The sequence below is a fragment of the Chrysemys picta genome, chromosome 3 (assembly GCF_011386835.1).
Source record: "Chrysemys picta bellii isolate R12L10 chromosome 3, ASM1138683v2, whole genome shotgun sequence".
In the NCBI taxonomy this organism is placed as follows: domain Eukaryota; kingdom Metazoa; phylum Chordata; order Testudines; family Emydidae; genus Chrysemys; species Chrysemys picta.
The window spans coordinates 29,571,519-29,643,607 of NC_088793.1; the positions used below are offsets into that span (position 1 = coordinate 29,571,519).

The 72,089-nt window shown below is 41.6% G+C and overlaps 1 protein-coding gene across 4 annotated transcripts; it reads right to left on the reverse strand.

Moving 5' to 3' along the window:
• Positions 1 to 26,599: 26,599 nt before the first annotated feature.
• On the reverse strand, positions 26,600 to 29,871 carry LRATD1 (LRAT domain containing 1). 4 transcript variants are annotated; one of them, XM_065587668.1, is made up of 2 exons: positions 29,603 to 29,871; positions 26,600 to 28,823 (listed from the first exon to the last, which is right to left on the reverse strand). In XM_065587668.1, the coding sequence occupies exons 1-2, from the start codon at positions 29,854 to 29,856 to the stop codon at positions 28,010 to 28,012; spliced, it is 1,068 nt and encodes a 355-aa protein (XP_065443740.1). In that variant the 5' UTR covers positions 29,857 to 29,871; the 3' UTR covers positions 26,600 to 28,009. The 4 variants fall into 4 exon arrangements, with proteins under 4 accessions (XP_065443740.1, XP_005293150.1, XP_042704635.1 ...); XM_005293093.4 differs by having other exon boundaries at positions 26,600 to 28,901; positions 29,603 to 29,820; XM_042848701.2 differs by lacking the exon at positions 29,603 to 29,871 and adding an exon at positions 29,268 to 29,560 and having other exon boundaries at positions 26,600 to 28,901.
• Positions 29,872 to 72,089: the final 42,218 nt, after the last annotated feature.

The following is a 72,089-nucleotide window of genomic DNA, read 5'->3' on the forward strand; positions in this document are numbered from 1 at the left end:
ACCAGGTGGATAAGGTTAGCCAATTCATTGAGAATTGTATCAACAGGCAGGCGAACAGAGATGGTGCTTGCTGTGCTTGTTGAAAACCATGGGAACAACTGTTCCAGCAGCAATCATGTTCTCTCTTTAGGATGTCTATAAACCCTACCCCTACCATTGGTCTACAAGAATCACCATATCCTACCAAACATGTACCATGAACAGGATAATACAGCTCATTGTTTTCCATATCACACAAAAGCAAGAGCAAACAGGGACAAGTTTGAAGGCCTTATCAAATAAGTATTAAAAAGAAAACAGCTCTAGCTTGTGGCACCGTGATTAGAGCAGGTCCCCTAGCTGAGAAAATAAAAAGCTGTGAAACCTCTCTGTCTTCTTTGTGTTCTGATGACATCCTCAGGAGGCACACAGGGGAGTTTCAAAATGAAAGCAAGCTCCAGGCTAATTATTTGATTTTTATAGCACTGAGCCTCAGAAAAGTTTAATCTTTCACCTGAGAGTAGTAGAAAATTCCATCTATTGCCTGTACTTTGGGTCTCTGCTAAAATGCTCTGACCCCCAGGGGCAAGCAGGTAAAGAAAAAGTAATATCCAGTCCCTGCAATTAGAAGAGTGTTTTCTCCCCAGGCTACAAGGATTCCAAATGCTTTTGAATTCCTGCACACCGTTCAAAATGTTGTTCTTTCTAACTGATAACAGTTACAATGAAATGAATAGAATAATAGTTAAAATTAATAAAACACTTTTCACTGCCTCATCTTTCCATGGATAGATGCTGTGCATTTTATATTGCAGCGTGGGACTAGGTAAGTGTTTTTGTAAATTAATCACTTTCTCATTACTGGAGTAAAGGTCAGTCCTTAGGGAAAAAAAAGCCAGTGCCTGTCCTGTTACTGGAAATGATACTTTGGTTTAATTCCCTGCTTCACTGCTAATCTATTATTTTATGCTTCATAAAGAGTTACTTAAGCAGGAACCAAAGACAGGGTTTGGAATTGCACAGGCAGCAATTGTCATTAGATAATTTTCAGTCAAGTGTAAAATTCACCAGGGGAACATTTTAGATTTGTGTAGCTCGCATTTTTTAATCCAGGTCATCTTTATTAATTTGTCTTTCTAGATAGAAAATGTCATTATATGATGGCTTCTGATAGAGTGATGTGTGAAGCTTGATCAGTCAGAGGTTAAACCAACACAGTGCAGTTATAAGAGTGAAGACTACCAAGAACAAAAAGATCTATGAATGCTTCCTGTCAATGTCTGAATAAAACTTGTTGGCTAGGACCTACATGTAAGGTTCAAAAATAAGTGATCCCACCTAAATGTTAGTTGGGGATTCCTAATATACAAATTTACACATGATATCAGAGAAACAATTATGAAATAATGAATGCTTTAATAGCCTTTGTCTCACTGTCTGGAGTAGCTAACGGCCATAAGTGGCAACCTCAGGGCAGACTGTCAAAAAGCAGGGCAGAAACTCCAAACTGGATGTATGTTTGTCAGGGTTCCCTCCCCACTCAAAAATCTGGTGTACAGATGTGGGGACCTTCATGAAAGACCCCCTAAGCTTATTTCTACCAGCTTAGGTTAAAAACTCCCCCAAGGCACAAATCCTTTCCTTGTCCTTGAACAGTATTGCTGTAACCACCAAGTGATTTAGACAAAAATTCAGGAAAAGGGTCACTTGGAGTCCCTATTCCCCCAAGACCTTTCACCCCCTTTCCTGGGGAGGCTTGAGAATAATATACAAACCAATTGCCTTTAATGTAAGTACAAACCAGACCCTTTATCTTTAGGACACTAAAATCAATCAGGTTCTTAAAAGAAGAACTTTATTATAAAAAAAAAGTAAAAAAATCACACCTGAAAAATCAGGATGGAAGGTACTTTTACAGGGTAATAAAAAGATTTAAAACACAGAGGCTTCCCCTCTAGGCTCAGCTTCAAAGTTACAAAAACAGGAATAAAACTCCCTTTTAGCATAGGGAAAATTCACAAGCTAAAACAAAAGATAATCTAATGCATTTCGTTGCCTTACTTACAGTTTTTGTAATCTTATATGAAATATTTCATTTAAAATTAAATTAAAATGCTGATCTTAAGCTGCCGACTGGCTCAGCCCGCTGCCAGCCTGGGGTTCCATTCACCTAGGCCGGCAGCGGACTGAGCGGGGTCTGCGGCTGGAACCTCGGCTGGCAAGGGGCCGGCAGCCAGAACCCCAGGCTGGCAGCGGGCTGAGCGGGGTCAGCACCCCAGACCAGCAGCAGGCCGAGTGCTCAGCCCACTGCTGGTCTGGGGTTCCAGCTGCTGGCCCCTTGCCAGCTGGGGTCCCAGCTGCCAGCCCCGCTCAGCCCGCTGCCAACCTGGTGCTCAGGGTGAGGGGGTGGGGATGTGGGGGGTGCAAGAGTCAGGGCATGGGGTGTGGGGGGGGCTGGGTATGTGTGAGGAGTGCAGGAGTCAGGACAGGGGATGTGGGGGGCTGGGTGTGTGTGGGGAGTGCAGGAGTCAGGGCAGGGGTGTGGGGGGGGACTGGGTACGTGTGGAGGGTGCAAGAGTCAGGGCAGAGGGCTGGGGGCATGTGTGGGGGTGCAGGAGTCAGGGATGGGGTTGTGGGGAGGATGCAGGGAGCTGGGGTGCAAGGGGGTACAGGGGTCAGGGCAGAGGGCTGGGGGGGGTGGGCTGGGATCAGGGGGGTGCTCCCAGCCTCATGCCCCATGAGCGGCTCATGGAAGGGGGCTGGAGGGATACGCCCCGCTCCTACCCTCCTTCCCCTGGCCTCTTCTCCGCCTCCTTACCAGTCTGAGCAGCGAGGGCGCTGGGGCTGCTCTTCCTCCCTCCCTCGCAAGGGCCATTGGCGGCAGGGAGGGAGAGGAGGCGGGACTCGATGCAGCACGCTGGCGGAAGAGGCGGGGGAGGGGGAAGCTTGGCTGCCTGCGAAGCCTGCCATACAGCAGCAGCTGGCAGAACCAAGCTTGCTTCTGCCCCCTGCCCCTGCCAGAGAGAGCGGTAGGCGGAGAAGAGCGGGCTGGGTCGGGCAGGATTTTTAATGGCACACTGCTGCCTGCCGGGGTCTGGCTCAGCCCGCTGCTGGGGTTCAGCAGCGGGCTGAGTGGGACCCAGGCAGGCAGCAGCATGCCATTAAAAATTGGCTCGCGTGCCATAGGTTGCCAACCCCTGCACTAAAGACACAATACTGTCATGGAGCTCACAGAGTTCATGGATTCTGTGGCTTTCTGGGACCTCTGGGACTTCTTGTGGGGCAGCGCTGGAGCGGCGGGGGCCTGTCCTGGGGCTGCCAGAATGAAGGTGGCCTTGGGGCTGCTGGAGCGGTCCTTGGAACAACTGTCTGGCAGTCAGCCCCAGGGCCACCAAACAGCTGAGCAAGGGCAAGCCCCAGGGCCTCTGGAACAGTGGTCTCTGGTCTGCCAGAGCAGCAGCCGGGGTTGTCAGCCCTCACTGGGGCTGGAGCAGTAGTGGTCATCCCCTGCTGCAGGAGCAGCTGCAAGCCCCGGCAGCACTCTGTTTGTGTTCCCCCTCCCCAGCCTCCAGGGTATTTTTAGTAAAAGTCATGGACAGATTATGGGCTTCTGTGAATTTTTGTTTATTGCCCATGACCTGTCCTTGACTTTTACTAAACCTGTGACAAAATCTTAACCTTAACTATAACAGACTCTCCATGGAATCACAGACAGTCCCCTTGTGCATTCCAGTCTATCTTGTCACCCAGTCAAGCTGGACTACGTGATAGAGGGTCACTTTACACCAAAAAATCGAAACAATATTCAGGTTACTAGTCCCAAAGGACCAGTCACTTACCCCAGATCATTTGTACTCAGATCTCAAACCAAAGACAATGCCTGTAGCCAAAACTGTAATAAACTAACTAAAGCTTTATTGACTAAGAAAAGAATTGAGAGTTATGTACAAGGTTAAAACAGGAAACACACACGAGTTACAGTCTTAGATTTAAAAAGGTAATATAAGGTTCTATAATAAGCAGATCTGTATGTCCTTTAGGGCTGACCCATACCAAACAACATGGGGATCTCTTGCTTGTTTTTAGGAATCTTTGCTTCTCAGAGTCCAGACAGCATAAAGAGACCCCAATTGTTTCTGGTCAGGGATTTTTATCACACGTCCCTAGATTCCAAGCTGAAGGGACAAGCGCTTCTGCATGTAATGTCTTCATGGGGGTGTGGGGCAATCAACAAAGCCTTTGTCCCACAATGGCCAATTTGGATTCAATAGTCTTTCATGATGGGCAGAAGAAAACACCTTCTGTAGGAACCCAGCATTTTGCATTAGGTGAAGGGTTCCCCCCTCCCCGCTGCTTGATGGGTTACAGACTTTCAAAACAAACATTTTACAGTTATAGAGCAAACACTCATGTATTATCTTATATCATGGGGTACAGATATTAAGCAGGATTAATACATGCAGCATCATACAACCATTCCATAAAGTCTAAACACTAATATCTCTTTTAACAATACTGACCCACAAGTAAGCCAGACTGGTTTCCAGCTACACATTTGTCAGTGTTAAGTGAGACCCAGGGACTTGGCCTGAGCAGGCATCTGATCTACGAGCACCACAGCCTTCTGTATTTTAGTCAAGTCTCTTTATATTATGTCTGTTCTTCGACTATCCCTCGATGCAAGGATGATGTCTGCCAAGGGGGTTCATTAGTGAGTTTTTAAGTGGCTGAGGAGCCCAATTCTTGCCGTGCAGATTTTCCCAAAGAAATGATAGGTGTAATCTTGGAGGAGACATAGTTGTTGGCTAAAGTGTTGTGCCCTTTCTTTCCTCCTTTGTCACTTCTCTGTCTCATGTGCACATCTGTTCTCCTCAAAGTGAGCTGTGGCTTGGTGTATGGTGTGGCACCACTGTGTTCTGTTCCACATCAAATCCTCCCAGTTTGTTGGGTTGATGCCTCCCTTTTTAAGATGTACTTTCAGTATGTCTTTTAAACACTTCCACTGCCTTCTGTGAGCCCTTCTTCCCTGACTTAACTGAGAGAAGAGTACTTGCTTCGGGAGGCAAGTGTCAGGCATACGTACACAGTGGCCAGCCCAGTGGAGTTGGTATTTCATGTGCTTCTATACTGCTGATGTTGGCTGAAGAGAGAACGCTGATGTTAGTGCATCAGTCTTCTCAGCTGATCAAGAAAATCCTCCTGAGGCAGCGCTGCTGGAACCACTCCAGCCGCTTGAGAAGTCGTCTGTAGGTTACCCAGGTCTCACACCCATAAAGAAGGGTGGAGAATGACAACTGCCTTGTAAACCAAGATCTTGGTACCTGTTTGTAGATCCCTATCATTTAAGGCTCATTTGAGTAGTCTTCCGAAAGATGTTCTGGAACAGTGGATCCTGTATTCAATTTCTGTGTCGATGCCAGCTGTTTGGGAGAGGTGGCTGCCAAGGTACGGAAAATGGCCCACATTTTCCAGGGGTTCTCCACTGATGGTGATTTGTGGACTACAAACAGTAGTTTGTGCAAGTGAGGGCTGGTAGAGTACCTTGGTTTTCCCAATGTTGAGAGAGAGACCCAGGCTATGATAGGCATCTGGAAAAAGATTTAGGGTGCTTTGCACATCTGCCTCTGTGTGTGTAAGAATGACACAGTCATCTGTATACTGAGGTCAGTGATTCCAGTTCTCATGATCTTCGATTTTGTTTGGAGACATCGAAGATTGAGGAGTAGGCCATCCATATGATACTCAATCCTGATTCTGTCAGGAAGATGGCTGCGAATGAGAATCAGAATCACCTCAAGGTAAATGGAGAAGAGTGTTTGAGCAATGACACGGATCTGCTTGACACCTGTGTGAATGGTGAATGGTTCAGTCTCTGAGCCATTGCACAAAATGGTGGCAGTCATCCCATCGTGGACTGATGATGGAAATGAATTTCTGTGGACAGCCAAATCTATACAGCACCTTCCATAGGGCATTGCCATTGATAGAGTCAAAGGTCTTGGTTAGGTTGATGAATGCCATGAACAGTTCCTGGTGTTGCTCTCTGCACTTTTCCTGAATCTGTCATGCCAAGAAGATCATGTAGGTTGTGCCTCGGGATGGCCTGAAGCCACACTGTGATTCAGGGAGGAGTTCCTTGGCAAGGGGAAGGAGGCAGTTTAGTAGGATTTGGGAAAGAATCTTCCCTGCGATGGAGAGGAGAGCAATACCTCTGTAGTTCCTGCACAAGGATTTGTCCCCTTTCTTGAATATTGTAACAATGTTGGCGTTCTTAAAGTCAGGTGGAATTTCTTCACAGGTCCATATTTTGTTGAAGAGTTGGCAAAGTTTGTGCTGGAGCATTGTTCCACCAGCTTTAAAAACCTCAGCTGGGATGTCGTCTGGGCCTGGTGCCTTGTGCTTTTTTGTCTGAGTGATAGCATGCTGGACTTCCTCAGAAGATGGGGATCAGCAAGGTGTTCCATTGCTGAGTGTTATGGAATAAACTTGATGGTGTCTTCAGAGACCATGGATTCACGGTTTAGTTGGTTCTCAAAATGCTCCTTCCAGTGTTGTTTAATGGCTGCATTGTCCTTGAGGAAGGTGGAGCCATCCTGAGAAAATAAGGGAGTTGTGCCTTTGGAGCTTGGCCCATATATAGATTTTGTTGCTTGAAAGAAGCTTCTCATGTCATCCTGGTCTACAAAACCCTGGATCTCAAGGCCCTCTCTTGCCACCACTTGTTTTTGATGTCATGTAGCTGCCTTTGGACTTTGGCTTTAAGCAGGTGATAGGCCTCATGCTTTCATTTGTTAGAAGAATCATTTTGCCAGTTACAAAATGCATTTCTTTTGTGTTGAATTAATGCTAGGATTTCCTTGTTGTCTTGGTGCCGATGAGTGGAATATCCTATGGTTTCAGCATGTGCATTGTGAATGGTGTTTTAAAGTTGATCCCAGTGCTCTTGAATGTCAATGATATTCTCAGGCAATTGTCAGGAACCTATCATAGTTCTGGTTATATGGATGTCAGTATAGTCTCAGGTTCTGACTATACCATAGTCAAGTGTTTGGACCGTGGATGTTTCCAGGTAGTCTTAAATTTGTTACTCTGCCTAAAGATGGTATTTGTGATGAGCAGGTCATGCACCACACATTTGCTGAGGAGGAGAATACCATTGGGGTTTACATTTCCCACCCCTTCTTTGCCTATTGTGCCTCTCCAGAGTTAGTAATCCCATCCGACTCTGGCATTGAAATCTCCCAGGAGGATGAGTTTATCTGCCTTAGGTATGGCTGTGAGGACTGCATCAAGAGTTCCATAAAACTGCTCCTTATTGTTTTCCTCATCATTGAATGTTGGGGCGTATACGCTGATGATCATGGCATATTGGTTATTGCTAAGCTTAAGCCAAAGAGTCATGAGATGCTCGTTGATCCCCATGGGAAGCTCCGAAAGCTGACTGGCAATCTTATTTTTGATGGCAAAGCCAATCCCGTGAATGCATCTCTTTTCAGGTGGCTTTCCTTTCCAGAATAAAGTGTAACCACCTCCATCCTCTTTTAATTGGCCCTCATTGGCCCAGTGGTTCTCACTAAGAGCTGCAATGTCAATACTGAGTATCTGACAATTAGGGCAGTTCTTCTTTCTGGGCATTCACTGTGCTGAGAGTCCACAAAGGTGCGGACATTCCAGGTGGAGAAATTCATTGTCTTATAGCTCTTGTTTTGGCCGCGGAGTTGAGTGATCTCACTGGATACGGCCATCCAATTGGAAGAGCGTGAGAACGCCTATGTTTGGGGCACCTTTTCTAGCCCCCTCCGCATTTGGGGTGAGCAGAGGGGATCCTAAAAAGGCCTGTTCAGTCACAGCCACTGCTGCCTTCTGGCTCAACGAAGCAGAAGACGACCGTCACACAGCTGCCATCTGTTTGCAGATTTGTGACTAAAGACACCCAGAGAACACTGCTCCTGTCTTCCCCGCCACTCGTCCATCGCCGCAGGACTTTGTGCTGCTGTGAATCCTTTGGCAGGGGCCTGCACATGAAATCTTTTAACATGGGGAAACCGGTGCACAGGCGGTAACCACACAAAACTTGACAGGAGAAAGACCCTGACCCAGTGCCGAGAAGATCCAAGATAACCAGGGGTCTCCCTTCTACTGCAGCCCTCATCTGCCTTCACAGCCACAGAGTACTAGAAGTTCCTCTCTATGCGCCTGATCCACCATTGGGGTCTTTTGAAGTTTGGACCGCGGTTAGTCAGGAGCCTCGCCTCAGACCTGCCCACCAAGGGGGACCCTACCAGGAGTATAAAAGCTCTGGATGATATAGCTCTGAGGGTCGTTAGCCCACGCAACCCTCTCCACCACTACAAGGTTGTGGTCCATCAGAGAGGTTATATGTTAATTATAATTATATTATATTATGTACCACAGCAGCTACTGACTGATATAAGTCCATAGGACTTACATTAGGACATTCAGGCCTGATGAAAAATCTATTGAAGTTGATGAAAGTCTTTTTCCATTGAGTTCAGTGAGCTTTGGCTCAAGGCCTTTGAGTCCTGTCCTGACACCCCGTTCTCCTCTATTCCAAGGATGTTTAGTACTGGCCATTAGACAAATTCAGATGTAAATAAGGTGTAAATTTTTGACAGTGAGGGTAATTAACCATTGGAACAATTTACGAAGGGTTGAGGTGGCTTCTCCATCACTAAACATTTTAAATCAAGACAGGATGTTTTTCTAAAAGATATACTTAGGAATTATTTTGCGGGAAGTGCTAAGGCCTATGTTATACAGGTGATCAGCCTACATGATCACAGTGGTTGCTTCTGGCCTTGGAATCTGTAACCTGCCTTCATTCAGAACTTTTACAACAAGGTGAGAAAAAGTACTAGACTCTGCATTATAAGGAGCAATCCTATATGTGCCAGAGTGGTGCAGACTCCGGGGGAAAATGGAGAGCGTTCAGAAGAGAGCCACAAAAATGATTTGAGGGCGGGACAAAAGGTCTTCCAGTGGGAAACTTAGAGAGCTCATTCTGTTTAGCTTATGAAAAAGAAGATTGAAAGGCGATTTGACTACAGTGTATGGAGCCATGCCTACACTACAGACCTATATCAGTGTAACTATGTCGCTCAGTGGTGTGAAAAATTCACAACTCTAAGTGATACAGTTATGCCAACCTAGCCATCCATGTAGACAGCACTATGTCAACGGGACAGCTTCTCTTATTGACGTAGCTATCACATCTCAGAGAGGTGGATTAACTGAGCCGATGGGAGAAGCTCTCCCGTTGGTATAGTAGCATCTTCACTAAAGCGCTACAGCGGCTCAGCTGTGCTGCTGTAGTACTGTATGTGAAGACATGCCCTTAGTATCTTCCCAGGGAGAAAATGCAGGATACTAAAGGGCTCTTCAATCTAGAGGAGAAGGGCATAACAAAAAACAATGGCTGGAAGATGAAGACATACAAATTCAAATTTGACACTGGGCACAATTTTTAAATGGTAAAGGAGATTGAATGAATGAATGTGGAACAAACTAAGAAGGAAAGTGGTGGATTCTCCATCTGTGAAGGTCTTCACATTAAGACTGTCTGCCTCTCTGGAAGATATGCCTTAGCCAAACACAAGTTATGCGTTAGTCAAAGTTATTGGGCTAAATATGGGGATAAAATGTAATGGCCTGTGCTATACAGGAGGATGATCTAATGGCTCTTTTGGCCTTAAATTCTAAGAATCTAAGTGATATAAGAGCTTAAGGGCCAGATTTTAAAGTTATTTGGCACCCAAAGACACAGATAGGCACCTAAGTGACAAGACTTTAAAAAAATCTTATCTGATACTTATCTACATCTTTAGTGCCAAATACCTTTACAAATCTGGCCCCAAGTCCCATTTTCAGAAGTGGCTTAGGCACTTAGGATGGGAACATAAGTCTCATTGAAAGTCCATAGTACTTAGGCTTCTAAGTGTGTCAGTCACTTTTGGAAAGGGGAGATAGATTACTAAGGGTATGCTACACTGTAATCAGGTGGTGTGATGTGACAGCAGCACATGCTGACATACCTTAGCTAGCTTTAATTTAGCTAGTCCAAGTACTTTAGCAATGATACTCGGGCAGTGCAGGCTTCAGCATGGACTGCACAGGCCTGCCCAGTATCCTCAGGCAGCTAGCCTGTGCAGAAGCCCATTCTGCTGTGGCTTGATTGCTACTGGTACCCAAACTACGTAGATTAAAGCCAGTTTTGGGGATTGTGACAGATATGGCCACTTCCTGCAGTATCTTTGGGAGACTCTATCATTTGATGCAATATTGTGGGCCAGGGATTGTATGTAATTCTATGTGGGAGGATGACCACATCTCCTCCAGGAACTCAGAACAGCGGTGGGTGATTAGGCAAATTCAATCAGGTTGTAATATGTCCAGAGGAATACCATCACCTGGAGAGGCTCGCATATATTAGTTCAAACTGGATTCTCTGGAGACCAACAGACAAAGAAATGACTTTTGGATAAATAGTCTCATGGTAAGTTGTCTCAGGGCCTTCTTTGTGATCCAGCAAACTGTAGCCAGTGAACTGGGCAGCTTGGAAAAACCATGGCCAGGAGGAAGGGAGACTTGGGTCCCCGCCTAAGGGAGGTGACGTCTGAGGAGCCAGGTGCCTTTGCTGGATCATGAGGGGAAATATAGGTGCAGTTGCCCTGAACTGTGACAGGTATATCTACACATGCTACAACAAACACCCCAAGTTGCTGTGTAGACAGACTCTGACAGACTTAAGGTATGTCTACCCTGCAATTAAACTCCTGTGGCTGGCCTGTGTCCGCTGACTCAGGCTTGCAGTGCTTGGGCTACCGTGCTGTTTAACCTTGAATGATCCCAGAGTCCAGGCTCCAGACTGAGACCAAATGTCTACATCACAATTAAACAGCCCCAGGCCTGAGCCCCACAAGCCTGAGTCAGCTGACCGGGCCAAGCTGCAAGTGTTTAATTGCAATACCCTGAGGTACTCTTAAATTTTACCCTAAATCTCTCATTACTGGTATGCAGTGAACTATCTGTCACATCTGCTGAAAGTAGCATGCCACCCGCAGTCTGTGTTGGACATTCACTGTCATTGAGATGTGACTTTACCATCAAAATATGCTGTTTCCTTTGGTATTTTCCTTCCTCTGATATTTTCCAAGCACTGTATGCAAAGGAGTTACTATGTCCACTTCAAAATTTGGGGAAACAAAGGCAGCTTATTCAACAACATCTTATTCCCCTGCTAGAATGTGATAGAATTTATTTACCCACCTGAATATTTGTCATTCACAGTTGGCAGAGAATGGCTTTAAAAAAAAATCATAGACGTTGTGATGGGTTCGGTCACAGAGACCCCCTTGGGACTGTCACCTGACGTGCTGAGCCTACCCCTGAGCCCGTTTTCTCTACCAGTTTGGGCCTCCAGAACCCTGCCTTGTTGAGACAGACACGCAAGCCTGCCGCAACACAGACCCAGGGTCTGAACCATGCCCCCAAAGCTGCAGACTTAACTGAAAACAGCTTAAGAAGTGCTCCTGTCTCCAGAACCCAATGGGATCCAAACCACAAATAAATCCGTTTTACTCTGTATAAAGCTTATACAGGGTAAACTCATAAATTGTTCACCCTCTATAACACTGATAGAGAGATATGCACAGCTGTTTGCTCCCCGGGGTATTAATCACTTACTCTGGGTAAATTAATAAACCAAAGTGATTTTATTAAGTATCAAAAGTAGGATTTAAGTGGTTTCAAGTAATAACAGACAGAACAAAGTAAGTTACCAAGCAAAATAAAACAAAACATGCAAGTCTAAGCCTAATACATTTAAGAAAACGAATACAGGTAAATCTCACCCTCAGAGATGTTCCAATAAGCTTCTTTCACAGACAAGACTCCTTCTTAGTCTAGGCCCAATCCTTTCCCCTGGTACAGTTCTTGTTAGTTCCAGCTCAGATGGTTACTAGGGGATTTCTCCATGACTGGCCCCCTTTGATAGCTTTGACATAAGGCGGGAATCTTTTCTCTCTCTCTGGGTTCCCATCCCTCCTTCTAAATCGAAAAGCACCAGGTTAAAGATGGATTCCAGTTCAGGTGACATGATCACATGTCCTGTGAGACTTTATTACCCACACCCTGGCACACAGATATGCAGGAGTCTTACAAATAAACAGAACCATTTACAACCAATTGTCCTGGTTAATGGAAGCCATCAAGATTCCAAACCACCATTAATGATCCACACTTTGCATAATTACAATAGGACCTCAGAGTTATATTTCATATTCCTAGATTCAGATACAAGAATGATACATTCATACAAATAGGATGACCACACTCAGTAGATTATAAGCTTTATAATGATACCTTACAAGAGACCTTTTGCATAAAGCATATTCCAGTTACATCATATCCACACTTATAAACATATTTTTATAAAAGTATGTAGTGCAACATCACAGACATAATGCCGCAGAAAGTGATTCTGTCAGACATATGGTACCTCTACACTGCAAAAAAACTGAAAACAAAACAAAAACATCCCCCCTTCCCCTGAAACCTGCAGCAGTGGGTCTCAGAGCCCAGGTCAACTTGAACTCAATTTTTATGGAGTTAAAAATACCAGTGTAGACATCCCTGCTTCAGCTGAAGCCCAGCTGTGAAACCCAGCAAGTCATCTGACATGGGCTTTGAGTCTTGGTGCCACAGGAGTTTTTTTGTTTTGTTTTTTTCTGCATTGTAGTCATGCCCATAGACATTTTAGTGCATAACTGTCTTTACTTCCCTACATGGTGGGGCACATATAACATTTCTCAAAGCCAGATCCTTAGCTAGAGTAAACTGACACTAAAGTCAAAGGAGCTACACCAGCTTGGAATTTGTCCCCTCAGTTTTTAGAGTCTCTGGGTATGTCTATACTGAAGAAAAAAAAAAGATCTGCAGCAGTTAGTCTCAGAGCCTAGTCAACTGACTCAGGCTCATTGGGCTTGTGCTATGGGACTAAAAATTGCAGTGTAGATGATCAGACTCAGGCTAGAGTTAAGGTTCTGAGACTCAACCCTACCAGATTTCAGAGCCTGGGCTTCATTCCAAAACCAAATGTCCACATTGCTATTTTTCATAGAATCATAGAAGATTAGGGTTGGAAGAGACCTCAGGAGGTCATCTAGTCCAACCCCCTGCTCAGCAGGACCAACCCCAACTGAATCCTCCCAGCCAGGGCTTTGTCAAGCCAGGCCTTAAAAACCTCTAAGGAAGAAGATGCCACCACCTCCCTAGGTAGCCCATTCCAGTGCTTAAGCACCCTCCTCGTGAAATAGTTTTTCCTAGTATCCAACCTAGACCTCCCCCACTGCAAGTTGAGACCCTTGCTCCTTGTTCTATCATCTGCCACCATTGAGAACAGCCTAGCTCCATCCTCTTTGAACCCCCCTTCAGGTAGTTGAAGGCAGCTATCAAATCCACACTCACTCTTCTCTTTTGCAGATTAAATAAGCCCAGTTCCCTCAACGTCTCCTCATAAGTCATGTGCCCCAGCCCCCTAATAATTTTTGCTGCCCTCCGCTGGACTCTCTCCAATTTGTCCACGAATTTTACTCTGTAGCATGAGCCCAGGTCAGTTGATTTGGCCTCTGAGACACACGGCTGTGGATCATTTTTTGCGCTGTAGACATGCTCTCTGTTTTGTAATTCCTCATACATCTCCTGTGAAGTTGTCATTCCTTACAATTCATTTCTTTATTTGAGGAAAACTCAGGTTGGGGCAATGATTTACATTCTTATTATTAGAATAACAATTAACTCAATTGAAAAATGAATCACACTCATTTCTACCACTTCTTCCCATATTCTAGTCTTGTTTCTTCCTGGTATGTGACCAACACCAAGACTTGGATGAAAGAGAACCATCAGAGGCTCAGTGAAGGCAAGATTAATGGAATGCTGGTGGGCAGGAAGAAGCATCTACAGAAGCATACAGGGCAGTGGGTATGCCAGGCTTTTCCCAGTATAATTCAGTGTGTTGATATACACTTGGATCCATTACTACTCTAGGGATCCACACGTAGGAGTAATGGTTCCTAGTGCTTTAATTTCCTCCCAAATGTGGTCCTTATTAGTTACCCATCCCTTTTTCATCTAGATGGAGGTACTCTCCTTAAGGCTCAACTTGAATTTTCAATTCTGAACTAGTTGAAAATTCCCATGTGATCTTCATCTGCTCCCTTCTTAGATTGGGCCAATCCATAAAAGCATGAAACATGAATTCTGTGTATTGGCTGCCTGTTTACTTCCAACAGCAATTAGAGGCATTGATAACAATCTTTAAAGCCTTGAACTTGTCTGGAACCTAGTTTTGTGGGAGCTAAGATCAGCTGGATCATTCCTAATATCAGTGATGGGATTAAAACTTTCCAAGGCCCGCAGCAGAGATCTCAATGGAGGGCTCTATTCCTCTGGCAGACCACCAGAATCTAAGTTTGGCAGCCTTCAGCGCATAGTGTAAGGCTTACTTGTTCAATCAACCATTCAATTAACTAATATGTCAGTATGTTGGTCCTTTGTGAGACAAATAAAAGGCAGTTAGAGTGCATTCAGCGATCCATATGGGTGTGTTTTAATTAATATTTGTTTTTAATTTATTGTAAGATGCCCAAATGCTCTGCCAATGAGTTCCAAAGAAATCCTTAAAATAATTAAATGAGTTCTGTAAACTTACTGGAGGGCACAGGTTTTTCCTGTGTGTGTGATTAGAATTGGGCAAACTATTTAATGGGCAATTTATTCCACACACTTAATCATTTTTACTGTTCATGCATTATTTGAAGTTTCACAAATGAGTTATTTGTAACTAACTGTCCATTGAATCATTTGTACGAATAAGATATGGATTAACCACAAACTGACCAATATAATTCTTTGTTAGACATTTTATGATTGGTCATCTGAATAACGTCATTCTCTGACTGAATACATTAGGAAGAATGACTGAACAAATCAATGACACTTTGAAGGTCTCATGAGAGAATGGAAGGTTTAGGAAATTTTAGGACATTTTAAATAATTTCCTATTTGCTTTTACAAATGGAATATTATATTTGGCTAAGTAGTTGGAATGCAGATTTCAAAATAACAGGGATTATTCTTGACTAGGGGAGAAAGAAACTCTTTAATCTATTTTTTTTACTCTTGACTGAGTTACTAATTCAGAATTAAAAATAAAATGTTTAATATATTTGTATTTAATATTAGGAACAGTAGACTGATTTAATTCAGTGTTTTATAATATCTGTTTTACTGCTATCAAAGCCTACTAAAGCATTTGGCCATGATTTTCTATAACTGACTTGTAATTTTTAGGTGCCTCAGAGTTATTGGAATTTGTGTGTGTGTATGCCAAACTTAAGTCTCCTTAAAAAGGGCCTGATTGTCAGAGAGAAGGTGCACAGCTCTTTTGGAAAATATGGCCCATTCTAGGGGGTCTCAAGCTGAGCACTCAGAAACAGAAACACTAAAAACCACTAATCAATTTTAGAATATCTTGACTTTGGTGAAGAAATCTAATCAGAAATTTAATGAAGCCCAAGTGGCCTGTAAAGTCAAGTCATTCTCAGACTGAAACAGATAATACAATCAGCTCAAATGGTTAGTTGTATGACTAGAGAGTTATCAGGGGGTAGCCGTGTTAGTCTGTATCTACAAAAACAACAAAGAGTCTGGTGGCACCTTAAAGACTAACAGATTTATTTGGGCATAAACTTTCGTGAGTAAAAACCTCACTTCTTCGGATGCATCCGAAGAAGTGAGGTTTTTACTCACGAAAGCTTATGCCCAAATAAATCTGTTAGTCTTTAAGGTGCCACCAGACTCTTTGTTGTTTTTGACTAGAGAGTGTTATTTCAGATACTATATAACATCTACAATACATTTTTCTTCCACAAAGCTCAAATTATAAAGTGTTTTGAGGTATGTAAAATATCTACATTGAGATATTGCCTTTTTAGAGTCATATACTGCCCTGGTCTTGCAGGCAGAACATCCATTGAGAACAATGGAAGTTCTACTCTTGGTTCAGAGGAATAGAAGACATGGCAATGTATAGCTAGGCATTAAGCCATTTGTGCTCTTGCCTACTTCCACATTGGGTTATTCTGGATGTTTTTCTTAGAAGAATCATCAGAAGATCAAAGTAGGTATGAGATTCACTTTGAATACTTACAATTCCTACTGCCAGTGAGTTAGATTATCAGCAAAATAGAGAGCTCAACTTTCTGTATCAGTTCTTACGATGGACTAATAAAAGTTGTTAGCATTCTATGAAATGGAAACCCTAAAATTATCCTCTCTATGCAATACATACATATATGAATGCTTCTCTGTTATACAGAAATATAAATGATATAATATTTCTGTAAGCAGGCAAGCAAATTGATTTTTCAGTTTGGTGGCTGAATTGAAAAATCTGAATGAAAACTTGGTTAATTTCAAATCAAAACTGAATTCTTTTCATTTTTTTCCCTCACCAAACCAAAATTAAAAAAAAAAAAAAATCATTCATGTTGAACAAAGTGTTTAGAATGTCATTTCAGATTCAAAATAACATTTTTTGGGGGGGGAAATGTCAAAACCAGTTAATTTTGACAGTTCTGAGTTTAACTATTCTTTTTCAGCCAAAGCCAGTTGCTGAATTTGACACAAAAATCATGAAATATTCTCAGTGTCCCCAAAACACGTTTATTGGTGGATTTACTATTCACTGAAAATTTTTGCACAACTCTGTTCCTAACACAGTACCCACACATTGTATCTGATCCAAACTTACCCTCTTCCTAATTCCTGTCTTTATACAAAGCATAAATATAAATCTCAGCCTAAAATATACCTAAATATCCAGTGTACAGTGGATTAGAAATAACTGTTGCTAATGCTCAAAGGACGGGGATTTTTAGGTGCCAGCACTATTGTGGAAATCAGTTATTTGATGTATTAATCTTAAATAGCAGCATATTTTCATTTCAGAAAATGTGGTTAGTTCAAGGGACATTGACAGGATTGATAGGCCCAATATTTTTCTTTCATTGCCTGCAAAGATGATGCAGTTCTCAAGAGTGAGACTGAACTCTGCAACGTCCCCCTGGCACCAGTTAATTCTACTGGTGGGGTTGTTCAGTGACTACCATCTAAATACCCATACTGGGCAGCCTCTGCACTCTGTGAATGCCATGGAGGGGGGCCTTGCACCAGGTCCCGATAGGCTGATATGGACGAAGATGGCTTGTGGATGGAGTAGAAAATCCATATCTATGTGGTTCAAGTGATGCAAAACCTTCATGTGGGATTGGGGTTGTGGCAGCTACTCTGCCACGGGCTTTGGGGTCCATCTCCCCATTAATCTCCCACACAAGATTAATTGGCCTTTGTGGGAAGTGGGTGAGGTTGAGTTTCACCCTATGCATATTGAGTGGGATTTCTGAAAGCAGTCAGCATTTACTTAACTCTAGTCCCATTGCAATCTATGGGTGTTCACTATTGACTTCAGTGGGAGACAAGTTAGGCCAATACTGAGTGCTTTTGAAACTCTTACCCTTTTGCTTTTGAAAACAAACATACTGATGTTTTAAAGTAACAAATCAAGGCCCCCTGCCCCCCACTTAGGAACAACTATACAATAACAGATTAGGGATAGCTCAGTGGTTTGAGCATTAGCCTGCTAAACCCAGGGTTGTGAGCTCAATCCTTGAGGAAGCCACTTAGGGATCTGGGGCAAAATCAGTACTTGGTCCTACTAGTGAAGGCAGGGGGCTGGACTTGATGTCCCTTCCAGCTCTATGAGACAGGTATATCTCTCTATATTATCATTAATATCTGTACACAATGGAGCACGGCTAATTTCAGTGTTAAGCTTCCAAGGGATTACAAACAGCAAGAAAAAATATTTAAATGATGAAAATTCCCTTGACAGTGTCCTTTTAAATGAATGCAGAAGAATGCAGCATACCCTAAAGCACAAATGTTTGAACAGTGTTAAATCCAGTTGGTGGTTAATCTCAGACATCTGTCTGTGGCACACATAAGGAACACATTGAAATGACAGTGCAGTTTATACCAACACTAATAAAATAATCATGATCCATACATATTAGTTCTAAGAATTAAATGTGTGTATAAATATTTACAGTCAAATCTTCTATTTCTTTTAAACAATCTCTCATTTGTATTGCTTTCCATGATCTTTCCTCTTATTCAAAGGGCACATAGGAATAAGAATACTTCTCTTTTAAAGCCAGATTGTGATACTCTTACTCATGCTGAATAATACACCAGGAGTATTCCCTCTGAAGTCAGTGGGTCCAAAGTCCTGCTGAGGGTGAGTAAGCATATCACAATTTGGCCCTTAATAGTTACTCCTGTTGTTAGCTATAGTGTTGCTAGTTCCCTATCCATACCTCTGACTGTGTCATGCCTGATCAAATTTGCAGATGATCCAAAGGGGGGGGGGGCAACACTTTGCATGATAGAGCTAAAATTCACAGGGATCTTGATGAATTGGAGAATTGGGCTATAGACAACAAAATGAAATTCAACAGAGACAAATGTAAGGTGCTACACTTATGGAAGAAAAAACAAATGTACAAATACAGAATGGGGGATAACTGGCTTGGCAGCAGCACTGCTAAGAGGGATCTGGGAGTTGTGGTGGATCACAAATTGAATATGAGTCAGCCATGTGATGCTGTTGCAAAAATAGAAAATGCAGTTTTAGGTTGCATTAACAGAGACACAGCATGCAAGTGACGGGAGGTGACAGTACTGTTCTACTCGGTGCTGGTTAGGTCTCAGCTGTAGTACAATTTTGGTCACCAATGTATAGAAAGGATGTAGAGAAAATGGAAAAGATCCAGAGGGGAGTGACAAAGATGATCAGAGGGATGGAATGCAAGCCATATGAGCAAAGGCTGAAGAAACTGGGTATGTTTAGTTTGGGAAAGAGGAGATTACTAGGGCACATGTCTTCAACCACTTGAAAGGCTGCCATAAAAAAGATGGAGAAACGTTGTTCTCTCTTGCCACAGAGGGCAGGATAAGAGACAATGGGTTCAAATTACAGCATTGCAGATTTAGATTAAATCTCAAGAAAAAATTCCTAACTGTAAGAACAGTAGAACAACGGAACTGACTGCCAAGATTGTGGAAGCTCCTTCAATGGAGGTTTTCAAAAGGAGGCTGGATAGCCATCTTCTTGGTTGGTTTAGATACAACAAATCCTGCATCTTGGCAGGGGGTTAGACTAGATAATCCTTGAGGTCCCTACTAACCCTATGATTCTATGCTGGCTATAAATGTAGGCCCGGATTCTTTATATTATATATACTGGTTTTACATCCATATAACTATTCATTTCAATGGAGTTACTCCAGATTCACACCTGTGTGCAAGAGATCCAAATCAGGCTGCCACCTCCGCTGTTTGTGGATCAGCAAGGAAGACTGAGGTACTTAGGTCTTCCACTTGCTGTTTGCTCTATGCCAATTAGTCTATAACTAAACTTTGAATGGTGACAAGTTTCAGAGGGGTAACCGTGTTAGTCTGTATCAGCAAAAACAACGAAGAGTCCTTGTGGCACCTTAGAGACTAGATTCATAGATTCATAGATTGTAGGACTGGAAGGGACCTCGAGAGGTCATCGAGTCCAGTCCCCTGCCCGCATGGCAGGACCAAATACTGTCTAGACCATCCCTGATAGACATTTATCTAACCTACTCTTAAATATCTCCAGAGATGGAGATTCCACAACCTCCCTAGGCAATTTATTCGTGTTTAACCACCCTGACGGTTAAGAACTTTTTCCTAATGTCCAACCTAGACCTCCCTTGCTGCAGTTTAACTAACAAATTTATTTGTGCATAAGCTTTCTTGGGCTATAACTCACTTCATCAGATGCATGGAGTGAAGAATTCAGGCCTATCCTGATCTTACAACCTACCCTGAAGGATGATCCCTTACTCTCACAGACCTTGGGAGACAGGTCAGTCCTCGCTTACAGACAGTCCCCCAACCTGAAGCAAATACTCACCAGCAACTACACACCACACAACACAAACACTAACCCAGGAACCAATCCCTATAACAAACCCCGTTGCCAACTCTGTCCATATATCTATTCAAGGGACACCATCATAGGACCTAACCACGTCAGCCACACCATCAGCGGGCTCATTCACTTGCACAACTACCAATGTGATATATGGCATCATGTGCCAGCAATGCCCCTCTGCCGCTTGCATTGGCCAAACCGACAGTCTCTACGAAAAAGAATAAATGGACACAAATCAGACATCAAGAATTGTAACATTCAAAACCAGTAGGAGAGCACTTCAATCTCCCTGGACACTCAATAACAGACTTAAAAGTGGCCATTCTTCAACAAAAAAACTTCAAAAACAGACTTCAACAAGAAACTGCAGAACTGGAATTAATTTGCAAACTTGACACGATCAAATTAGGCCTGAATAAAGACTGGGAGTGGCTGGGTCACTACAAAAAATAATTTTCCCTCTGTTGATACTCACACCTTCTTGTCAACTGTTGGGAATGGGCCACATCCACCCTAATTGAATTGGCCTCATTAGCACTGACCCCCACTTGGTAAGGCAACTCCCATCTTTTCATGTGCTGTATATTTATACCTGCCTACTGAATTTTTCACTTCATGCATCTGATGAAGTGGGTTCTAGCTCACAAAAGCTTATGCCCAGATAAATTTGTTAGTCTCTAAGGTGCCACAATGAGTCCTTGTTGTTTTTGTTTAAACTTTGAATGTGACTTTTTTAAATGGATTATCACTTAAGTCACCAGTGCCACTCTATGTTCAAATAATGTTAAAACTTACTATATGTATTAGTTGAGGCAGATGATATACTGCATTTTTTACTCACCCTGTTTTTGCTGTGGTAGCTTAAGGAGTCTCTAAAGTATGAGTGATTTTATTGTATTAGAGGGGCTGCATAGTTACCTCCCATTTGGAGACCCCTGTGCTCCTGGGACAACAGAGCGAAAGAAAGGAATTTCAGACTAAGCTCTGAATTTCTTGTTTGATAAGTCTGAGACTTAACTACATTATTGTCCAACCCTGCTCAAATAGAGCCTGATTTCTAGAATAAGAAACTTCCATCAATGTCAATTGATATGGCTATTCAGCTACTGCTGAAAATCAGGCCCATAAACTGCACCTCTCACACATGTGCGCGCACACACACACAAAGCCTGAATCATTTACATAAACAATTACCCCTTTTGCACAAGGGAAAGCCAATTTTGCATGGACAATTGGTGTATGTACAGTTAAGTAGGTGTTATTTTGGCCAATCTTGCAGATATAATTCGCACAAAACTCCCAGTGAGAGTTTGCCTGGAAAGAGTTGGATTGGATCCCTGTTTTGAAAAGTCAGTCCTAGAATAAATATTAAATTAAGGGAATTTTGTTCTTTTATTAAGCAGCGTTTAAGAGCCTGATCTTGCAAACACTGAAGTATCTTTACTCACATGAGTCATCCCATACTCATATGAATAAAGCTAAGCACGTGCATAAATGTTTGCCGATTAAGGCCCTAAAAAAAGCAAAAGAATAAAAGTGTCAAGAAAGTATTTAAGAATTCACAAGATAGATTAGCTCACAATGATCTTACTGTTAATACAAAATTAAAGTACATACTATTGGCTGCTTTAAATGTAAAATGCCATTGGACCAATTATAGTTTATTTCCCAAGAATAACATAGTTCCAATACTATTAATATGCATACAACCATATGTCACCATTACGGTATGTTCAGAACATTCCTCTTAACATGTAGGTCTGTATTATTTAGCTGTAGTAAAATTTTTCTGCAAAGTGGAAAATTCACATGTTCAATAGCCACTTTTAAAATTTACAGTAGGGGTGAAATTCTGCTGGCAGCTACCTCGGTGTAAATCTGATGAAAAATCCATTAACACAGGATGTTTCTCTGGATTTACAGTAGTTTAAATCAGAGCAGAATCTGGCTCACTATCTCCACCCCTACTCCGCCTCCAACATACACAACTCCTATTTTTTGATTTACAACAGCTCAAAGAAGTTTCTAATCCCATCATTCATTACTTTCTTTATACTGAAACTTTTAAACAAATCAAATTAAATTTTGTCAAAAGATCCATTCTAGTATTGACTATTTTGTATGTCAAATTTCAAACTAAGACATGTTTTTACAGACAATGTAAAAACCCTTCATAATAACAAAAATTAAAATAAGATCTGGGTTTATCCTGGAAATACTGACCATAATTTAACTAACAGCAGCAATAGGGTACCCCATTACCTTATTCACAGATTATCATTTAGGCCTCAATCTTGCAATGGGACCCACCCCAGAGTAAGACTCCAGCTACACAGATCCTGTTTCAGGATCAAAGCTCTATATTTTGGAATACAATTGACTTACTACAAGTACAACTATGAACTTTAAGTGGTGAATGAGTTCACTTACCTGGGGTCCACTATCGCACTCAACCTCTCACTTGAAATGGAACTCAACATCCACATCGGAAAAGCTGCTACAACAATAGGTAGACTGAGCAAGAAGGTATGTCAAAACAATAAACTAACAGAACACACAAAGATCTGTGTGTATCATGCATATGTTATCAGCACACTTTTGTATGGAAGTGAGGCATGGATCTTATACTCTCATCAGGAAAAGGGGCTCAACATGTGCATTGTCTTCGTCGAATCTTTGGAATATCCTGGAGGGACAGAGTCACCAACAATGAGGTGCTCAAATGGGCCAGCATACCCAGCATGCAAACACTCCTCAAACAGAGATGCCTCCGCTGGCTTGGGCATGTGTGCCAAATGAATGATGGGTGCATCCCAAAGGACCTCCTCTATGGTGAACTGGCATCTGGAAAAAGACCCAAAGGAAGCCCAAAATTGCGGTTCAAGGATGTGTGCAAGCAAGACCTCAAAGAAACGGACAAGGATGTGGATAACTGTGAAGATCACACTCAAGACTGCAGCCTTTGGAAACAAGAGCTTAACAAAGTTACGAGTTATGAGAGGAAGCTGTCCAGCTTAGCAGAAGAGAAAAGAGCTCGCAGAAGGCAAAGGCCACATGGTCGAAACATCGCCTTTAAATGTGATAGACGCTGCAAAGCTTGTCGCTCTCAAGTGTGTCTCTTCAGCCACAACCATGGCTGCCATTAAACTCAGTAAATTCTTTACCTCTCCGGGGCACATATCCATGGTCTCTCCAGACTTAAGGATGCCTACTACTACAAGTGTTTAATAAATCTCCAAATGCACATCCAGATAAATTCTTTGGGGTAGGGATTTTATTCTCCTACCTGTCTACAAAGCACATAGTTTGTGCAACATAAATAACAACATGGATCAGCAGTCAGAGAAAATTATGGATGGAGAAGTATTAAACTATTCCAGTAGTAATCTTCCACAATAATGAATGAGATCTGAGTACTGGCATTAACATCTACAAAGCCTATCCCAGCTCAGTGTTTCCTCCATAACAGCATACAAAGAGGGTTGGGAGTGGAAGTCATTTAGGATCCTGATCTTGCAAGATGCTAAATCCCTCCTCTGAGACCTTCCGTACCCTCAACCCCACTGACTTCAATGGGAGTTGAAGATGTTCAATACATCACAGGATCAGGTCCATAAACTCCAAAAGATTTCTGCACATCACTTACCTACATGTGAAAGTCACTAAAATTAAATGAAGCAGCATAATTAAGACTGCATGTTCTAATGCAGAATAAAGACCTTACCTTCTCATTCATTTCTGCCAGACTCTCATTGATTTCAATGTGAATTCAACACATGGATCAATAGCAGAATATTGTCCTAAACAAATACTTGTTTTTTAAATGAAGCAATAATGGAGGCGGGGAACAGAGAACAACTTGGAAACATGACTGATAGAGACAAAACATGTTTTGCTGAGTTCTGTTTGAATGACTAACTATATTTGCAACCACTAACTGGCAAACAACCTGGTCATGCCAGTAAAAACCGGTTTACAAACAAAGGCTCCCTGTGTTTAGAGAGAGCATGAATCGGATGTCCTCTATAGAATGTTAACCTGTAAGCAATTCAGATGATCGCAGTTTGGAGAGACAAGTACAGTGATTTCAGAACCAGAGATTAAATTGTTCCCAAAATGTTACCATACCAGCTAAAAGCAAACCTGCAGAAAAACAGGACTTCCCAATTCTCCTAGCATTTGAATATAACATATATGTTAGGATTTACTTCATAAGCAATGATGTACACACATATCAGATATATAATTTACCCAAGAAGATTGAAGAATGAAAACACATCCCACAAACATAATTTAATTTGTCAATAACTTCACTGATAGACTTGGAAATTTTAACTCAGGCAGGTCACTGATCTTGCAAGATGAGTATAATCAATCATCTTCTTTTCCTGACAATCATCATCACTCCTTCCCTTATTTCTTTCCACTAGCTTCCCCACCTGCCTCACTATCAAGTTCCAGCTTCTCATCCTTGTTTCAACGTATTGCACAGCTCTGCCCCTGCCCACATTTCTGTTCTCAATTCTTAATAATTCCCCAACCCTTTTACTGCATTAAAGCAGCCTGCTTCACCCCTATCTGTTGTCTTCTATTCTCATTTTATTATCTGTTTCCATGCTGCCTCCTATCCCAGCTCAGGGAGGTGCCCTTCTGTTCTCTCAAATGTATCTTTAAATCTCACGTCTTCTGCAAGGTCCACAAATTGTAAGCAATACCTAAACAATAAGGCCTAATCCAAAGTCCATTGAAGTGAAAGTTACCTACAGGTTTTTGGGTTTTTTAAGAAAACAAAAGTTTTCATTAACTACAATTAGGTTTGCATCAGGACTTTAGTACTGCCAACAATCCATGATGAAAACTAAAGGGCCGGGGGGAGGGAGCAGAAGCAAAAATAACACTCTAAGGGCCTGGTCCAGCACCACTGTTTGTAGAATTTTGGCTGTTGAGTCCAATGACAGCAGATCAGACCATAAATTATCACTATCCCCTGGGGCTTCTCGTGTATTTTCATATCCAGTCCGTCTGGCAAAGATCAGAGGCCTAATTATGCTGTTACCTGCACCTGTGTAAATCTGGAGTAACATTACTGACTTATATGAAGTAACTTGAGTAACTCAGCACAGAATTTGTCCCCATATTTTCCTGTGCAGCACCAACTTCAGGGCCAGCCCTATAAGAAATAGACAAACTAAAAAAAAAAAAAAAGGTTTTGTTAATATAACAGTTTAGTAATTCATTCCATAAGAAGCAAATGTTAAGATTAATGTACGGCCAAGATGATGGGCTGTGGAGAAATAACACTGACAAGTTCAAAGCAAATGTCTCTTAAAAATCTACTGAATTAACATAATAAACTATGCAGTTCCTATTAGTGGGGATGTGCCAGGCTGCTTATATAAGGATTCTGCTTCTGGTCCTGTATTATTCATATCAAGGCAGGTTAGAGAAAGGAGGATCTAGCTCCAGAAGTCAAAAAGTCAAATATGGAGAACCTGCAAACTCATCTTCCTAAATATCCCACTTATCTGCTCCCCATGTATTTCCTCCCTCCTATCATTCTCCCTCACTCTACCGTTGCACCATAATAAAAAAGAAAAAGAAATGTAACTACCGGTAACTAAATCTGTGCTCATCATTCTTTTCCCCTACCCTTTATTATCTTGTCTTTTTAGACTTTAAGTGTATTGGATACAGGCACTATGTCTTCCTGTGTTTTTGCACGGCACCAAGTATCATATGGCACTTTTGGGCACCTAATGCAGTATAGATATTAAATAATAATAATGCCATCCCTAATCTTATCACCTGCTCAACAAAACTTCACTTATTATTGTGAATATAAAACTTGCTACTATACATTTAACTTCTGCCTTAACATTAACTTCACAGCTGTAGAAAGAAACTCAACTCAGCAATGGCGGGAGGGGGGAGTAACTACTATAGTTGCTGTTCAATGTTAGGGAAACTTACAGTAGGAATGTACTCAATTTCAAGTCCACCTAGGATGCTATACAATAATGTAAAGACTTCTGCTGTTCTTTATTGATAAGGCCACAGTTATCAGCCAACAAATATGATTAAAATAAATGTAAAATATTACACATTTGTTAAAAGGTGCGTTATTAGAATTTGAAGCCATTCTATCAGCTGTTTGACATGGGTAGAAATTCACTTTTAAAAATTCCTCCCACTAAAGTAAGTTGTTCACACAGTGTTGTAGTAATCATCAGTGCTTTGAAGGGAAAAAACAAACAAACAAACAAAAAAAAACCCCGAAACACCTTCTCATTTTATTGCCAAATAACTTTGTCAAGCATATCAGCAAATATAAAACCAGTTACATGACCTTCAGTTATAAGGTTGTCATGTTCCCCTTTTTCTTTTTTTAAACAGATGTCTCATGTGAAACAAATGTTGACATCAGTCTTCTAGTAAAGTACACTCCATCCTCATAACTTCAGTCATGGAAGGCAAACGCTTTGTTTGTTAAAATGAAGTACTGTTGCAACAAGGTTGCTTATGATGTTGTTTAATAAAGAAGGGAGCCAAGATACATTATATCAGAGAGGGTGGAGTGCATATACAATAATTCTGCCATCTGTTACTTGATAGAGAGGGGAAAACCAAAACCAAATGCATTTTCTTTCCAGTATTGATACAAGCAAAATTAACTTGGTCATTACAAATTGTATGCTGCTCAACATAATAAAAAAAGGATATGTCCCAGTATACTTAAGAATGATAGCTGATTATATATATATATAGAATGTTATGATCTTTTTATTTCAAGACTGAGAATTAATCAATGAATGACTTGGAATGGGTCTGAAATACAAAAATAATGCATTGATCTCATGACATAAAAGGCATCTTTTTATGCAACTTTGGATTTCTAAATTTAGACTAAGCCTGTTTTCTTTAATTAGATTTAGAAATGCAAGGTAAACTTGGTCACATTGCTATTATTTGGAACACTCAGAATGCCAAACTCAATTCTATTTTTGCTTCTTTGCAGTGTATAAAGAGGTGGAAAGTATCCTCAGAGTACTGGTGTAGTGGCTCTGTGGGATGAAAGGCAAACCTAGAGCAGGAGACCTTGCAGGATTGCTCTCTGGAAAAAGCATGTATGTAAATTGCTCACCAGAATACTTCCCATCCTTTATTTAATGTTTCAGAATGGCTTTGGTCTCAAGAAAACAGCTGCTCACCAACTCTTAATATTTTCAAAAAGAGTAGAACACTAAGGTATTGTGAGAACATCTAGCAGAAAGAGAACTGCATACAGGAAGGAAAAAAGAAGAGAACAGATTTTTAAACTTGTGATCAATTTCTGCCAGAGAAAGGTAAAAACACTTACACCTGATTGATACCTTGCTATAGTTTACTGGACTAAAACTGGGGCTGTGGCTACAAGATGCATTTAGAAATAAAACAAACAGAACCTCCTCTCACCCCACAGAACTAGCAGAAGACTTGAGACAGTTTGTTTGTTTGACAGGCAAATGTTATTAGCTAAAAACTCTTTAGCTAAATCTGCTTCTATGGCCCCAAATGTTTAAAAGGTATCATGGATTAAAGCCATGAAAATAAATTAAAAAGAATTTCAATTTGAAATTTTATTAGCATGTTGCTAGAATGGCCAACATCGATCGACAGGAGAGACTTTTTGTCCACATACTTTGTAAATCTCTTCCACACATACCGCTCTTTGCTTCCCCTCTCTTTCTTCGTTCATTAAATGTTATTAAAAGCCAAACCAAATACTGGCTATGGGTGTAAGAAGAATGCTGGTTTTCTGGAATGTTGCCATGGATTCCGGTTTAAATTGCGTCCCACCAGAGAGCGCAGCCCCCGGTCTGTCTGTGGCAGACAGCTCTCGCCAAGCCGGGGAAAGAAGGGAGCACCTCGTCCCTCCGCTGTTCGTTACTCTTTCCCATCCACTATAGCCAGGTCTTTGATCACTCTCAGTTTGCCACTGGCATCGATCCTGCGCTTCTCCCTTATTAGATCCTCCAGGCTGTGGAATCGCACCGTGTGCACCTTGTTCTCAGCCAGGTGGATCTTGAGATAGTATTGCTGCTGGTGCTGGGTGCCGGCAGCAGCCTGCAGCTCCCCCCCGGCTTTGAACTCCCTTTTCCCGAACCGGCACCAGGCGGCAAAGCTCTCCGAGTTAGTCCAGCAGATCTCGTCGCTTTTTAAACCCAGGTGCCCGCAGGCGTTCTGCACCACCAGCTCTGCCACCAGGGGGCGGTAGCGGTACCAGCTATTCACCACCCGGCCCACGTTGCCAGCGCCCGCCTCGTACAAGCTGTCCTGGCGGATCTGGCCCTGGTGCAGGTGGATGATCTGCCCGCTGCCCACATAAACTGCCCAGTGCGGGGGTGGGGGTGGGTGGTCGGATGGCCCCAGGTAGAGCAGCTCCAGCAAGTCTCCCGGCTTGCTGAGGGCAGGCAGGGCCGAGACCGAGAAGACGCGCAGGTCCCCAGCCTGGGGGCCGCTGCTGACTTTGGAGAAGATGCATTCCTGGCCGCGGAAGGCGGAGAACTGGGTCTCGTTCAGTACCAGTTGGTGGTGGTGGGTGGGGGTCTCCTGCCCAGGGCTGCTGGAGCCCTTCACGCTGTACTTGTCCGGCTGGCCTCGCTCGTCCAGGTCCTCCTCCTCATCCGAGAAGAAGTAAGCCACCCCGACCCGCAGCTCGTCCTTCTCGATCCCCGAGGGGTCTCCGGTCGGCAATTCGCTGTAATTCAGGTGGGTGATGCGATCCAGTTGATTTCCCATCAATGACAAGGCAAGGCGAGGGCAGGAATCGCCGGGTCTGGGTGTGGGAGGGAGGAGAGACGAAGGACGGAGAGAGGGAAAGGGGGGAAAAGGAAAGAAGGAGAAAAGGGAGAGGAGGAAGAACAAAAAAAAAATCCAGGCACTGAGTTTCAGTGATTTCCCCTCCCGGATCGCGTCCCCGCTCCCCGCGTTAGGAGAACCCTCCCTCCCCTCCCACTGTGCCCCTTTGGGGCTGCGCCCTGCCCGGTGCCAGCGTTACACGCGTGGCTCGGGCATGGAGCCGTACCGGGGGCACCCGCACAATGCCACAGCGGTGCAGCCGCGTGCGGCGGGCACAGCTCTCCCGGGAGACGTGGGGACCGCAGCCGTCCCCGGGGTGCGGCGTCCCGGGCGGCATCCGTACCCTGTCCCGCTTCCAGGGTCCCCGTCGGCTCCTGGGCTCCGGGGGAGGAAAGGGGGTAAAGTTCACCGCAGAGCCTCTGGCCTGGGGGGAGAAGGGCGCAGGGTGGCTGGAGCTGAGAGCGTCCCGGCTCGCACCCGTGGCTCCAGCGGAGCACGCTCTGCCCCGGCTCCCGGGCGCCCGCCTCGGCGGGGCTGCACGGCAGGGCAGCGTCTGGCTCCCGGGAGCCGAGCCGTGACACCCCGGCTGCCCCCTTCCAACTCCCGCCCGCAGCAGCGGCCCCGGTCCTGCCCCTCTGGGACCAGCCTCCTGACAGCGACCCCCCGGGCGCTCCGTACCCGTGATCGCCCCGCTCCAGCCAAGCGCCCAACTCCCTTAAAGACTTCTTGTCCCCATGGGAGCCGCAGAGCAGGTGAGCAGCGTCATCCCCGGCGCCCCCTGCCCCTCCCCGAGCCCCGGCTCCAGCTCCAGCTCTTTGGACGCGCTCTGCCTTTCCCTGGACAGCCCCGCTCCGCTCTGGGCTGCCCCCAGCACCGGCGAGTCTAAGTACCGGCGGCTCCCGAGCCCTGCACCCGCCCCGTGCGGAGCTCATTGGCTGCTTTGCTTTGAGGTTGGCAAGAGGAGCGAGCCTCCGGGGTGTCAATCACCGGCCCAGGGTGGGATTCCAGACGTTCCCTCTGCGCGCTGCTGCTCCGCCAGGCCCCCACCGCCCCTCGCCTGCTTGGCCAGGCTGCTAAGGGGCAGAGCATCATCCCTGAGAGCTTGGCTGTGCCGAACCCCTCCGGCACCCAGCTCGCATACTGTGGCCAGAACAGCCAGGCAGTGCTTCAAGTCAGGAATCTGCATAATGCCATGATAGAGTGGTACCACTCTCCAGGATTATTCTTCATTTTCAGGCCCTATAGCACAATACCTTGCTTTCTTGGGAGACCCTCAAACAGCAGCTACTAGACCCAGGTTATGGGGCAGGAAAGTAATAAGGGAGAGAAAAGGTTATTGAAATAAGGGGCATGGTATGACTTCAATGGAAAGCTATATTATATAACAAGAAAGTTATTTCAACTGTAAATACTTAGCAGGTCTGAGGAGCTCAGACGTTCACCAGGCTTCACAACACCAAGAGATTTGATGGATTCTCCTTTGCTTGGAGGCTTTGAATCAGGACTGGTCAGTCTTTCTAAAAGAGATGATGTAGCTGAACCAGATTTTGGGAGGGGTGTTCGATGCAGGAATTACAGGGTCTCTATCAGTGGTGTTATGCAGGAAGTAAGGCTACACGATCATGTAAAGCATTGGACTCCGATTCGCAATGGTATTTAGGTACCAAACTTCCATTGCTTTCATTGGGAGTTAGGTGACGACATACCTTTGAGGATCTGAACTAATAATCCCTTCTGGCCTTTAAAAACAAACAAACGAAAACCAACCCTTTGAATCACCACTGTGAGGTAGATCAGTATTATTATTACAATTCTCATTTTACAGAGGAGGAAATTTAGGTATTAGGTGATGAAATGACTTGTCCAAGATCTCACCATGACTCTGTGTTAGATTATAGATTATAACCTAGAGTTACCAGCCAGGTGCACTAGCCACAAAAAAGCACATTTCCTTTCCTCTTTGCTGAGGAGTGAGAATTTAATCTAATTATGTCAGACATATATATCAGCAAATTTTAATACATAATATTTTGGCCCATGTGTAAACCACACGAAAGTACACATTTTATTTACATGAAAGTAAAGATACTATGTTCCTTGCATTGCAATTATTTTTGGTCATTAATAAACTCAGCCACTCTCCCTTGCAGTATCAGCAGGAAGGTACACCTATATTGCTGGCAACATATACCTGTGTTATTGGCCTCTTATCTGATGCTTGCTTCATTTGGATCTCTTCTTATTAACTTTGGACAATATCATCAGTTTATTTTCACCATATAGAAACTATGATCAGACTTTATTTCAGCTTCAGAGTGGTTTAAGGTGCATACATAACAACATCTGAGACAAATGTGGAGTTTCTTAGTTAAATTAGAGCCTTGTGTACAATTTGGAAGACCCCTCGCTCTTACCATCCCACTGATCAAATGTTTACTTGGCTATCTTTCTGCAGTAGCATTTCCAAGATGTGTCACTTATGAGGTGCTAATTAAACACAATTTAATTTTGAAAATATAGTTAAAAATGTTGGACTCATTCCTTATATTCATTAACTATTGCTTCTACTTACACAAAGAAAAACAAACAAGTGGGAAAGAAAATAAAGAGCAAGCTCACATTGACATTGACCACCCAATTGACAGATATGCCACTGTGAGGCTGCCATAGCCTATTTTTCATTGTAGTAACTATGCTGAGCTACTCATGGTTACAGGGTGTCCAAAGTTTGGGGACTCTGGGCTAGATCCTCAAATCAATGAATTTGATTTACACTGATTTACATCAACTAAGGCTCTGGCTTTCAGGGTTTATACAACTGGATGGTGGATTCAAAAGAACAGAAGATTTTTTTAAAAAATCATTCTAATATGATAAATTTGAAAGTTTTTATGGTGCTAAGCATGATAGATCAGAATTTCTTAACATATGGAAACAGTGTAAATGAATTTCTTAATGCTTGTTAGGTATTACATAGTCTTATGGTATCCCTTCATCACCCCCATATTTTAAAACTCTGTTACTGAGGCATCATTGTATCTTCATAGTTAAGGTTATTTTGGAATTTGCACATAAAGCACGGTTTAAATCCCTAGGATTTACATTACTGTCTGTTAACATACTCCATTTCCAAAGCTGGACCATTTTGGAGATCAGGTCCTTCTCATATTTTCTAGGGTAAATCTTTCAGAACTTTTATGAACAGTTTCTGTTTTCTAAACACTATTTTTTTCTTTTTAATATCAGAACTTTTTTGGATCCCACTCACACAGTTCACACTTCCCACAGTTGCCAATCATCAAGATGATGAGAATGGCAGAGGGTCATTTCTAGACAATTTAAAACAAACAAGAAGTTATTTAATCTTTGCCAGAAACAGCCAGTGGAGAATGCATCACTGCTTTAGGCTACTTAGTGCAGAAGGAAGGAGCTGTACTGTTGTCTAGATGGCAGGTTCCTTGATACAGCTCTGTTCCACTCTGTGTCCCCCATTATAACTCTGCTTCTGCCTCCCATGCTCCCACAGGTCTGTGCAATCTTTCTGCCCCACTCCATCATGCTCCCACAGTTCCATTTGGATCAACTCCCCGCAAGCCCAGTCCACTCACCCCGACCATCCACTTCCCATTCATATTCCATGTCTGCTGACCACCAGACTCTGCCACAACTTTGCTAACTCCCCCATCCTCATCCCTCAGACAGTTCTTTTAACCCCATCTTTTCTCTAACCCCCAAGAACCTGATAGTTAAAATCTTAAATTGGGCAAAATGCGTGAAAGGTCATCTTATTTTCACTAGTAAACATGTTGTAAAAAATTGTGAAAGGCAAGTACAGAACAGTCCTAGGGAGTATGTAAACAGACTGCTTGAACAAAGGAGTTGTTGATTAGGAGTTTCAAAACTCCTGGTGAAGTTACAGAATTGTTACAGAAGTAGACCAAAATGTTCTTAAGATGGAAAGAAGTTTGGACCACAGCCTTGGACCTCTGGATGCTTGTTTTGATTGGTCAGTTTTGATGAGCAAATTTGCTGCCTCTTTCATACATTACTTTTCTGGAAGCACTTGGTGATTTCTTCAGCACAACAGTGAACTCAGAGCTTGTCAGCAAGTTTAGAGAAGGTGTGAGATTGCCTCAGCATACTCACGTTGACCAGCATCATAGTGTTGCCATAAATGATAGCAAAACCACCACATGCTGGGACTCAAGAATTTACCATCAGAAACACTGAACCTTCTTTTTTCTAATTCCAAATAATGTTTTCCCCAGACCAGACAAGGGAAGGGAACCAGATGATGTCACCATCTCTATGGCTGCACCCTGAACAACTCCTGGTGTAAACCTAAAGTTTCCATTATTATCCCTTCTCTTTGGTTCATCTTATTCTTCTTAACTCGTTTCTGTCGTTCTTTGCCTTCTGTCTAATAAGAGCCAAGTTGAGTTAGAAGAAATCTAATCTGGTAACAATTTGCTGTGACAAGCTTGGCAATGATGTATGCTGTGTCTGGGGCTTTTCCAGTTAAAAATCTTCTCTTATATATGTATTTTTGTTTTATCTTAAGAAGAAAGAGGATTGGATTTTGAATAACAAAACCTGAAACTTGTTACTTAAAAATGACTCTCTCTGTGTCTTTTTTTCCAATAAAAGCATTGACTATATTACATTTACTGGCATACAATGAACTGTATTCCTGGTTCCCTTGGAACCAGTAGCAAAACTCACATAGACCACACAAGATCTGGTTATCATAAATAAATATAAACTGTGATTGAGAAAATTAATGAACAAAATACATGTTATGATGCATTATCCTTGATTTTCTCAATCATTCATTTACTCAGTAATCTGCAAAACTCAGTGATTTGCAAAGGTTCTCCCAATTCAGAGATTTTCAAAGTTTTTCACAATGTGGGCTACATCTTAATACAGACACTATCTCACAGACCATTCCTCTGGCATTTGCAATCACACAACTTTCCTGTGGCAACTATAGCAATTGCTTTCAGAGACAAGTAATGTTTTGGGGAATATTTTGTGTATATGTGTAACACTGACAAACCCTGGTTGTTGGCGGGTGGGATCAAACCTGGGACCTCTGGAGCTAAATGCATGAGCTAAAAGCCACATGCCCCTTAGCTAAGGCTGTAGCAGCCTCAATCTCTATGTGGTCTCAGTACCAATAGAGGGGACAGAATACCACACCCAGGAGGTGTGTGGGTTACATACTTCCCATAGCTGAGGAAGCATGTCCCAAGCTTCAGAGACTTCGCAATTGATATCCCAGATGAACCTCCACTTGTAACACCGACAGACCCCAGTCGTCGGCAGGTGGGATCAAATCTGGAATCTCTGGAGCTAAAGGCATGAGTCTCTACTGCATTAGCTAAAAGCCACATGCCCTTTAGCTAATGCTGTAGCAGACTCATTTATCTGTAAGTGGTCTCAGTGCCACTAAAAGGGACAGAACACCACACCCAGGAGGTGTGTGAGTTACATATGCACTTGTCTTTCAGTACAGTGTAGCAACTGGACACAAGGAGAAAAAAGCAGCATCATAAGATCGACCAACCAACCAACCAACTCTTTGGGGACCATCAGTGGAGGTCCCTCTCCTAGTGACTAGCATAAATATCCTGGCACAACTTCAAGTAACACTTCCTAATTAGGAATTTATTAGTTTTCCAAACTGGACAGAATTTTGGTAATATCTACATATTTGAAATGTCATCACTAAAATAATGGCTCCTCATAGGAAGGAAATTTTCAGTGTACCACTCCCCTCTACAAAATGTTTTCTCTCTGTACATTACATAGGCCAGAAGCCATAATGTATGAGTATCTAAGGTCACATAGACAGCTTTAAATATATTATTAGCTTACTGTTCCCTTTCCCCATTCCATAGCCCCTGAGGCATACTTGGCAATATGACTCTCCAGTGTAAGTCATCAAGTTTTCATGGATTTCCCATTTCAGAATGGAGAGAACTCAATTTTTACTGAAACAGTTGCTGGCAGCTTGGAATTTTCCTGCATGCATTCTTCCTGGCCCTGTCCTCCTGTACTTGTGTAATGGGATCCTTTATTAAATCTTTGTTGTGTAAGTATGATGTGCTATAATACCCATGATTTGTAATATGTATGAATTTTCTGCTGCCCTCAAGAACCCTCATGAAAATTAGATGTTTAAATAAAATGATCAGTAACGCTTAGTCCTAGGCTAAAAGGCCAGTTAATGTTTTAAAAGCCTTTTGTCTGTGGATCTTTGATTTTTTCAACATTTCCCCTGCAAAAATGACTTTCTAAATATTATAAATAATAATACATGCTCCTTGACTGAATAGCAAGGAAGAAATTCAATCTGTGTGACAGTTGCTATTCATAAACAAGTCAGGATGCACACTCATAGTTCATGATTGCAGAACCTTTCAATGAATTTACAGAGCTGGATTCAATAGCGGACTCATTCCTAAATACCGTTTGAAGTAGCTTCTGTTTTGCTTTTTCAAATATAGAGTCCAATCCTGTAGGCCTAACTCATTAAAACCACCCATTGATTTAAATGCTAAGCCTGAAGGATGAAGCCCCTATTATAGAAAAGCCTGTTAACAGTAACATGCACACAATCTCCTTTGAAGATAGTGTGATCTATATATGCATCCAAAGCAAGAATATGGCCTTCAGTACTTAGAAAATAGCAGATATATTACTGGAAATGTTTCAAGTCACCAAGATGTCTAAGTGTTGAATGAATTTATTGTATATGCATAAAGGTTTCTTTAAAATACAATTCTACACTGCAAAAATGACATTGAGGGCTCCAAATTTGTCAATTCCCAAATATTTCTATATGAAACTTTACAGCAAAAATGTGGATTTTTTTGAGTGTCATCCTGAAAATTTAACCTGGGATCTGAGAGACAAGTTGGTTTCTTTCCTTCTTGTGCACCATCAGCTATAATAAAGGGTTTGCAGACCAAATCAGACCCCCAGTTTCACCTGTTCAACCCCATTAACTTCAAAAGTATGCTTTCAGCTACATCTGTGCAACCCCATTATTTTCAGTGGGATTGCACAGATATCACTTACTGAAATTTAGCAAACTAATTTTTACTGATGATGCAAGAGAAGGAGTAGGGTTCAACTCATTCCCATTTTGCTGTGTGGTTTCTGCCGTAATAATAAGTGAAAAGCAGCACAAGATTTATTTTTATCACTAAATTGAGAAGATTCTGAATGACCCTGAATACACATAAGGAGAAGCTGGATTAAGTAAGAAAGTGCCATTTTTACATAAACATTTTTCAGAGCAGAAATGCATATTAAGCGACCTCTTTTTGTTCAGAAAAATCTCAGGCAGAAAAGATGGTCCTGTGAAGCGGGGACTCTGAAAATGTATGTTCAGTTCTGAGCTCTACCACACAGACTCCCAGTGTAATTCTGGGCAAGTCGCTAAATCTCTTGGTACCTTAGTTACACATCTGTAAAATGGGGATGAAAATACTTTCTCTCTCTCCTGCCTTTTGTCAGTCTTGTCTATTTAGTGTAAGTCTCTCGCCTGCCACAACAGAGTCCCAGTCTTGTTTGGGGTCTTTAGGCACTACTGTAATACCAAATAATACATAATAATAATGTGTTAGTTAGGTTTGAGGTGCATTGGCTAAGTTACACAGGGAAGACTGCAGAGGATGGGCGCATAGCTATCCCTGTCTTGAAACAGAACATCTGTGTAGGTCTGAGGAGGCAATTTATGACATAAAGAAAATGGTTCAACAGTGTCAGTGTAGTTCCAGGGAGACGATGTTACAGTGGTAGAATGGAATGAAGTGATGTTAATACACGTCTACAGAGAACACATTACACAATCAAAGTGAAATGAAACAAATGCAGAGGTATGGAGAGACTGTCAAACAGAAATGAAATTAGATTAATGCAAGTTATATTAACATTTCAAATAAAAAATTAAATTAAACTCACATTTTCAAAATGACACTATATGAGATGGTACAGTGGAGCTCATCGTGCCCTGGAGGTGATAAAATTGGACTGTATATGCATAAAATTCACCTCTGTGCAGAGAGCCTACACAACTTCCAGGCACCACTTAAGCCCTATTTCCAAGGTTTAAATGGGACTTCAGTGGTACAAAGACCTTCTGCAAGCTCTGAGCAAAGGGATGCATTTCATCCTGTGTGAGTGGGGGGACTGCTATGTGGTGACAGATTAATTGGGAGGCATTAGCACCAGGCTTGGAGGAAACCCAGTGTTCAGGACATTGTGAAAAATGATAGGTTTGGGTTTTGTGGTATGGTTAATGGCTGTATTTAGGCTCAAAGTTTGAGGGAAGCTGCTGTGGTGTAAAAATATGTGCAGGGTTTGTGACTGCAGGCAAATATGGCTCAGACACATTAACAGAAAGTGCTTTCCCAAAACCAAAGATACAGAGACAACAGAAGCAACAGAAGAGGACTTGTAAAAAAAATCTTAATAAAACATTCAAACAACATAATGCATGGCTAGGAGAGGAGAAATACAGGAATCAAACAAGGCTAATAGAGAAGAAACATCTTACAAACAACTCAGCGTGGTAGATTAGACTGAGAGGGACACAAGTCACATATGCTTATCTAAGGCTTGGTCTACACTACCCCCCCTAATTCGAACTAAGGTACGCAACTTCAGCTACGTGAATAACGTAGCTGAAGTTCGAAGTACCTTATTTCGAATTAGTTCAAACTTACCTTGGTCCACACTCGGCAGGCAGGCTCCCCCGTCGACTCCGCGGTACTCCTCTCGGCGAGCTGGAGTACCGCAGTCGACGGCGAGCACTTCCGGGTTCGACTTATCGCGTCCAGACTAGACGCGATAAGTCGAACCCAGAAGTTCGATTTCCAGCCGTCGAACTTGCCGGTAAGTGTAGCCAAGGCCTCAGCCTTAACTGGGCAAATAATTCATAATGAATCATTTATTTGACCCATTTTGCCTGTGTTTCTGTTCACAAATTTCCTGTGAAGAGAACATTGTTTTCTCTAAGGGGTTGATTATACAAAATTATTTTGCTGAACAGTTTCTGGAAACAATTCTTGGTCCGTAGCTCTAGTTCATGAGCAATTTGTTGCAAGTACTTGAAATGTGAGCTGGCTAGGTTGGACACAGTTCATTTGCTATGAGTTCTCTGACTAGGTGAATGCAGACTCAAGATTATGGTGAGAGCTTTTATGATTATGAATTCAAAATCCATTTTCAGGGTGAAATTAACTCCAGTACAGTGGGCCAACATGAGATGGCTGAAAGTTAAAGCTAGACAAATTAAAAGTAGAAATAAAGCACACATTTTTAACAGTAAAGGTGACTGGAACAAACTATCATGGAAAAGGTGGATTCTCAATATATTGATGGCTTCAGATAAAGACTGAATGCCAAGATATGCTTAGCCAAACAAGTTGGGCTCAATACTGGTATAACTGGGAGAAATTTAATAGCCTGTCATATTAAGAAGATCATCCTGGATGATCTACAGGCTCTTTCTAGGTTTATAATCTATGAATCTATAAAAGATAACAGCCCTGGTGATGTCTGCTTATGATCCCAATGCTGAAATCTGTTGCATGTAGATGGACTGTTGCACCGGCACAGATCCTCATTGAAATAAGTGGGGTTTCATGGTAGTGCAACAAATTGCAGGATTAAGGCCTAAATCATAAAAAAGGAGGAGCAGAGGGGTGCATTTTAAGTGAGATTTAAGAGTTATTTTGGCTCTGGCTTGGCCCTCTGCACAGAGGTGAATTTCACTCTCTGTGAATTAGTTTCCAATACTTTCTTATAATTCAATGTTTTGGTGAATATTCCTGCCAGTAAAACTCACTTGTGAAAAGTAAACACAGAAAGGGGGAATAGAGTTAGTGCAAATTAATTTAAAAGTCTGAATACAATTTGTGAAAAATGTTGTGCAGTATTTGCCCAGCTTTATCATAGCCACATTAATCAATTATTGTATTCACTAAAGTGGCCTCTTTGGAACAACCAAGACTTCAATATTGTTCTTTTTTTCTGTATATTTGAAAAATGGGAACCATCTACTATGCTATGCTTTTGGAGAAGAGTAGTTTCAGTAAGCTTCTCCATTTAAAGTATTTCCAAATTCTATCAAACTATTATATTTTTTAATTATGGCCATTTGTCCTCACCTCACTCATGCCCCACTTTTTTCCCTGTTTGCCACAAGTTCACATCTGTTTATCATCCAAAGATATATTTTGTATATTTTCTCTCACATGTAACTACAGCTGGGAGAACCAAGACACAAGGCACTGTTTTTAAGGTTATCCTTGTGCCTTAACTCAATCCCTTTGTTCACTGTAGTCTAAGGCTACATCCTACACTACCGCCGATCGATGCTCCTGCGATCGATGCACCAGAGTTTGATTTAGCGGGTCTAGTGAAGACCTGCTAAATCGATGGCAGAGTGCTTTCCGGTTGACCTCGGTATTCCATCGGGAACGAGAAGAGTAAGGTAAGTCGATGGGAGAGTGTCTCCCATCTACCCAGCGAGGTGTAGACAATGCAGTAAGTTGACTTAAGCTTTGTTGACTCCAGCTACATTATTCACGTAGCTGAAATTGTGTAACTTAGATTGACTTACCACAGTAGTGTAGACATAGCCTAAGAATGAGACACTCCAACTCACAACACTGAAAAACCCTTCTATTCCCAACACTTTACCAAAACTCCCAACCCTTCCTAACAGAGATTCTATCCAGAAAAGGCAGAAATGCCACAGACACCATGAAGTCCTTCGCTATGACTGTTAATTTTATGTGGAAGGTGCTCAGATACAACTTTGATGGGAATCAATATGAAATCCTTGGATAGGTAGATTAGAATTTTCAAAGTACTTTAGGGATTTAGATACAATAGATTTATTTAGATTAGGGCTGTCAATTAATCACAGTTAACTCACACGATTAACTAAAAAAAATTAATCATGATTAAAAAAATTAATTGCACTTATAACAATAAATAATAATTGAAATGTACTAAGTATTTTTGGATGTTTTTCTACATTTTCAATATTGATTTCTATTACAACACAGAATACAAAGTGCTCACTTTATATTATTATTTTTTATTACAAATATATGCATTGTAAAAATGATAAAAGAAAAAGTATTTTTCAATTCACGTTATACAAGGACTGAAGTGCAATCTCTTTATTGTGAAAGTGTAACTTACAAATGCAGATTTTTTTTTGGTTACATAACTGCACTCAAAAACAAAACAATGTAAAACTTTAGAGCCTACAAGTCCACTCAGTCCTACTTCTTGTTCAGCCAATCACTAAGACTTGGGTGACCAGACAGCAAATGTGAAAAATCGGGACAAGGGGTGAGAGGTAATAGGAGTCTATATAAGAAAAAAAAACCCAAAATTGGGACTGTCCCTATAAAATCGGGAGATCTGGTCACCCTAACTAAGACAAACAAGTTTGTTTACATTGATGGGAGATACTGCTGCCTGCTTCTTATTTACAACGTCACCTGAAAGTGAGAACAGGTGTTCACATGGCATTTTTTTAGCTGGCATTGCAAGGTATTTACGTGCCAGATATGCTAAACATTCGTATGCCCCTTCATGCTTCGGCCACCATTCCAGAGGATATGCTTCCATGCAGATGACACTCATTAAAAAAATAATGCACTAATTAAATTTGTGAGTGAACTCCTGGGGGGAGAATTGTATGTCTCTTGCTTTGTTTTACCCGCATTCTGCATATATTTCATGTTATAGCATCTTGGATGATGACCCAGCACATGTTCATTTTATGAACACTTTTACAGCAGATTTGACAAAACACAAAGAAGGTACCAATGTGAAATTTCTAAAAATAGCTACAGCACTCAACCCAAGGTTTAAGAATCTGAAGTGTCGTCCAAAATCTGAGAGGGATGAGGTGTGGTGAATGCTTTTAGAAGTCTTAAAAGAGCAACCCTCCAATGTGGAAACTACAGAACCTGAACCACCAAAACAGAAAATCAACCTTCTGCTGGTGGCATCTGACTCAGATGATGAAAATGAACACACATCAGTCCGCACTGCTTTGGATCATTATCAAGCAGAACCCATCATCAACATGGAAGCACATCCTCTGGAATGGTGGTTGAAGCATGAAGGGACATATGAATCTTTAGCACATCTGGCATGTAAATATCTTGCAACACCAGCTATAACAGTGCCATGCAAATGCCTGTTCTCACTTTCAGGTGACATTGTAAACAAGAAGCAGGCAGCATTATCCCTTACAAATTGTAACCAACCTTGTTTGTCTGAGTGACTGGCTGACCAAGAAGTAGGACTGAGTGGACTTGTAGGCTCTAAAGTTTTACATTGTTTTATTTTTGAATGCAGTTATTTTTTGTACATAATTCTACATTTGTAAGTTTAACTTTCATGATAAAGAGATTGCCCTACAGTACTTGTATGAAAATGTAGTAAATATCCAAAAATATTTAAAATAAATGTTATTCTATTAACAGTGTGATTAATTGTGCAATTTTTTAATCGCCTGATTAATCATTATTAATTTTTTTAATTGCTTGACAGCCCTAATTTAGATATATTGTATCAATGAATTTTCATTTCATACATTTAGATAATTTAATGAGAGATATGAGACTATAATTGCCTGCACAGCTTTGAAAATCTCAATTAGAACCAATAACATCAGGCGCGTTTACTTACAAGTGAGAATATATATATATATATATATATAATAAAAGATACCAGAATATGGATGGATATTTGGGGCACTACTTGAACTGTATTAGTGTGGCCCTCATTCAGGAAAGCATCCCTATTTCAGGACAGCATACTTAAATCCTATATGTTTAAGTACTTTACTGAATCAGGGCCCACATTTGTAAAATGGCTTGGATCTGTGAATCCAACACCTTGGCACAAAGGGGCTGTAAGAAAAGTGAAATGGCAGCCTTAATTCAGAATTTCCATGCTTTTGTGTTTTGATGTCTCAGCTTTAATGCTATTTTAATGTAGTTTCTTCATCTTTAATTTTATGGAGAGATTCATATTAGATGCATTATTAATTCCTGGAACACTGCCTTCCCCTTTTCCACACAGTATGATGGAATAGAAGTGGTATTATGAAGGATTGTTTTTTTTTTAATTTAATATATGAATAAACAAACACTGTGGATTACTTTTTAATCTGCCTGCATTGTAATTTCCCCCCTAAGATTTTACTGACATTGTAGTAAGACTGAGAGGCATAAACAATCACTAGGAGCCGTTAAGTGGGAGCTTTGGATGTGTACCTTACAACCTGAAATTCTCATCATGCAGCACAGTGTAACACACACCATCCTGGAAAATATTCTCCTGTTCTAAACAGAAATGTGAAGTACAGTATCTGGATTTTCTGCAGAGGTTTGAGATAGATTAAGTAGAACACAATTCCAACATGATGATGAATTGTAGAAGAGGCAATTAAATGTTTCACTGATGATAGTTAATGGGACCAATTAGAAAATGTATTTTGAAATGTGAATGCTAGTGTTAGTGATGCCCCTGTCTGAGAGAGAGGAGGGGGAATAAGAGATTATGAATGAATGGAAGAAGAAATGTCTTTTTTGGAGAACTGGGTGGTTAGAAACTGTTTTCTTTTTGCAGTAAAATGCATACAATCTTCTTTGGATGATTTCACTGCCCTGTTCTTATGAAGCTACAGCTGCACTACAAATAAGCCAGCAAGAAAAAGAACAACATTGTGTAGTGAAAAGCATGAGCACAATATTTCTACTTAAATGCAATAGACTAGAGCTGTCAAACTATTTCCTGTAGTAAGTCACACAATGTATCGTCTCATAGATATCACCCCTTCCATCAAATCTCATAAGAGTCCTGTGATCAATGACAGTGATTGCTTACATGAAAATATTAATGTTAGAAGAGTATGTATGAGTCAGAGCCTCAGCTGTTATAAATTGGTATAGTTCTATTGAATTCAAAGCGTTCATTTTTTAATTGTCTTAACTGTTTTCTTCTTTATGAAAAAAATTAACCACAAGATAAAATTTCTAAAAGATTTAGGAGCCTAAATACCATTTTCAAAAGTGACTTTCTGTGACATTGTGCAGTCTATATGGTTTTATAAAAACATGATAATAAGTGAATATAATGTAACAGGGATAGTTTTAGAAGAATATGGCAATAAGTGAATATAACATAACTGGGATATGGTTCATGCAAAAGGTCTCTTGTAAGGTATCATTACAAAGCTTATAATCTACTGAGTGTGATCATCCGATTTGTATAAATGTACCACTCTTGTATCTAAAACTAGAAATATGAAATATAACTCTGAGGGCCTATTGTAATTATGTAAAGCGTGGGCCATTAATGATGGTTTGGAATCTTGATGACTCCCATTGTCTGCAGATGGCTGTGTTTACCTGTGATTCTTCCTGTATTATGTGTGTGATGGCAAGTGGGTAATGAAGTCTTGCAGTGACATGTGATCATGTCACCTGAACTGGAATCCATCTTTAACCTAGTGCTTTTCCAGTGGGGGGGGGGGGGGACCCAGAGGGACAAAGGGTTCCCGCCTTATGCAAAAGATATATAAAGGGGTGGAAGAGAACAAAGGAGGGAGAGGAGCCATCATGAAGAATCCCCAAGCTATCACCTGAGCTGGAACAAGAGCTGTACCAGGGGAAAGAATTGTGCCCAGGCCTGGAAGGTGTCCAGTCTGAGAAAAAACTTACTGAAGCATCTCTGAGGGTGAAATTATCTGTATTTAGCTTGATTAGACATAGAGTTGCGCATTTTATTTTATTTTGCTTGGTGACTTACTTTGTTCTGTCTGTTACTACTTGGAACCACTTAGATCCTATTTTCTGTATTTAATAAAATCACTTTTTATTTAGTAATTTACTCAGAGTATGTATTAATACCTGGGGGAGCAAACAACTGTGCATATCTCTCTATCAGTGTTATAGAGGGCGAACAATTTATGAGTTTACTCTGCATAAGATTTATACCGGGTAAAATGGATTTATTTGGGTTTAGACCCCATTGGGAGTTGGGCATCTGAGTGCTAAAGACAAGCAAACTTCTGTGAGCTGTTTTCAGGTAAACTTGCAGCTTTGGGGCAAGTGATTCAGACCCTGGGTCTGTGTTGGAGCAGACAGGAGTGTCTGGCTCAGCAAGACAGGGTGCTGGAGTCCTGAGCTGGCAGGGACAACAGGAGCAGAGGTAGTCTTTGCACATCAGGTGGCAGCTCCCAAGGGGGTTTCTGTGATCCAACCCGTCACACTTTCAAAGAAACCTGTCTACATAGTACATTAGTCTGCATTAGTGGGTTGCAAATTCTAGTGTGCACTAGTGTGTTGTGCACTAACTGGCCCATGTGGATCCTGTTAGCATACACTACAAGTTCTCTAATATAGAACTGTGTGAAACAGGACTACATTAATGTGCACTAGGGACCTTTTAGTGCATACCAGCAGGATCCACGCAGGCCATTAGTGTGCAACACACTAGTGCACACTAGAATTTATACCCCTCTAGTGTGGCCTGGTGCATTGTGTAGACAAGCCTTCTGGCCCTTAAGCCACGCAGGCCCTTTTGAAATGTTATCCACTGCCTACTTTTGCTCTTCACTTCTATAGCTGGTCTGGAATTTTCTACTGGAATAGTTTTCTCCCCAAATGGATTTTTTCTGGAAATCCCTTCCTGTGAAAAATTGCGCATTTTTAACTTTTCAGGATGGAAAAAAACAAATATCACATTTTTTACAGGAAGGGATTTCCATTTTCAGGCAGCTCTGTTCATTTCAGCTTGACCTCATATTTATTCTTTTTCTCTGAGCTGTTAACCAGGAGGACAGTAAGCACTGTGTGACCAGCTAGCTCTCCACAAACCACCAGCAAATGGTCTGCAGACCACAGCATGGGAAAATCTGCAATAGATATTCCATATTAAAGTAACTGGTATTTTGTATGATTATCATTTATTCTTTATATATAATTTATCCTTTAAAAGCTTTGTATTAATCTAAAGGCATAGGGTTTGGGCTGAGAGATATGGATCACATGGAAATGAAATGTGGCTCTAAACTAAAATATGTAATACATGTTACAGTTAAAAGCCATAACCCAGTGGAAACTGCATGGGACTATCTTTAGTCAATAACTTGCTACCTGCAATTTGCTGATGTCCCTCCAAGTGGTGGTGAAGAGGGCTACAGTATTAGACGCACTTTCCAATACACTCATCGCATCCAGAAGAGGAAATTTCCCCACAACTTTCGGGATGGGAAATAAAGTGTAAAAATGGCTAGTGCTACTGAAAATATACAACTATTTCTGATTCTATCTTGATTTGAATAACACCAATTAAATAAAGAGGAGAAAATGCTAGTGATTATTTTCATGCAGGGGACACTTGGGGTCACTGTAGGGACTTATGGACCAGGTTCTAATTTCAGTTATTACTTATAAATTCAGAGTAATTCCATTGAATCCGCAAGGCCTGATTATAATTCACACTCGGGCAATGTAAAAGGGCTATAAACTGGGTATAAATTACATTACACTGCTAAAGCAGTGCAAAGGAGTCTTAGTGTAAATAAGAATCAGGCCCATAGAGGTACTCTAGATTTACACCAGTAAAACTATGATACAAATGTGGTTTAGTATCTAGAAAACAGATGAAGTGGCAAGAAGTCAGCATTTGTGGAAAATACCAAAATTATAAGATCCAGAAGAACGTATAAAAGCTAGACTAATGGAAATCAGACTCAGAGGTAAAGGGCCTGATTTTGCTCTCACTTGTACTAGGTTTAAACAGTGTAGTGATATACACCAAAGTAAGTGAGGGCATAATCAGTCCTAAAGTCATGCATCTGGGAGGCCTCACAAATAACCAAGTGCACAAGGAAAGGCGTTCCATGGGAGAAGATGAAGGAAAGGGAAGTTAGGTTTAGTGTGCAGTACAAACACTACTAAAGTTCTGATTTTCTTGGTGCTGTACAGTCCACACAGTGCCGGTGTGTAATTTGGAGCCTGCTTCTCAAGTCATCTATGTATGGAACTCTCACTGAAGACTGTGGGAATTCTGTACACAGGGCTTTCACGATCGGGCCCCTTTTAAAAGCCCCTGCCAGGTAGGCAGTATTTGTTGCCTGCTTTGAAACATGCCATTTATTCTGATATTAGCAGAGGCCTAGAGAAGAGCTAAAAGACTGGTTCACAGAGTGAAAGGATTTTCTCAGTGAGGGCAGGCTTTGGGTATTTGGACTTGTCCACACTTGAAACACCACAGTGGCCCAGCTGCCGCTGCACTGCTGAAGCGCTTCAGTGTAGATGCAATGGGAGGGGTTGTCCAGCTGGCGTAGGTAATCCTCTTCCCCAAGAGGTGGTAGCTACGTTGATAGAAAAATTCTTCTGTCAACTCAGTGTTGTCTACACAGGGACTTAGATCAGCTTCACTACGCCGCTAAGGGATGTGGATTTTTACCAACCTAATGTTCTGTTGTAGACCAGGACTTAGATATAGTCACCTGGAGAGAAGGAGTAGATCAGACATAATCATGGTCTTTAAATACTGTACTTCATGCAAACAGATAGGGACCCAGACTAAGACTGGTACTAGGAAGTGCTGATCAGTAGTCATAGTTATAAAATAAGCAGTTAAGGCCAGATTGTGATCTCTGTATAACAGTGGCAATTCAGGGTGATTCCTTCTGGACTGATTCTCCACTGCTTTGAACCTTGGCAAGAATTCACATCTGTGCTAAATGAGTGCAAAATGCCACCATTCTGATTTGATAGAGTTTCACACAAAGTTGGCACTCACTTTGCGAGGCAGTGGAGAAACAGGCTCATTGCCTTTAGGAACCACTCCTAATTTAAACACTATAACCAAACCCAGAATGGTTCCCATGGAGGTTTCATTTAGACATGCTGTCCTTCTAGCCTTTGGTGAAATATTACCCACATCACAATTCAGCATGACTCACGGGAGAACTAGGGAGTGGAACAACATCAGCTGTTGCAGATCAGGAGTGCGGCAGGTGAAAGTCATGGAGATACTTACACAATGTGAACCATATTCTTAACTGGTGTAAACTGGTGTGGCTCCACTGATTTCAATGAAGCTGTGACAATTTACACGAGCTGAGAATCTAGCCTTGTACGTCTGCATGGTGCCTAGTGATAGTCAGCGCTATTATCACCTGACTGTACTAAGCACCATATGTAAAAGAGGTAGGTGAAGCCAATAGGTTTTGTTGTTCTGAATAGTTTTGGGTTGTACTTGTAATAGACAAATATTGCTAGAAAAATCCTCCATCTAAAAACATAATAGAAAATCAACCATAAATATTCCTCTAAACAACTCTGCTTTTCTAATAATATAGGAATATATATTGAAAGATGCATAAATTACATGAAGCTCCAAGAGCATTTAGGAAAGTTCGAACTAATAATCCTAATGCCACCACTACAATAGCTAGAGCACAACATACCGAGTCACAGCATGTCGGCAGTATAGACAATAGCACAGCAGAGTTTTATGGTAAGCTCTGTGCACAATATACACCACAGAGCCAGTGATAATTCATGATTGTATAACTTGTATTTCAAGCTACACTGGAGCTGGTCTCAGGTTCTGGAATTAGTTTGTGGTAGCAGAGCTAAAAAATAACATACATGCTCTATAGATGATTATAGCACTTCGTCTCCCACACAGTATTCTCCTCCTTTCTGAATCCCTCTGCTATATTTTGGCCAAACCCCACTTTTTTTTATTTTCTGGTTGGCTTACTTTGTAGTTAGGATTTGTAAAAGAAGCTTCATTTAATTCCTCCCTCCCCCACAATTCTGAGCTGTAACACTCTGAGTGGACACTGTAGTACGGTGTCAGGTTCTACTACTTTGCATAGAGTTCCAAAGCTCTTTTGCTAACACTTCCTGATACGAGGTATTGGGACCCTGCACAGAGATGCGGAGTTAGTCCGCTGACTCCCATTGGCAGAAGTGTAGGAGAGGTTAAGCTTCTCTTTGAGGCAGAGAGAAGTAAGGTTCTGCAGGGGAAAACTCTAGAGACAGCTAAGCTCAGGAGCAAATTTAGGCTGAAGGTTATATTTTGTTGTTGTGTTAACAATAAGAGCAAAATTGGTAAATCTGGACCAAATTTTCTCTCTCCCTCTGTAGCATCTACTTATGTTTCCTTCTGCCACTTTTTAGATTAAAACACCTATAAAAGAAGAATCCTCAAACTAGTCTGCAGTAAAAATTAATAATAATAATAATAATAACAGTGATATAGTTCTGGGCATGATTTGAGAATCTAAATAGAAGAGAAATAGAATAGTGTGGCTCAATGAAAGGCACTAGAAGAAAGTAGTTCTCTGTGAGTGGGCTGTGGGCGGTGCGATAGGTCCCAGGGCTAGAGATAACCATTTCCCCACACCTGAGTGGATATCTGAAAATCAAATATACCTAACCTTCACAGGTCAGGAGCATTTGTCATTCTGTGGTGACTGATATACAGTACAGAACCTCACCAAATGACTGTCATTGACGTAAGCCTGAAGGCTGCTTATAAATCTTTGGTAAAGTAAAACCTGCTTGGTTCTGTAATAAACCATCTTCATTTTGAAAATCTACAGCAAAGAGGTGGTGGAACTGTAAATTATCAGCGTGTCCAAGCTCACATCAAACACAGTAACCAATAGTCTTATAAACAATATGGCAATGAATTGGCAAATGTGTAGCACTGCATCAACAGAGAGAAAATGGTGTATGTCAGAGGCCCTATATTGCTCACCATTAAAGACGATTCTCCTTTAGCTCAGTGATAGAGGCCTGTGCTTTTGGAACAGCAGCATCTGAATTCTATCCTTGTTATTGCTATGAAGTTTTGAGTGTCTATGGGTTTGGTATTCTGTTATTTAATCTGTGTAGTATATTTCATTTGTACTATATCACAAAATTATTCACAGAGTTGAATAATTCAACTGCTGAGTTAAAAATAAAGATAGGGAGAAATTAAGAGATATTGGCAAGGGAGTAGGGGGCTGGGTAGTGGGAGGCTGGAGCCACTCCCAATATATTAGCTATCACAGAAGAGCCAACACACAGGGGGAAGTAAACTGCACCAGAAAAAAGGTTGCCACAGTTTAATTCCACCATGGAACAAGGAGGAAGCAGAGACCAAATTGTGACACTACTCAGCACTGCACAGGCCTAACTGAGAGCAGATTGTAAGGTGCTAGTAAAGGTTATTAGGATTGGATGGTGTTCAGAATAACATAGATAGTGTAAGAGTTATTACTGGAAGTTAATTTTATTTTATTTTATTTCTGTTAAATTAAACATGATCTGTTGTACTGTCTTCCTGGACTGTAGGGCACGAGACTGTTGGAGCCTGCTATATGCAGATGCAGAAGAGTGACTGCTTGCATTTTTGCCTCTGCAGCATCTGGAAGTAAGGAGTCCTCTGTAGCTTGGTTTACAAAGGGCTGCATGATTTATTTAAGAAGGAATTATCAGGAGGTATGTTAGACCAAATTCATCCTTGGTGTAGCCCAATTCAGGTCAATAGAACCAGAAAAATTTTGAATCAATTTTTATGATTAAATTTTTGTGTGTTTTTCTTATGAGAAGGTATCTAACATGTAATTGATAGGTAACTATTAATATATATAGTGTATATTAGTAATTGGGATAGGACTCCTGTTAAAGAAGGAAATTATGTGAACAAGGGATTTATATTTGTTTTAATCTATGGAGACATATTTGTCAAAGTTAATCAAGTCCCTCCACCCCCCGATATTAGCAAAACTCTGTTGAGTTAGAATAACAAAAAGATGTGAATATATATTAAAATGTGAAATAAATAACTGAGGAGATGCAAATCCTATTTTATTTGGGAAGCACTTATATTCTAGTCACCTGTGATATAGACACTACTATTAATAAGGTTATTAACAGTAATTTTATGACACTCATTTTGGGGGGTTAATTTCTTAATTTTTGAACAAATATTCTATTTGTAATTAAATAAAAAGATGTAATGGATGCTTTTTTTCTTAATTGGCCTGAAAGAGGCATTTCTGTCCCAGAGAAACCATCCCATTGTAAAATACACATTTTTAACAAACGAATCGCAACCTTAAATCTGATTTTCCCCTTACACATCTGAAACAAGCAACATGGTTGAAAAAAAAAATTGTTGAAAAGCCCATGAAAAAAAATTGTATATTTCATTAACTTGCATTTCATGAAATAGTCAAAACAGCTCCTGGGTCCATTTAGATTAATTCCCTTATAATAATTCCCTCCTTTCCTCAGCCTCTGATATCTCAGGTGTAAGCAGACTATATCGATGCAAAAGTTGACAGGAGTAGTTTATTATTTCTTTTGTGCAGGCAGAATGTACATGGCAATTAAAGATAATTCAGCACTCCAATATGAACAAAAGAAATGCTAATATGTCGGTCAATAACACAGCTCAAAGAAATAAAAGGGGAAAACATGCAATAATGAAGTAATTTCCAAACTGTTTTTTAAATATGCTTCAGAAATTGTAACAGTGCCAGCTAGTGCATGTCAGCTTCTCCTTTTTAAATCTTCCTTTTACAGGTTTATCACCTGTTTGTGAAATTACTCTCTGGCCTAACACTTGCCATTCAAGGGCTTAACTCAGAAAGAATTTTGTTTTTACTTTGGACAAATTGTCAGAAAAATCATATTTGCTGCTTTTAAGGCTGAACTTTTTTTTACCACTACTGTGAGGATTTGGGCTTTGAGGGTTTTCAAAAATCTTTTAGTTTTGTAGAGAAATATATTGGATTTTATGGAGATTTGTCAGGACTTTTCCACATGAGTGGTGGATCAAGGAGTGAGTTCACAGCAGGGAGCCACTTCTACTACCACACCAGAGAAACAAGCCTGTTTCACACCTCCCACCCTCTTGCCTGAGCTAGGTTCTTCAAACTGTAATGTATTTACTTGTAACTATGTATATTTAAAGGCCCTGAGTTTCTACTGCTGAACACCAGTAGAGTGTAAGTCAGTAGTAAATCTGTTGAAGCCAGTAGAGTTACACAGCTCAGATCCTACACCACATTGTGGCCATTTGGGGGACCCTATAGTGGTCCAGAACCAACAGAGTGGCTCCTACATCCCCTTCTTCCAGCACAGGAGGTATGGCTGTTGAACCCTCTACCTTTCGGCATTGTCGTGAACAATATTATATAAGCCAAGCCATATAAGGGCTATTTAAGGGAGAATTGGCCAGCAAGGTAAGTATCCTTACAGGTCATGAGGTCTCTGCTTGGTGGGATTAGAGGAGGCTATGTTCATTGATGCAGCTTTCAAGGAAGCTGACTACCCTACATATATCTTAATTATGTTGAATCATAGGCTTTGCCCACAGGGAGAGTTTTAGGCAGCTGGTGTGCATGCATGTGTGTTTTCTGTTCAGAATCTATAGAAACATCTATGGAATGAGGTCTGGCTTCTGAGGGTGTAATGTCACAGAAGGAGCTTGGGCCAGCATTTGGAACACAGTCATCTACTATACCAAATACTTCACCCACCTTCATCACTAGAAAGCCATTCATATAAAAATAAAGGTTTATTTTCACAGGATATATCTTTAGAACAAGATCCTAACTGTCTGATTTAAAAAAAACAAGGCCAGATTCTCCTCTCTGCTGAGCCCACTCTCTACAGGGCACTGAGTGGCCCTAAACTGAGTATAGTTGGCCACTAAAGGATCAGCCTATGCTCCTACACCACCTCCCTTCCCACCGATCAGTGTAAGGTACATAACCAGGGCATCCACATCCTTCCTGTTCCCAGGTGCATTAACAGCAGCTTGGGGCCATAGGCAGCCAGAGCAACCCTTCAACTGAACTATGTGAGTCATGACTGGACCAGCCAGCCCAGGAGTGGGTAGTCTCAGACCACCTTTGTGCCTTCTCCCTCCCTGCTGAGTGTTCCTTGGGTGCAGCTCAGATTCTGGACCCATAACTCTATTTTCACTAGATATTGCAGAGATAGCTAAACAGCGGGTGGCTGTTAGAGAGCAGGACATGGGTGTTATTGTAGTGTTGTTCTCACCAAAGAATAATTTCAACAGGTTAGTGTGTGTGTGGATCAGTTCACTTCCATTGTGTTTTCTAATTTTTTCTCCATGAAATTATTTATTCTGAGACGCATGTTGCTGTGTTGCGTTTTCATCTCTTGTTTGGGTATGCCTTAGGATCTTGTACTTTCCCAGTCTCAATTACACAATACTGCCATTGGCAGATTAATGATGGATGAGGGCATGGTTTAGAAAGGACTACTTACTATATGTTAAGCAAGAGCTGACTATATGTTACTTTGCCAAGATCCCTGTTGAGACATGCAGTACTCTCTTCATTCAGAAAGAATATCAAGACATATAGCTAAGATTTAGGGGACTATGTTGATCATCCACTGTAAAGGAAACTAAGGACCCAGTCCAAAGCCAGTTTAAGTCAATGACTGCCTTTCCAATTATCCCAGTGGATTTTGGATCAGGCCCAAATTCCCTAACAGCTGCATTTTTGCTGTATTCACAGTTAAATTAACTAACCAAACAGCAGTACAAATGAAAACCAATCTAGATTTTCCCTGGACTTACAGCTCCCAAAGACATTTTCAACTCTCCCAAAACGTACTATTTTTCTCCCAGTTTTTCTTTGTTTTAAATCATTTTTAAAAACATAAAAGAGGTTTTAGAAAAAAAAAATCATTTTTACCCTTCCAGAGGAATCTTGAAACAAGCCTCTTTACTAAATCACAGATTTCTTAAGTTAAGGGGGACTGAAGGTGTTTGTGTATTAGATGAACAATAGCATTAATGAGAAAGCAGCTGCTATGGTAACTACCTTTTAAAATGAGTACCAAGAGAACAGTGCAGGAAATTCACTAACTCTAGCATGTTAGCTAGGGATTTTAAGGTGAATTTTCACTCTCAAAGTTTTTTTCTGTCATTTGTTTCATTATAATAAATTGTTAAGTAAAGCTGCAAAAGCTCTTTTAATTGTTTGATAGCTCCCCAATGTCAAGCTGTGTGCTTCTTGGTTGGGGTGCACTTGTATATGTGGTATGAAGAAGGTTATTAAACCAAAACAGTATGTTTTTCAGAAATTATTCAAGTCTAAACAATTTTGAGCAAACACATTCAGAAGAAAGACTTGAATGAGCACAAATCTGCAGCCGTTTTGGCAGTGCAAGCCCCAACAAGTGTCAGCTGCTGACTAAGAGAAAGGCCAATGTATTCAGAGAGAACTTTGGATTACTGACGAAGTCACACCCCTCTCTACAGAAACTCAGTTCTGAAGCAACCATTTGTGGAGCCATGGAATCTTCATGTTCTGTATGCCATTCTTTCTGAGAATCGGAACTTTCAGTCTTCCTCTAGCACACCCAGCCATGCATCGTTTGGAGTTAATTGAGAACTAGGGACAAGATTCCTACCTGCACCTGATCTTCACTCAGGACTACTGCTCAGGAGAGGTCGGGTAAAGGTGGCTGTGAGCCATCTTTGTGGCCCCCAGGTTCTGGGGATGGCCAGGGAACAGTCTTGTCCTTGGCATAAATTAGAACAGCCCAAAGGCTACTCTAACATATCCAGCTTCCCACAACTGCAAGAGAGCATTCTGGCTGATGCCCTGGTGATGCTCCCAAAGGACAATGCCAATAGCTAAGGTAGTTTGTCTTGACTCTTTCCCATGAGATCATTTCCCAATAGATAGATGAGTAGAATGAGGACAACAACAGGAAAATATTGTATAAAAAGAAAAATAATAGTTCTGGGCACAGGCACGATCACAGCATGCCAAAGACAAAGGCTGAGGGCAGTACAGGCAATTCAAGGAATTCTTGACTGCTAGTGACCCTAGAGATAATAGCTATTTGTTTTATTTAGATTTTGGATATTTCCAACCACCCCAGTTTCCTCCATTATTAGCTATTTGGGCAGGTTTAGGGCCCTTCCTCCTGTCAGAAAAAGTATTTTGGGGAGAAAATGAAGGAGAAGTTGGTTCTTGCTCATTACCAACCTCCCTCCCCTCCCCCAACACACTGGCTCCCCAGAGCAGTTTTAAGGAGAGAGTGAGCTCCAGGGCCCTTTTTCTGTCTACTTCTCTCCCTCCCCTCTCCTCCTATAGATGACGGCACTGGCTTTGTCAAAATGCTCCAGTCAGACAGCAGTGAGATATCTAATGTCTCATATTGAATTGGAATATGTTTTACTGTCCACTCAGGAAGAGAAAGATAATAATATTGTATGATTATTTTCATCACACAGACAAATCATAACCAATGTCAAAACCCCAGGGTTAATATTCAGACTTCATATAGTTTAGTTGTTCTGGCAAAATTACATAATAACTTTACTAATATTCATGAAGTACAATATATCATACATAACTAAACCTAAATTACAATTGACAATCTAAGTAAGCAAAGAACCTTACTGAAGCAATAGCCTTGAGCGGGGAGGGGGGAGTTTATTGCATGTGTTTGCTTCCTCACTAATTCACAAGATTCAATAACTTGGTCCGGTGCTGGGCTATAAATCTTGGTTTAAGATTAAGAATGTGATATTCACAGAGGCTATTGCTAGGTCAGCAAGATACATGTGTAAACAAACAAATATCTCATGCTCTGTAATGCCCCTCTATCATATACATCATGGGAGACCCGTGGAGGCAGCACAGACTTCAGCATAGCATAACCACTCGAGTAAGTACTCAGGTTCCTGGGTGGACTTGTACAGCCTGTGCTAAAGCCAGTACTGCAGTGGTTTCACTGCTAATAGTATTCACTCTAGATATGTTAAAGCTAGCTTGGGTAAGTTTGCACGTATTGCCATCACACTTCCCATTGCAGTGTAGGCATACCCTTGATCAGAGCAGCCAGTGTCTTCCTCCAACTTCCACTGTTAGCCAGCCTGTGCCATTGTCATGTTTTCCTCTAGTACAAGCCAGAATGTGGATGTATAGCTTTTATTAGGGAAAAAAAGACTACAGTATTATACAGTAATATCACACCCTATTGCTGGGTTCTCCAGTGTTATTTTAGAAAACAATGCTTTTTATTGTTACAATAAGGGACAGCTACAACTTGTCTATGAAAGGTAAACATAAGGAAGTTGTTGTGTGAAACTGCAATATGATGTATTTTATAGCATGCAAGATTTCTATTTAAATAAAGGAAAATCTTACTATTGCTAAAGAGAGAAATGGTTTAGGAAAGGTAAAAATTGTAATCTAAGGAACAGAAAGAGATTAAGGTTTATAATCCCTGAAACTGCAGAGTTTTGGCAACTGAATGTAGTTTTTAACATGCCTGATTCATCCCTGCCTTATTCCACATTCACACCAGTGTAAATCCATTGAAATCATCAACATTAAAATGGACACAAGTGTGAATAACCTCTGAGGTGAAGTAACTTTGCAGTACTGGAAAATTTCTGCAGCAGATGAAAAAAAAATGTCATTTTTCCAACCACTGTATGCATGCAATTTTTTAAATAAACCCATATCCATTGGGACTAATGTATTTTCATATTTGACACCCTATGAAAATGTTCCATTATGCCTCATATTAACACAAGGAAATTTTACATTTGTATGTTCCTCAGAGCCATTGAAAACCTTTGGTTTGTTAACTTTTTCATCAGGAAATATGGACAGCTGGAAGCTGAGATCCTCATTAAAATTCTACTAGCTAACTCATGATACATCATTAAAAATTTAAAATCCATCCTTTTCATCAAGTGCTTTTCCTTATATTAATTGTCTAATCACAACAGACTCAATTGATTAATAGCCCTTGTAAAATGTAGTTCCAGCCTATTGGAAAGGGTCGTCTGGTTAGAAAATTTGTCGTTTATACAGGAATTGCTGTAACAAGATCTGTTTTTATTTAAAAGTTAGTAGAGGATATAAAAGGGTGGTGGAGGGGGGGAATGAAGCCCATACTATGTTGGAGAATAGCAAGAAAATCATAAAAATGAAAATTGCGTTCAACTTTTTAATTGCATGAAATATATCACAGAGATTCCATGTACAATATGTAACAGGAGTGAGCGCTATAGTAAAATATAGCAGATTATTAACAATCATGAAATCTCCAACAAGAGAAATAGTTTTGAATATATTTTTTTTAGAATCTCTCCATCAGAATTATCAGGATATTGAAATAATAGTTATAAATAGATCTGTAAAATCAAGAATGGCATGGAGAAAGTGAATAAAGAAGTATTATTTACCCTGTTACATAACACAAGAGCCAGGGGCCATCCAATGAAATTAATGGGTAGCCAGTTTAAAATGAACATAAAGAAGTACTTCTTCACACAATGCACAGTCAACCTGTGGAATTCATTGCCAGGAGATGTTGTGAAGGCCAAAAGTATAACTGGGTCCAAAAAAAAAAAATTAGATAAGTATATAGCGAAAAGGTCCATCAATGGCTATTAGCCAAGATGGTCAGGGACGCAACCCCATGCTTTGTCTGTCTCTAAGCCTCTGATTACCAGAAGCTGGGACTTAACGATAGGGGATGGATTACTTGATAAATGAATCTGTTCTATTCATTCTCTGTGAAGCATCTGGCACTGGCCACTGTCAGAAGATAGGATACAGGGCTAGATGGACCATTAGTCTGACATAGTATGGCCATTCTTATGTTCAATTATTTTAAAAAGTAAACAAGCAAACATTTTTTAAAATTTCTTTCTAAAATAAATCTAAGTTTCAGCAAAATCATTGTTGCAGAGCACAGCAATTTTTCATTTTTTCAATGTTCTATTGATTGCCATGTAGTTAATGAGGAGGCTATATATTTATTTTCATCATGAATAGTAAAGGAATAGTTTTCAAAATATGGTTAATACCGCAGTTCCAGGAGCTGCTTCTGTTGCAATGGTGAAGCATCTGCAAGGCTTCAAGCAGTAGTGTTTCCCGCTAATATTTGATGAACTATATTAAAAACACAAGCAACATATGCAGCTGCTTCATGTCTTTCTTTTTATACTTATGTATATTCAATCCTGATAAAATTTGTAAATGATACCAAAACGGGGTGGGTGACACAACCATATTGCAAGGTGATCTCTAATATTTTGTATTAGAAGCAAAGGCTCACAAAATTCATAATATAAATGTTAGTGCTGATTTTCAACAAGTGTCTTCCTAGCTGTATAAATAGACAATACATTAATCTGTAATAATGTGGAATGCTTTTAAGTCAATATAACAAGTAACTATAACATCAAGAATAGGAATCTTTGCCAGACACTGGTCTTTTAGTTTTTAGAGAAATTAAATTATCATCCTAGATTCATAACACTCTATTAGAAACAGATTATGAAAGCTGTCCACATATGCCTACTTCTTTTATACTGGTAAGTAAATGTTTATCTCAATTAAACAATATATCCTAGTGTCTTACTTAAAGGAACAATGAATAAATCTCCTAGGGCATTTGTGACACACCTAGATCAGTTGCTCTTAATGTTGAACACAGAAACATAGGAAAAGTCTATAAAGTAACCAGGACTATCAATTTTGCTCACCTTGTTTATTTCTTGCTATCAGGTGTGTATGGAGTAGCATCATAATTGAATGTTCAATAGCAGTTGGTGACTATTAGCTTTTTTAGGACTGGGCACTTAATTATAAAGTAGCCTCCACACATTTGCAAAATGAGGATATAACAAATATAAAGACCCTTAATGCTAGTTTTCCCCTCTGAAGCCTTTCATTTGCATATCTCTAGAGTTTGACCTTTGTTTTTAAGAATAATTTTTACTGTCTGTGAAAGGTGCCAGACTGACAGATGTCCTCTGTTTATTCTTCAGAAAGGTACAGTATGGCATCTCTGAGAGTTTCCTATAAACTGCCTCAATCAATGTGTTTCATCTCTAATGTGTACAATTATTTCTAGTAGAATGAGGGAGTAGTTCAGTCTCCAGGCTTATTCTCTGCCTGTCTGATGAGTTTACAAGGATTGCAGTTGGGATGTGGCTACATACCCACTAGTAACTGAACTTTGAACACAAATTTATTTTCTATAAACCAAAAAACATCTGCCAGATTATAATGACTATAGGTCACTCCCGCGCTATATTAGATATGAACTGGAGACCTACAGGTGAAAGCAATTCTATTTCTCCAGCCCCCTGTAGATTAAATTTTCTTCAGTAACATTTGAGTGGCTTTTAAAACATCATCAGAACAACAAAATCTTTTATTTTATATCATTTTCATTTATTTTAATCTGAGAAAACAAAAGTCAATGGAAACATTTTTATTAGGAGTTAATTTCTTAGTGTTCTGGCATATTTAGGAAAGTTTATTAGCATAAAATTCAAACATGGTGTTTGGGAGTGAGTCAGTGACTTAATACAATGTATATCTATGTGGTCATGTTTTATTGTTTGCTTTCTCTGTGAAATTTTAAAATAATATACAAGATCTGAGAAATCTTTTTTACAGTATATTTTATAATATTACTTATAGGAAAAAGGAAAATATTGTTGTCTGAAATCAAAATGTCCTGGGGGGGGTAAAGCAACATGAAGTATTCATATATTACAGTGATAAGGAAATACTTTGTATTGCACCAGTAACTAGGGAAAATGTTAATCAACAACTATCAAAGTTAAACATTTTTTGAATTGTCCAGACTGGTGTGGTGTGGTAAAACAGTTGGCTAAGAAACTCTTTGAACCATTGTTGTTGATTCTTAACAAATGTTGGAACACTGGGGAAGTTGCAGAAGACTGGAAACAAAATCTAACATTGTGCCAATATTTAAAAAGGGTAAACAGGATGACCCAGGCAACTATAGACTGGTTAGCCTGACCGATCCTAGGCAAAATCATGGAAAGGTTGATATGGGATGCAATCAGTAAAGAATGAAAGCATAGTAGCATACAAAGTAAAAAAAAAATTGTAATGAGATTATGTAACTGTGTTGACATATTATGCTTAAACTTCTATAAAGCATTTGACATAGTCTCATGACATTTGGATACAAAATTAGCATAATACAAAAATCAATGTAGCCCTTATTAAATGGTTAAAAACTGGCTAATGAATACATTTAGAAAAGTAATTGTAAATGAGGAATTATCATGCTAAGAGGATGTCTTCATGGGGTCCTTGTTTTTGGCCCAATGTTATTCAATATCTTTATCAGTAATCTGAATGAAGAGATAAAATCATTGCCAATAAAATGTGGAGAGGATAGCAAAATTAGTGGAGTTGTAAATAATGATGGGCACAGGACAATTATACAGCCCAACCTGTATCACCTGGTTGGTGCTGGTTAGAAAACAGCATATTTGTCCCACGGGAAATTCTGAGTGTTGAAATTTTGTTTCATTCCAAATTCAAGCAAAACCTTGAAACTTGGAATTTCCTGTAAAGTACTATTTCGATTCAGGAATATACTATTGCTGCTGCCACCCATCCTACGTCTCCCGGTCCCTCAGTACTGCTCCTGGGAGGGAGGGCAGAAATCCCTCAGGCTAATGACTGTGAGGGGTTGGGAGATTGTGGAGGGAACCCCCTGGGCTAACAATGGGAGAGGGTGGGGATGGAGGAAAGGAAACCCCAGTGGGTGATAAAAAGAGACCGGAGGGAGGGAATCCCCGAGAGTGACAATGGGATGGCAGCGTGGGAATTTGGGCATCCCACCATACTGGCTATTGGAGAGGTGGGGATTCTGGGCAATCCCCAGCTCCCACGCTCATTGCCAGGCAGGATGCTAAGGACTGAAAGCTCTGGGAGCCACAGCTGCAAAGGAGCTGCGAGGCTGGAAGATGAGGCTCCCAGATGCTGAGGAGCCAGACTGGTGAGCTGGGGGAAAAAAGAAAAAGAACAGGCATGTTGCTAACAGAAACTGGCCAGGCAAGCAAGACTCCACTGAAAATTTGCCTGGTTTCCATTAGAATGTTGTCTCTGCAGAGCATTTAGATTTCAATGAACCTGCATTTTCCAATGGAAAAATGTTCTCTTAAAAATTTCCAACAATCTCTAATCACTTGGGAAGGTGTGTTCAGCCAGTTGCAAGGTCATACATCCAGGGACAAAAGAATGTAGGTCACAGGTACAAGTTGGGAAACAATATCCTGGAATGCAGTGATGCTGAAAAGGACTTAGGGGTCATGGTAGACAACAAACTGAATGTGATTTCCCAGTGTGATGATGTAGGTAAGAGGAGCCTTGGATGCATAAATAGGGAGGTTGTATTACCTTTATTACATCAGTAAGATCAGTCCTGGAATATGTTGCTCAGTTCTGGAATCCACACTTCAGAAAGGATTATGAAAATTGGAAAGGGTTCAGGAAAGAGAATGATTCCAGGGCTGGAAAACCTGACTTATAGTATGTGAATCTCAATATATTTAGTTTATCCAAGAGAAGGTTAAGAGGTGACTTGTTCATGGTCTGCAAGTATCTGCATGGGGATGAGATTTTTGATAGCAGATGGCACTTTAATCTAGCAGGAAAAGGCTTAATGAGATCCAATAGTTGCAAGCTGAAGCTAAACAAACTTAGATTAGAAATAGGGTGCACATTTTTAATAGTGAGAATAGTGAAAGTAATTAATGATTGGAGCAAAGTACCCATGGTGGATGCTCCATCCTTTGAGGTTTTAAATCAAGATTGGATATCTTTCTAAAAAATATGCTGTATCTCAAACAGAAGTTAAGGGCTTGATGAAGAAGTTACTGGGTTATGGCCTTTGTTATAAAGGAGGTGAAATTAGATGATCTAGTGGTCCCTTCTGGCCTTAAAGTCTATGAATCGATGACATTATGTCCTCTAATTTGTGGCTGTGAAGGAGCACAGACACCAGTGAAGTGAAGAAGTTCTCTTGTGCAAGTGCTTGCAGGATTTGGGGAGCCCAAGTAGGAGGTATGCTTTGGGCACAAAGTCCATATATTCTCCCTGTCCCTCTCTGCACAGCAATGTTCAGTGAAGAGTGGGTCATGGGTGGTTTGGAAAAGGAGCAGAGATGAAACTAATGCAACACATATCCACTATCCATAGTCACCCCCTTTGACATGGATATGGGGATGGTTGGAGCTACTGTACCCTCAGAGTATCACTGTTCCCATTCTCTGGCACACTTAATTTCTTGTGTTGACTTTCCTCGCACCATCAACTCATGCAGAACCTCTTGCACCGAGCCTTGCAACTCAGGGTTGATACAAAAGGAAAGAATTGGTCCCTGTGACAGGGTGTACTGGCCCCACACTGGAGTGGAAAGAGTTAAGGCAACATTCCTAGCAGCAGAAACCACGCCTCCTCAACCCTGCTGGGCGTGCTCCAACTGCTGCTGCAGTATAAAAGGAAGCAGCCTAGCTCAGTCTGGGTTGACTGCTGAGGAGGGACGATGCACCTTGCCAGCTCCAGCCAAGGAGCAGCCAGTATCCCAGACCGAGAGAGCGGGAGGCCCTGGCAGACACCCAGACATCCACGGATGCCCTAGGGAACTTGCAGGTGCTACCTGAGGCATCCCAAGATCCCAGGGACATCTACAGGAGTCATGGTAGGAAGCAGCCCAGGGAGGGACTAGTCAGTGTCCCTGCAGTAGCTGGCGTGTTGTGGGTGGATTCCCTGCTGACTAAGCCATTACCAAGGCCCTGGGCTGGGCCCTGGTGAAGCAGGGAGGGCCTGTATCCCCCTACCCAGCTGCTCCCCTCTTTTGGGGGGGTGGCCCACCAAACCCCCCTTCTATGGACTTTGGCCATTGGGCCCCACTTCTTGGTCACCAAGGGGAGTCCTATTGACCCTGGCCACTGGGCCAGGCTTTCCTGCAGACCAGTGGAGTCCTATTGAATCCAGCCATTAGGCCACACTCCCCTGCAGCTAAGGGGAGTCCTATTGACTCTGGCGATTGGATCACGCAACCCTGAGATTGGGTATAACCCTCTTGGCTTCACTGAGGTGCTAGCACACCCTTGCCCCACCCCCAGGGTGATGGGGTGTACTGGTCCCACAACAATCCCATGCAACTTACTGTACCGTACTGGAGTGCAAACCGATTGCTAACAAGATCACATCTACTTCCTTTACATATTAATTGAGATTATTACTTATTACTTTCTTAAGGTATGTTTACACTTGAATAAAAGACCTGTGGCATGCCCGCGGCTGGCCAGAGTCAGCTGACTTGTATTTATGGGGCTTGGGCTGTGGGGCTAAAAATTGCAGTGTAGGAGTTCAGGCTTAGGCTAGAGCCTGTGCTCTGGGATTCTCCCCCCTTGCTGGGTCCCAGAGCTCAGGATCCAACCTGAGCCCAAATATCTACACAGCAATTTTACATTACTGCAGCCTGAGCCCTGTGAGCCCGAATCAGCTGAACCAAGTTAGCCACGGGTGTTTAGTTGCTGTGTAGACATATCCTTACTGTCTATTATACTGACCCTCTCTATTATTGCTACTTGTTTTACTAGGTTGTAAGACTGATGGGATGAATTGCAATTAAAAGCCCCTCTTTATAAAACAAGAAATGCTTGCAACTGAATAGGTGAAAAATTCAGGCTTGAAAGAAAAGCATAGAATAGATGGAATACTAATAATCTACATGCAAACGTCTGTCACTCTATGATAAAGTTCATATTCAAGGAAAAATGGAGATTGCTTGCCATAAGAATATGACTTGTGATTCATGATGTAAAGTTTGTTCATCTCCATAACCAACATGTGTATAATCAATAAAAAATACATTATTATTGCATAGTCAAAAACCTTATGATGGTCTCTGATATATAGTAGTCCATTTAGATTATCCCCTGGCAGTGTGTGTGTATATATATGTATATATACACACACACACATGACTGCCAGGGGATAATCTAAATGGACTACTTAGAGCCAACCAATAAGCTTACTTCTTTACAATAGATGTAATATATACAGTAGTCAACATGTCACAGTAAGAGGAATATCACCTTTACAAAAATATCTTCACAACAGTTGTCATAGGTTTCACCCCCACTCTGGACTTTAGAGTACAGATATGGGGACCTGCATGTGAACCCCTAAACTGAATTACCAGTTTAGATCTGGTTTTGCTGCCACCACTCCCAAGTTCTAACTCCTTTCCCTGGGTAGCCTTGAGAGACTACTTCATCAATTTCCTAGTGAACACCGATCCAAACCCTTGTATTGTAACACAAGGAGAATTTAACCATCCCCCATCCTTTCCCCCCAATTCCTGGTGAGTCCAGATCCAATCCCCTTGGATCTTAACACAAGGAAAAATCAATCAGGTTCTTAAAAATAAGGCTTTTAATTCAAGAAAAGAAAGGTAAATAAAAACCCTCTGGGAGATAGCATACCAGCTGATCTCACAGACAACAGATTCAAAACACGGAGGATGTTTCCCTGGGCAAAACTTAGTTACACAAAAGAATACTCAATTTGATTAACCCCCTAATGCCCAAGACAAGTTACAAAGAAAATAAACATAAACCTATTTATTTCTTTCACTAATACTCACTACTTGATAAGAGGCTGAATTCTGGAGCTATCCCACTCCGGTCAAAACTTAAACTGAAACTAAACAAAGGAAACTTCCCTCCTTCCTTTTGAAACATCTTATCTCCGCATTGGTTCCTCTGGTCAGGTGTCAGCTAGGCTAGGTGAACTTCTTAACCCTTTACAGGTGAAAGAGGCATTAACCCTTAACTATCTGTTTATGACATGCCCCCCAAATCTCAGACAGTGGCTGGCTGTGTTTTCTTTCTAAAACTTTAGAATAAACAGATTAATAAAACACATGCACCTTTACATATACTACTAAGTATGTAAAAATTACAAGATTTTTTGCATTTTAAGGACAATGTCCAGTTAATTCTGGGAAACTTTTATGGGAGAGTGCATCAGCCCTTGATCTGCTGTCACTGCAGATGCCCAAGGGTCGTGGAGAGGTTCACCTCTTCCACGCCACTGTCACTTTTTCCTTCATAGTAGACACCTTCAGGCCACTCTGTGTCATCTGTTCCCTGGGCTGTAAACTGAGAAACCTTTAATTCTCTGGAATAAAAGGGCTTAAGAGAATTACCTTAGGCTTTATGTTGGAGGTGGGGGATGCTATGAGATAGTTAACAGCTCCTAGGCGCTCCTGGACTGTGAATAGCCCTTCCCACAATGCTTCCATTTTATGGGCCTGGAGCACCTTTAAGACCATGACATGGTCTCCTACTTTGAAAGACCGTTCTCTGGAATGTTTATCATACCAGGCCTTTTGCTCTTCCTGAGCATCCTTTAGGTTTTCTTTAGCAAGGGCTAAGGAGTGTCGGAGGGTGCTTTGTAGGTTGCTTACAAAGTCTAGAATGTTAGTTCCTGGAGAAGGCATAAACCCCTCCCATTGCTGCTTCACCAACTGTAATGGCCCCTTAACCTCGTGGCCATACACAAGTTCAAATGGTGAAAACCCTAAACTGGGATGTGGTACAGCCCTGTAGGCAAAAAGCAACTGCTGCAACACTAGGTCCCAATCATTGGAGTGTTCATTTACGAATTTACGTATCATGGCCCCCAAAGTTCCATTGAACCTCTCCACCAGGCCATTGGTTTGATGGTGGTAAAGGGTGGCAACCAAGTGATTCACCCCATGAGCTTCCCACAGGTTTTTCATGGTCCCTGCCAGGAAATTAGTTCCCAAATCGGTAAGGATGTCGGAGGGCCAACCTACCCTGGCAAAAATGTCTGCTAATGCCTGGCACACACTTTTAGCCTTGGTGTTGCTTAAGGGTACTGCTTCCGGCCAGCGGGTGGCAAAATCCATGAAAGTTAGTATGTATTGTTTTCCTCTGGGTGTCTTTTTTGGAAAAGGACCCAGAATATCCACAGCTACTCGCTGAAAGGGAACCTCAATTATGGGGAGTGGCTGGAGAGGAGCTTTGACCTGGTCTTGGGGTTTTCCCACTCTTTGCCACACCTCACAAGACCGGACATAATTAGCAACATCCTTGCCCATTCCCTCCCAGTGGAAGGACTTCCCCAACCGGTCTTTGGTTCTGTTCACCCCAGAATGGCCACTGGGATGATCATGGGCTAAGCTCAAGAGCTTTACCCGGTACTTAGTTGGAACTACCAACTGTCTTTGAGGATGCCAGTCTTCCTGGTGTCCACCAGAAAGAGTTTCCTTGTATAAAAGTCCTTGTTCTACAACAAACCAGGATCGATTGGAAGAGCTGAGAGGCAGTGGGTTGCTCCGTGCTGCCACCCAAGCTTTCTGAAGGCTGTCATCTGCTTCCTGCTCGGCCTGGAACTGTTCCCTTGATGCTGGAGACATCAGTTCCTCCTTGGACTGTGGACTGGGGCTTCGTCCCTCTGGAAGTGATGCAGGTGCTGGGGTTGTTTCCGTTGACAGTGTACCAGCAGAGAGTGGTTCACAATGTGGTATTTCAGGCTCTGGCTGAGCCTCTTGTGTAGGATTATCTGTTGCTTCTGCCAGTTCAGGCTCGCTGGTGTCTTCTGGCATTGTAGTTGTAGACGGGATTGCAAGCGCTGTACTCAGTGCTGGCAATGGTTCTGGTTGCTTTGCCAGTTCTGGTTCTGTGACTGGATCCATTATGGCGGTAGCACTCGTGGGCAGAAGATCCAGTTCCACCACCTCTGTCTGGGTCTCGGGTAACACAGACGGGGCCCTGGTGGAAGGCTCAGGAACAGGGATAGGTGTGAAAGCTTGCTTAGCCTGGCTGTGGGTGACCATTCCCACCCTCTTGACTAGCTTCACATGATTGGCCAAGTCTTCCCCCAGCAGCATGGGGATGGGATAATTATCATAGACTGCAGAAGTCCACATTCCTGATCAGCCCTTGTACAGGACAGGCAAGTTGGCTGTAGGCAAGGTTAAAGAGTGTGACATGAAGGGTTGAATTGTCACCAGAGCCTGTGGGTTGATGAGTTTGGGGTCCACTAGGGATTGGTGAATAGTCGACACTTGTGCCCCAGTGTCCCTCCATGCAATAACCTTCTTTCTGCCCACTCTCAAGGTTTCCCGAGGGTATTTGAGAGGCATCTGGGCCTGGGGATCTTTGGTGTGATTGTGGTGTAATGAACTGTAATTAGTTGGGGTTCTTGGGGCAGTGGGCCTTTATATGTCCCAGTTCATTACATTTAAAACATCGCCCTGCTAAGGTATCACCGGGGCGAGGTTGGTGGAGACTGGTGTGGTGGGGTGAGAAGGCATTCTGGGGTTTCCCCTGGGATGTAGGGGGGGCCTTGGGTTGCCCCCAGTGGTAGTGTTTTGTTTCGGGTTGGCCCTTCTGATATTCGCTCCAACTGCTACTAGTTTTTTTTTTTTTTCTTTTCTGCCACCTCCACCCATTTGGCCCCAATCTCCCCCGCCTCCGTTACAGTTTTGAGTTTCCCAACTAGAATGTACCTTTCTATTTCCTCAGGAACACCCTCTAAAAACTGCTCCATTTGCATCAGGAAGGGCAACTCTTCTGTAGATGTAACACTTGCTCCTGATATCCAGGCATACCAATTTTTCCCAATGTGGTAGGCACGTCGGGTAAATGACACGTCTGGTTTCCACCTTAGGGCTCAGAACCGCCGGCGGGCATGCTCAGGTGTTAGCCCCATTCTGATTCTGGCCTTGTTTTTAAAAAGTTCATAACTGTTCATGTGTTCCTTAGGCATTTCAGCTGCCACCTCTGCTAAGGGTCCACTGAGCTGCGGCCTCAGATCTACAGGTATTGGTCTGTAGAGATGTTGTACCCAAGGCAGGCCCTTTTGAAATTTTCTAAGAAGGCCTCGGTATCATCGCCTGCCTTGTAGCTGGGGAATTTTCTGGGATGGGGGAGCAGTACCTGGAGAGGGGTTGGCTGGTATATTTTGCTTAGCCCTTGCTAACTCCAGTTCATGATTCATCTCTTTTTCTTTCTGCTCCATAGCTCTCTTGTGGTCAGCCTCTGCCTTGGTCTTTTTTTCTTCAATCCTTGTTCTTTCAATTTCCAAAGCTCTTTCGTGGGCAGTTGCCTATGCCTCCCTTTTTGCTTTTTCTTCAGCCTCAAATCTGGCCATCTGTTGGTCATGTTGCTTTTTGTTCTCCTCAGCCTGGAATTTGGCTAATTCTAGGTCCCGTTGCATAATTTTTTTCCCCTTGCCTGACATTTTCCCCCGGCCTACCTTAGCTATCTTTGTTTGAAAGATTAAAAACAAAAACAAAAAAAAAAAACACCAGCTTGTAATTCTTTTGTGAATTTAACTTGAACCTCAGTAAGAAGGAACAAGTAAAACCGGTTTTGTAACTTGTTTGGCAATAGGTTAATGACCCTCCAGTGATCACAGCTGGAGCTTCCCTTCTAACAAAAAGCTCTCTGTTAGAAGCTCTTATCTGTTTGCCTTCATGGTATCTGCTTCCCCAGCATTTCAACTGAGGGGAAAAAAATCTGGCTTTTGGTTCCTTTAAAATCCCTCACCGCTGCTCACCATGTCATAGGTTTCATCCCCACTCTGGACTTTAGAGTACAGATATGGGGACCTGCATGTGAACCCCTAAACTGAATTACCAGTTTAGATCGGGTATTGCTGCCACCACTCCCAAGTTCTAATTCCTTTCCCTGGGTAGCCTTGAGAGACTTTTTCACCAATTTCCTGGTGAACACCGATCCAAACCCTTGGATCGTAACACAAGGAGAATTTAACCATCCCCCCTCCTTTCCCCCACCAGTTCCTGGTGAGTCCAGATCCAATCCCCTTGGATCTTAACACAAGGAAAAATCAATCAGGTTCTTAAAAATAAGGCTTTTAATTCAAGAAAAGAAAGGTAAAAGAAAACCCTCTGGGAGATAGCATACCAGCTGATCTCATAGACAACAGATTCAAAACACGGAGGATGTTCCCCTGGGCAAAACTTAGTTACACAAAAGAATACCCAATTTGATTAACCACCTAATGCCCAAGACAAATTACAAAGAAAATAAACATAAACCTATTTATTTCCTTCACTAATACTCACTAATGATAAGAGGCTGAATTCTGGAGCTTTCCCACTCCAGTCAAAATTTAAACTGAAACTAAACAAAGGAAACTTCCCTCCTTCCTTTTGAAACATCTTATCCCTGCATTGGTTCCTCTGGTCAGGTGTCAGCTAGGCTAGGTGAACTTCTTAACTCTTTACAGGTAAAAAAGGCATTAACCCTTAACTATCTGTTTATGACAACAGTCTATGAGGAATGAAATTACTCAAATTAATAAGCGTTTTGAAATCCTTTCTTCAGAAGAGATGCCTACAGAATTCCATTCATAATAGTAAATTCATGAGAATTAAAAAGGATGCAAAATCAACAGACAAATAACAGGTGTTCAGGTGGTATAAATGAGTGTGAAGCTCCTTTGGATCTGTTCAAAAATATTTTAATAAAACATGATTAAATAATTATTTTAATTACAATGCACCAATACATACATACACAGAGACTCTATTCACCTCCACCAAGAGGTCATGGTCCACTACAAAAAAGAATACATAAGTGTGGATAATATAGGAGATTTTTGCATTATTTTTATGAAATATTATTTGTCTCAGGTTAACTGTTTAATCTTCTGTTGCTGGTTACCTGACCTTGAGGGGTTAGTATCTTTCCAGACATATTCACTTGGCACAGGAAACAGCCAATCATGTATTATTGTGGACTATCAAGATGCACTGGCACTTGAATGGGTCTACCCGAGTAATACAGTAGATATGCTAAAGAAGGTGGCCAAACCAAGAAAATTTGTTCTGCTCAGGTGGACTGGTAAGTAAGCAACAGTATGGTGATGAAACTCAGGCAGGAAATGACATGTACATGTTTTATTAGTTTGTCTAGATCTTGGGCTGTCTAAAGTACAAAATATTTGGTTTTGGAACCTTTTGTAAAGTCTGTGTTTTGCATTCTTCAACTATCATGTGCCCCTGGAGAAGTAAGCCACAAATCAGAGTGCAAACAAGGTTGGAGCTCTGGGAAAGGGTGTGCTAAAGCTACTGGGGAGCCTAGGGGAGCCTGCATTAGGTTCAGGGCCTTGGCCATTGGACTGTGGGGTCTCACAAAGGTATATTAGACAAAGGATCTGCATCTCAACAGTGTGTTTAGAAACCGGGGGCCAAGGACATTGCATGGACTCTGCTCAGACTTAAGAAGCTTAAAGCACAAGGGTCCAGTGTGTTGGGACCACTGCCTGGTGAGTGTTCAGAAGGGAGAGCTTGATTAGGGCTATGAAAACAACAAAAGAAAGCTAACAAAAGGCCCAAAGAGGGGAGATCCAACCAAAGAAAACAAGTTGCAGGGGCGTGTGGTTAAAAGTGGTTATACTTTATTTCCTTGGAATACATTCTTAGGTGTTGTATAAAAGTGGGAAGGGGTGCTGTGATGGGGTGTGTATAAACAAAACACCAGAACTGAAGGAGTTAAGGAGCAACTCTGGACTCAGGCAGCCCCACCAATCCCCACTTGCAGAGCATGATCCCATGGAGATGGAGCTTAAAAAGTCAGCCAGTCAGCTCAGAAGGGCACCGACAGGGCACAAAGAGTGACCTACCCTGAGAGCTCCCAAAGAGGACTTCACAGAATTCTTTCCTTGGGGGAAAAAAAACCTGCTGAGCCCAGCAGGGCTGAAGTTTCAGTCAGTCATTTTCTTTGCTACTGTGTCAAACTCTAAGACTTTGGTGGGTAGTGAGTGGTAGGAAGGAGGCCGAAGGGTAGTGAGTGGCCCAGGGAGGCAGCCTTAAGGTACTCTTGGGTGCTGGATGTTGTTGCTTCTTACAGGGCCCAGGGCTGGAGTCCGATGGTGTGGAGGGCCCGGACTCCCCAGCCAACCACCTTGTTGTGAAGGGCACAAAAGCCCTCTCTTTCAGACTCCCCCTGAAAAAACCTGGAGAGGGTAAAGATTTTGCAAATTCTTATTGTGAGGCCTGACCACTTGCAGTGATTGCTAAATGGACTGAATGTCCTCTCCCACCCACATTGGGAGAGCATGGGACCCAATATTGTCCTTGGGATTCCAAAGAGGGATACGACTAATTGGTGACCTGATTAGAGGGTTGGGTCAACATCCACCAAAAGGCAAATCACAATGGGACATGACCGTGGCTAGTAAAGGACATTGGATGCAGAACAAGTAGAGACCTAGTGCCCTAACCATTGTGTGACACTGCCAGTGAGCACAACCCATCACAGGTGGACTGAAAGGAAAATAGTGGGATGGTGAGTTGCGCACTACCATAGGGCCCATCACAGCAGAGGAATGATCTACAGATTGACAAAAATCTCCAGGATGGTTCTTGATCACAGGAACCTGTTGGGACAATGCTAAAGGAACCTAGTCTCTCATGTACCCACTGCTAATAGTTTCAAATAACCAACAGTTTCCATTTAAAGGCAAACTGCCATTCTGGAAGAAGCCAGTGTAAAGCACACAGGGTGCACATACTATGGACACAGTTGCTCAGACCAATAAGCAATTGTGATTCTGCATCTGAACCCAGTGCAAGTGAAGGGAGAGCCTTGTTTAAGCACCTCCATGGAGTGAAGTGCAATAATCAAGCCTCATTGTCACATGGGGAATATGTTGCTGTTGCAAAGATATCATTGGGAAAGAAAGGGGAAGTTTCACCGCTATATGAAACACCTTCATTCTATACCTGATACCTCTGAGTGAGTAAAGACACAAAGGAAGAGAGAGTATCCTCATTCTGAAGACCTCTGTACACAGGAAGACTTCAGCTTTCCAGCAGCGGAATGCGAGAAAGCTCCTGGACTTCTATATGAAATATCATCCAAGCACCCCTCCGGTGATGAGAGAGAATATGCAGGGGTAAGAACTATACAATCAGTGTAATGTTGGTACCCCCACCCCAATGTTGGAAAGGATCCCACCATGAGGTACTAAAAATATAAATAATTATAATGCAAAATATTCACAAACATATACATATTTTGGGCCTCATTCATTCCTCTTTTGCATGCTCCGGTGTAACTCCATTAAAAGTCAGCTGAGTTATTCCTGTGTAAAACTGGTATAATGGAGTGGAGAATCAGGTCCATTAACTTCAGACCAGGAGCCCAATTCTGCCCTGCAAATAGCTTATTTACTTATGTGACTATATTTGATTTGCGGGCCAAATGCTATCCCCAGTCTGCAAGAAACCTTCTGTTGATGTCAACAAGAGTTGTACAAGTGGGGAAAGAGCAGTAAATAGCCCAAAGCATGCAGTGCATTCATGTGGAACTCCGGCTGGCTTCAGTTGGAGCTTTTGTGCATCCAAATGTAAAATTTAGCCCTCAGGCATTTAAAGTTATTCATTTTCTTCCTTGGTATAATAAGATGCACCCCTTCTTACATGTATGAACTAGGAGTTTATCTAAGGTGGCCCATCTAGTTATAAAATACTTCCATCTTTGTACACAAATATTAAGATCCAAATTATTGTGGGTCTCTACTGTGTATGTGTATGGTCATGTGTGTGCAAAACCAGCACAATAAATCAGTGTATACTAACAGGTACCTAGGTAACAACATGGGATTTTCACTGAAAATCTGGCCCTTAATCTTAATATCCAAAACTGGAAAAGTATCTGATATCCTAAAATTAATCCAACAATGTTTACAACAAATTAGCATACAAAACAACTACCAATTCCTTTCCTTCAACTGGGTTATCTTGGCATTGATCAACAAACCTCTATTGACTTAATGGTTGATAATCATTGGTTAGATGTGGCCCCATATACAGTCCTCTCATACCAATGGTTTTTCTGCATGTTATACCAGAAACGGATGGAAAAAAGTTTTCTAAGGTATGGTTTTCATTTGAAAATTTCATGTTTTTTCCACATTTCAGCACGTACCGAAAAAATAAGTGTTGGGGGCAGTAACAGGGCTGCCGATTACCAGTAAGGACTCCAGTTCCAGTAGATCCACTACAGAGGATGTCAGTACTAATGAGGAGGCTTTGGTGCCAGAGAGACTTTGTCCTGGACTGGCAACAGTACTATCAAGTCTCTGGGTTCATAATACAGAAGAGTCAGGAGGCACATGGCTCTTTAAAAATGTCTTTGATCTCTCTCATTTCAGGAAAGAGGA

What these genes read in the sequence shown, in the direction of transcription:
- LRATD1 (XM_065587668.1), bottom strand. Translation starts at nt 29,856, where the DNA reads ATGAGCTCCGCACGGGGCGGGTGCAGGGCTCGGGAGCCGCCGGTACTT. An exon ending in CTGGAGCGGGGCGATCACGG is followed by an intron (nt 28,824 to 29,602) that starts GTACGGAGCGCC and finishes CCTGAATTACAG; the next exon opens with CGAATTGCCGACCGGAGACC.